Raw genomic sequence first — 72,089 nt, forward strand, 5'->3', positions numbered from 1 at the left:
CCAGCTATGTCTATATGTCTTCTACTTTGTGCTGTAACAGATGCTGCGTTCAGTTCTCTTCTCTGAAGTACCTCACATGCTGATTTACCAATAACCATGCTGTGTGCTGTAACTTCTCCCTCTGCTAACTACACCAATCTTGTTTGGCTTGACATCATGACAGATGGCTGTGATGACATCCGAGGTGACTCTTGTCTTTGAATGGCTATTCTTGCCTTTGCACTGGAACATGTTTGGTTTTAGTCCGTTGATTAATTTTCTGTCAGTAAGATTTACTGAAAAACTTCTGAAGGTATAGACAAATGCCAGAATTCTTACAGGAATTTTAGTATACTGGAAACTTTTTTTATCACATAGGAAATTAGCCTTTCTAACCAGGTGGGGGATGGCTAAAACCACTTGGTCTTCTGTCTGTGACCTGTAGTAAACTGAGGCTGTGGTAAATAGGTCAAGCTCTTAACAGTATCCAACAACTCCTTTTTTTCTTGCCCAACCAAAGAGCGAAATAGCTGTTTCCCAGAAGTGAAATGTTCTTTAATCCAATTGTATGAACGACATTATGATTCCATTGCCTTGTTTAAAAAGAAGAAATTCCGGGAGCAACTCATTAAAGAAGGTCATCAGAGGAACAGTGCCTTAGCACACTTGCTAGAGAACTTGCAGTCCTTCCCTGTTTGTGGTTCCGTGCGGTTAGAGGAGTCTGGCATGCAGATGGTGTGGCACAGAGCTTTGTCGGACAGAGATAGCGAGGAGGCCAAGAGAGTCTAGAAAGAATGACAAAGCAGGATGAATGGGCCAAACATCTTAAAGATGTCTTACACATGCTTTCACCATATGAGATTGTGTCAGATGTTCTCTCATGTGTCTTTACAAATGATATCGTGGTCTTTACAAATGATATCGTGAAAGGGATTGTTTGGAGAGACTTTAGGGGAAAGGTTTTACTCTATAAAAGGATTCTGGAATTTTGATCTTAACTCTCCTTCTGCACTCCTTTCTTTTTCTGTGAGTTTAGTTCTTGTGTGTTAAGAGCTTTGACTAAAGGTGATGTGAATACTATTCTTGCGAAAGAGTCCTGTCTTTTGAAAAGAGTAATGAAAGTCATATTTGCTTTGGTGGCAACAGGCCCGGGCTGTGTTTAGTTGAAGTGTTTCTCATTTTGCAGTGTGAGGGAGAAGTCTTCATTCTGCCAGGACTGTTACTAAAACCACATTGATATCCAGGATGAGTGTTGCCTGCTGTCTAAGGAGCCTTGAAAAATTGATAAAAATGCTGGGCTGGTAGGAAACCACTGTGGTCTGTTTTTGTATAAGCCCATGAATCTTATGAAATTGGTGTTTGAAAAGCATAAAACTGGAAGAAGGAGGATTCAGATATCTGAGGAAAGCAGAAAGGTATCTTTTGTGTTGTACTGCATTTTGTATTTAGAAGAAATGACAATATATCTCTTTAAAGTCAATGATAAACTTGATTACCTTGCTGTCAGCTAGCAGGAGAGTCGATTTAGTGCTTGTTTGCATTCTTGTGTAAAAATAAAGAGAGGATATTTTGTGCAAAATTTTATTTTACTAGAAGTACAGGTATTCACCCTCTTATACTGATGTTCTTTTCCTGTGTGACCTGAAGAATTATAAGAAAAAGAAAACTGAGGCCTGTTACTGTTTCCCTTTAACCTTCTGTCAGTCTGATGACCTAAATGCAGATTTAAGAGAAGATTTTGACTTGACGAAGAGTTTTTGGCTCTCCGAATTCCATGGTAGCAAATGTCTGGAGAAAATTTCACTATCTTCCTTCCTGTTTTGGAAAACAAAACCAACTATCTGGCATATGCCAGATATGTATTTGGGCAATAATGAATGTGTTGCTGGTGCAGTATGGTAGCAGCCAGAAATGCAGTAGGTGCGTCTGTCATTTCTTCTGTGGCTTAGTTATAGTATACTGGAAAATAAGTCAGTTGATGCAATAAACTGTTTTCTAGTACAATGCTTTCTGTTGCCCTGCATCCCATAGCTGGAAGGAGTGTCCCATAAACATCCTCAAGGTCACCTTCAGTTCTGGCCACCAAACTTTGTTTTTCCATGACATCCTCAGCTTCCCTCCCCTTCCCCACCCTGCCCTGATAACTTTTCAACTTTTGGTTTGCTAAGATTAATTTCTTTCACATCTCCTAGTCTTACTGCTTCATTGTATTCCTAGCCTTCCAGCTCCTCTCGTGTTGTCTCCTTGCTCTACAGCGATTATGAAGAATATATCTTTCATAAGACTCATCCATAAAAGACTAACATATGGGAAAACACAAATCTTTAATTCCTTTGCATATCTTTCAGTTTTCCCATCGCTTTCAGTTTTCCTTCAGGAGATATTAAAACGAAATAGCAGAAGTGTTTCAGGACTGGATATCTCTGAACACTGTCACATCACACAGATCCTATGAAGAGCAAATACCACTGTAAATCTGCGGAAGGAGCTCCTCTCCTCTTCTAGATTAGATTTGGAGTTTTTTTGGTTTTATTTTTTAAAATTTCATTCTATATACTTGCAGTACCATTACAAAGCACAGCTGAAGTATTCAAGGCAATCATTGTCACAACTGTCATGATCTTTTCTATTGTTTTCTAAACTTTTAGTTTCTCAGGTAGCAAACAAGCCTACTGCATCACTTTTAAGTCTTTCTGTTCTCATGTGTCCTCAGCTTTTTCCCCTTTTTGGGTAAAGATGAAATGTCCCTGATTGCATTGAAGATCCGAGTCTTTTGACAAAACTCTATTAAAGTGATGTTTGGCAGATTATTTAAATGATGTTTCTTTTAGTTATGAAATTGCATTCATTCCTTGAAAGGAATTAAACATCTCAGAATAGGTGTCTTTCAAATTTGATCATCTTACTATCCAATAAAAACAAGCACTTTGCCAAAATTGTTAATATTAATGAATATAAACTTTGAGTAGTACTTGTGCAGAAGGTACAGGGACTCTTGTAGGTAAACAGGGTATTAGTGCTGTCAAATGAAGATGATTGCAGTCTGAAAACATTGTCCAATTTAAATAGTTTAAGAATTATGCTTGTCACTCAAGATGGCCAGATAGCCAGAGGATATAAGTTATCATTATTTCATTGCCTTCAGTGATTCTATGCCAGCTTGCACCATGGGACAATCTCCTCCAACTATCTCTGTCTATACTGTAACTCACTAAAAAAGTAAGGACGTTACTTATAAATCTTCATACAAAAGAAGGGGTGAAAGGAAAGAGCTTAATGTAGATGCAATTTATATTGCATTTAATCAGATGTCAGAGCATTCATTGAATAAATGATCCACGGCTTCTGTTTACTCAGTACTTTGTAGTATGCAGTGAGTTTTTGGAGTGGCCGAGTGCTACAAAGAATGTTCCTCAAATAATCAATCTAAGAGGAACTCCAGTACTTTTAAGTAACAGCAGCAGCTAGCTCCAGTGGATATCAAGCCAAGCACTTCAGTAGTCTTTTGGCTTTCCTTGATGTTACAGATCTGAGATCATTTTACAACAATCCATATCAGGTAGATTGCTATTTTTGTTCCTATTCTACAAATTGTGCATGGTGCGGATGTTAACTGGTTCACTCCAGGCCATATATTAAAAGCCCAACTGTGCTCATTTCCAGTCTGAGTGCTCTTCATAGGATCTGTATCATGTGACAGTGTTTGCAGGATCAAATGTTCTTCAACTTCTGTAAGGTGGATATGATTTTGGCAAACCCTACAGCAACTTCAGAACTGGATACTGTTGGCCTAATTTTCTAGAAATGTAAATCAGTACAGCGTGACTGAGGCCTTAGCTGGTGTTTCTTCTTCATTTAGGCTGATAACTTTGCTTTTATATTCAAGGTGGTCGCATTATGCCTCTGACATTAAATGGCAAATATTACAGTAATGGAGTTGATAAGCCTTCTCCCTTGTCTGTTCCTTGCAAAATTAACAGCCATACTGCATGCATAGCATCTAGCTGCTTAATCTGTTTTGTAGCATCTGGCCACTTGCTCTGTTTTGAGGAATTTCAGGGAAAAGAAGCCCTGACAGGTGATCTGAAATAAATAAAGAAAAAAATCTAGAGGTTTTTTTTATACTTTCCTTCTAGAAGGTGGCCAATTAACCTTCCTATCAAATTATTACCTTTAAATCTGTGGTTTCTTGTATGCATCCCACTCTGCAAAAAGAATTTAATCTGTCTGTCCTGCTTATTTTTAGAGACATGAATCTCAACCAGCAAGTACCTTTCTCTTTTTTTTTTTTTTCCCCCCTCCTTTTTTTCCTCCTTTTTTTGGCAGTGAGATTAGAATCTGGACCTGGATTGCAAGTAAATTTTATGTCTTTTTCATATCAAGCCGTCTACAGAGGGTCAAACCAAAACTGTGTGTGGGTGGATGGGAGGAAATGAACTGAAGGAAGTCGCAGTCCAGTGTGGGAGTCACACGAGTGGGCTAGATGACCATTTGCCCTTTCTCCTCTTGTCTTGAGGGAGTTTTGAATCCCCCATCTAAAGCTGAAGCTTTGGCCATTCTCTTTTTGCTACCATTTGCTCGTTATTTGTTGCTGAGGGTAAATATCTTACTAATTAATGTATTTATTCAGAAGAGACCTGGGAAGGGAGGTTCTGATGTGAAGGGAAGCTAATGGGAGAGAAAAGTCTCCTGTTCTGCTTGCCTAATTTGTTTCACTTTTCCTACATTAATATCCAAAAACAGCTGCTGTCATAGGTCAAAGGGGAAATTTGACTCAATTTCACATTTTTGCAGCCCGAGTTCCATCCACGTGCTCAACAGCATTTTGATAGGCAAAGTGTGGGGCGGTGAGAAACCCGCGGGCGTGGCTTGGGAGAAACAGCAAGTGCTGGGACATGCTCCCCCAAAAAACCAACCCTAAAACAAAATGGAGACTGTTTTGTCTTTTTTTCATGGAAAGAAGTTTCAGTCTTTTGGAGGACTAGTAGTTAGAGGGAACATTTGAATCTAGATTGAGTAGCAATATAAGAGGTAGCTACTATGTAGATTTAGAAAGATGTCAGAAAAGATAGTCCTTATAAAATAATTATTTGGGAGGGGTTAGATATAAAAATTGAAGAGTAATAGAGAATATTTGAATAATGTAAGAATACTTATTATTTTTAGAGATTTGTATAAACATAATTGCCTTAGAATTTGCTTCTACAGTATGGTTAGCTGTGTTGCATATAAATGTTCAATGTTTAATCATACACAGTAAGTTAAAAATGCGTAATAATGCAGCCTTGCATTGTAAGGATGTGTAGGAAAATTCAGGTTGGAAAGGATCTCAGGAAGTCTCTAGTGCAATCTCTTGCTCAAAGCAGGGTCAACTATGAGGTCGGTAACCAAGTAGCTCAGGGTTCTCATCTTGAAAACATCTGAGGCTGGAGATGACACAACCTCTCTGGGCAACCTGCTCCACTGCCTGACTGTCCTCATGGTGAAGATGATCTTCCTTATATCCAGTCTGGACCTCTCATTTCAAATAATGCATCTTATCTCTTGTCCTCCCTCCACGTACCACTATGAAGAGACAGGCTCTGTCTTCCTGATACCTGGCTCCCCCCTCCAGGTACTGGCAGGCTGCTGTTAGGTCCCCCCCAAAGCTGTCTCTTGTGCAGGCTGAACAAGCCTGATTCCCTCAGCCTTTCCCCACTGGGAGAGTGCCCCTGCCCCCAACCATCTCGGTGGATCTTTGCTGAACTGGATGCAGTTTATCAATGTCTTTCCTGTATTGAGAAGCCCAAAAGGTATTACCATAAGGAGAATAGAAAATGGGACTATGCTTTACCAGTTCCTTGTTTATGTTGAATTATGTTTCTTCCTTCTTATCCTCTACTGATGCAGAGCATCAATTGTTCCTTTTTTTTTTTAAGCTTTCTTTGGTTTAATGGCTATTTAGGTCCTTGCTTCTTCATTGCTTAGTTTTGACAAACAAATTGACTGACGATAAAGCTCTCAAAATTTGAGATGCTGTGCTTTCTTTTCCCCTCTACAGTGGATGTACTAAGAGGAGGGCTAGGCATGAGATCTATTATTACCCAATATTTGCCTACAGATGCCAATGTTCTGTAAGAATATACATGACAATAAATAGATCTACTCATTTTGGCATTCTCCCATTGCCAGAAATAGTTTTAGGGCACTCCAGAAAGATTTCACTTCTCCTTTCTCTCAATCTGCAGGATCCACGCAAGTGATCTGTCCTTTGCTTGTAACTTTTTAACAGTAAGGGTATCTCACTGACGTTGTGCATGTCTTGCATTCTTAACTGACCAGCAGTAATGGGAAAACCTTTGTGGGAATTGAATAATCTCACCTTTGTCAGCCTGTGAACAAGCCTGTCCTGAGTCTTCATGTGGAGCACGCATGTGATGACATATAATAAAGCCTAACTGTGGAACTTGGACCAGCTTTCTGATCCTGCTCGAAGTAGAAGGCAGCCAATCAACCCTGGCTCATCAAGTGCACTTGCACTCTAGGGAAGATTCCTCTAAAGCCTGGAGTCAGCTTCCTTGGGAACCCAAATGCTTGACATCTTTAGAGTCACCTCACATTTCCCCACCCCCACTTTTTTCCACCTTTCATCATGTCACATCTACATTTAGGTCCAGCTCATTTCTGTTTTGCTGCATTTGCTCAGCTTTATCTTATTTTGCCAAGTCAACACTTCTACACTAGAAAGAACTGTGATACTCCAATGACAGAAATACTGTGAAAATCTGGGCTGGGGAAAAAACCCCACCATATGCCAGCTGTGATATCCCAGTTGTTTGGGATCCAGTTGTCTCTGTGAACGTCCCGTTGTCAGAACGACTGTGTGTTCATAGCCGGAGTTCACAAGTTAGCAGTGCCACTTCCCTCTACTTAGCATTTTCATGATTTTGGCAGTGCTACATGATGTCATGTGGAGCTTACCAGAACTCTGGAGAACACAGAGGACAAACTCCAGAATCATAAAGTGAGGAGTTTTATTGCTAATCCTGTGACTGCCCTGCGTAATGCTGGGTGAATCCTTGTCCCTATAAATTGTCCGTCATGCTGCAGGAGCTTTGTTTAACGAGTAAGTGAGCTTGCTTAACTGCTGTTAGAAGGCTTACGTTTACTGTAACAGTAAACTCTTTGCCTTTGCTGAAAAAAGTTGAAGTGTCTAGAAACTGAAAAAGACTTAAGAGCAAAAGAGGTATAGTATATTCATATAAAAGTATACATACAAAATCTTGCAGGCTCAGTTTTCATAAGAGACTTGGCCTGGAATAAGTTGTTTTTTCATACTAAATGTAAGCTAATAACTGAGTATTTTGCTGCTGCTGTGACCTTGCTTGACTTGATCTAATATGCTATATTTTAATTGGAGTTTTTTGTGATGTAAAAAAGGGTATGCATATTTCAGTAATGCTGTCATTCAGAAACCTCATGCCTTTATAAGCTATTCCCTATTTTTGGCTAAGGGCTGTGTGGAGGGTGGGTGACACACCAGAACTTGATGATCTACCCAGTACATTCTGTACTTTGAACAAAAACTGCAAAAACCCTTTCTCTGAGATCAGTTTGAACTATTTCAAGCAGCTATCAACATAGATTAAATAGTAGTGTGGATACTCCCTTCTGAACCCTCTACATGTGTTACACTTTGAACTAATGTATTTTAAACAAGCATTGCACAATGCAGAAGATATGGAAAGGCTTTTGCCTTGGGATCCCCAAATGTTCAACGTACCTTTGTCCCTGAATGCCACCTTTAAGATTCTGGAAGTGTTCCTTACAGTGTGCTCTTTTTTTTTTTTTTTTTTTTGGTGTGCGGGAGCTGTTGAATTCAAACTGAGCGGCTGAAATGACCTTCTGAATTCAGCTTGAAGTGATTAAGCTGGTATTGTAGACCTTCTTGCAGTGTATCAGTACTTAAAGGGGGCTTATAAAAAAGATGGCAGCAAACTTTTTAGCAGGGCCTGTTGCGACAGGACAAGGGGGAATGGCTTTAAACTAAAGGGTGATAGATTTAGACTAGCTATAAGGAAGAAATTTTTTACGCTGAGGGTGGTGAAACACTGGCACAGGTTGCCCAGAGAGGTGGTGGATGCCCCATCCCTGGAAACCTTCAAGGTCAGGTTGGACGGGGCTCTGAGCAACCTGATCTAGTTGAAGATGTCCCTGGCCATGACGGGGGGGGTTCGACTAGATGAGCTTTAGAGGTCCCTTCCAACCCAAACTATTCTATGATTCTGTGATTCTATATTCTCTGTCCAGTCTTTAAGCACCACAGTCTACAATACGAAGTACTGACATTTTAGCTGGCATTCTTGACAAACTTCATGGGCAAGAACATAGACTGTAGACTGCTTTCCCTTAGAGAAGGTCTTTTTAGGCTTGCACCGGCATTGAAAAGGACCTAGTCCAGTAGGAGGTTAGCAATGGCTTGTCATACTAATAGTGTGGTAGTTTATGGAGGCTTGCTTTTCTACTGCTTGCAAAACATAGTTTTGTGGAAAAATGGGTTTTCTACATACTTTTTCTTTAAACTATGTGTTAACATGTTTCTTTAGGAGGTTTAATAGCGCTTGTGATTTAACTGTGCTTCAACGTTACGGCATGAATATTGCCCTTTAGAGACGAATGCAAGAGAAGCAGTTCCTGGCTGCTCTCCAGCATAAAACCAAAGCCATTTCTGAGAAACTCTTGTTGCTATCAGCTAGACTGTCTGGAGTGCTTTCACCCTCAGCTACTGAGGGTAAAATACAGGAAACTTGGCCCAGAATCTGCAGCGGAAAAAAGGAGCGTGTGCCCAAGAAGTGAAGCAAAGTGAAGTTTTTCTGTGGGTCTTATCCCTATGTGCTGAAAAATGAGACGCACAATTTGCTTGTTGAACTAATGGACCTTTGGCTCTATAGCAGCAGTAGGTTCCCATGACTTGTGTAAAGACCTCTGAGTCTTCAGTTCTCCTTTCCGAGAACCTATTATTGATCATCTCAGTAAAAAGATGAAAACAGCTCTAACAAAGAACTGAAAAAGGACGATACTGATAGTAAAAAGGAGACAAAAGTATAATTTACACAGAGATCTTGTGATTCCTTGCAAAATATGTACACATTATGAATTTATAAATTTAATTAAGACTTTCCTTTTCCAGTTCTGATCTCAGCAATACTACAGATGACTTTTAATCTAGATTTGACAAAATCCCGAAATCACAGCTTCAGAATGCATAGTATCACACTGTAAGAGTGAAAAAAATTTAAGACATTTTCAGAGCTGTAAACAAAGGGCTAAAAAGAGCTGATTAAAGACATCTGGCTCCTTCATGAGATAGAGCTAACCCTAAGCATGCAATAGTCACTGTAAGAGTATAATTTATGACCGCTTACCTGTACCAATTGTGAAATGGGGTAAGGAAAAAGATGTTCCATCAAGTTAGTATGAATTACTACAGTGTACAAAGACAATACGAACAAATTGGTTTGGGAAAGTTAAGGAGCAGCTCAAATTTTCCTTTCTACCTTAGTTTTTTGAACTAAGGAGAATGAAATGGTGTTTTTTGCTTTACTCCAGTTTCCTCCTTTCCAGGAATGCCCTGTACTACAGAATCCAACAGGAAAGAGATCAACTTTTTTTCAGAGGATTTGGGCAAGTCTGTATGGAAACTATTTTAAATATTTGAAAAATAGAATGGACACTAATAATCTAGAATTTATTACGTAAATGATAAATCTCTGAATACTGCAGTTTCACTTAAACCTTCTGAAGAAATCTCTCATTTATTTAAAAAAAAAAAAGGAAAGACCTAGAAGTCCTTAAAGAGCTAATTTGTCATAAAGTGCGAGTAAATATGACGAATGGCTGAATCACTGAGAAAGGCTTTGCTTGAATCACTGATGAAGGCAAAAAATAAAAATCCAAAACCTTTTACAGAGATCTCTATAGAAAGCTGCACCTGTTGAATTTTCCAACAATTTTCTAGGTCTAGGAAATTCTAATAACTACCTGCTTGCAAACAATGGAAACTCTTTGAAATACTTTACTCATGGGGATTTTTGTACAATCCAAGGTGGTTGTTGAGCTGAACAAGGAGAGCATGAATAATCCAGGTTTAAAAAGGTCTTTAAATCCATGTACAATGGCTTCAGAATACATTAATGCATTTCTAATAACCACTCTATAATCTTCTGAAAACATCTATTCATTTCAATGCTTCTTACAAATGGTGATCAGTACACTTGTTACTGTCCACCGTCTCCTTCATGTAATGTTTTAAATTATTCAGATTCCATCTTTAGACTATTCTCCATTCCTTTACTTTAAAACTGTCCCGTGCTTGTAGTACTCCTAGAAATGGGAACTATTTTTTTTGTCATTTTGGCTTTTGTATTTGACAAATGATCTCTTCCCCACTGGTTTTGAATACAATTAATGGTTCATGTGGCTGGCTTTATTTAACATTATACATTGTCTAAAGTTGAAGATAATCAACACAGTCACCTATGTGGGACTAAATGTACCCCCACATTTGTCAAGATGAAGACTGTATAAGCACTACTTCGTGCTTTGAACCTTTGCTTCTTGCATGACCTCTATGGGAATGCTCATCTACAACTTGTATTGCTGACTTTAAGCAATGTTGTCGGGAAGCAGCTGCATGGCAGAAAACACCTTCCTTACATGCTTAGGTTTTCTAGGCTATAATCTTGCAAGCATAATTCTGCAAGGCTACAGATGTGGTATAACTCACTCAGACTTTTCATCTCGCTTTGTAGATATGGATAGGCAAAATTGGCTCAGCAGGTATTTCAGTTGCTTATGTGTCTTGGGAAGAACTTGAGACCAAATCTAGACGTAGCTCCTATGAGATCTAAAGACTGTTTGAAGATATAAATTGAAATTCACCTTCAGTAAATACTGCAAAATCTACCACTCAGTTGCTTTTGAGCAGGAAATATTTAACAGAAGTATTTTGTAAAAACAGAGAAAACATTTACAATGAAAATGCTGTTAAAAGTTTGATATTTTTGCAGTTTCCTTTTTAAAAAAAAATTTAAAGTTTTTTTTGAAAAATCCAACAGAAATGCAGTACAAGAATTTTTTTCAAGTGATTGTAAGGGACGAATATTTTTGAAATTGTATAAAATACACCTCAACTCACTGTCAACATTGTATATTTTACCTGTGTGTTGTCAGGATGAATTCAGGATGAATTGCAGAGGTGTAGCTCGGTCTCCTAGCATATTTAAATTGTATTTACAATTTATCTGAAGTTTTGCTTATGTTAAGCCCCAGTGTTTTCAGTAAAAAAACAATTACTTGGAGTGAATTTGGAGTACTTCTTCAATTCTTACTAGGCTATGAGTCAAATGAGCCGAAAACTTTTAAACTGCTGAGCCATGGTCTAGGCCTTCTTATGGAAATTTTAGCAAGTGAAAAATGGAAGCTAAGTGAAGTTGAAAGAAATTGATTATTTTAAAAGAAATTGTATTGACAGAGAAGGGCAAAGCATTAGGAATACAGACATCTCTTTGGAGTTAATACATCTCTTCAGGTCTCATGCTTAAAAGCGTTGCAGGAATGGAAATGTAATGTTGAGAGAAGAAGCCCTAGCTGAGAAGCTGTGTGTGGACCCAGCAAAAACTAGATTAAATTATCATATTATTTAAGCCTTATAAAGTAGTTCTGAGATGGGGGTTTCTGTATCATGGAAATGGATATAATCACTTTCCTTTTTCATGCAGAAAAGGCAAGAATACTATTGCATAAAAGAAGAGTGCAAGGTTAGGAGAAATGTTCCAGAACTGTTAACAAATACATAACCTGTTTGAAATGTTACATCGCATGTAAAATGATACTTGCTTACCAGTGTAAGTCTTCCTGCACTTAGAATGACATTAAATCTTTAATGAGTAGGATACTGGAAAAATGGAAGGGAACTATAAACTAAATATAGATCACTGATCTTCAGTGATGGAAACAGCATCAGACATGTTTTTCCTGGAATCATGTTAAATATGATTCTATTTTTTCCCTAAACATCAAATGTGTCTGTGACCCAATTGGACATATGCAAAGCAGGATTAATGATATTGTACAAAGGAACAATTTCAGGAATTACTTTTCTAAAGGATACATTGGGCTTATTTTTTTTTTATCCCACAGATGGAAGACATGGCTTTCCTCTTAAGAGAAGAAGCTTTTTATTTCCTTTGTAAACTATGGTTTTGGAACTATCCAAGTCAACTTGGTCTCCAACATTGCTTTATAAAGGATTCCACTCTGTGCTTGAGAAAACAAGAGCTACATATCTTCCTAGTTTGAAGATTGCTATTTGAATGGAGGGAAGGCCTGATGGACAGGATGCTAGTTAACTGGACTTGTTAGTTTATTATTAACATTTATTAAGAATGTTTCATTCAGTCTGGCATGGGTTCCATTGATGAAAGAAAGGCATCACAAAGCATGCTAGAATTGAGAATATCCAATGAACTTTCCACTCCAGATCTCAAATCTGTGTGTAAATCATGGTTCAAGAATGATAAATTGTTTCTGGAGAGCACAAATTTAGGCATTTGCCTATTTTTTCATTGTTTGCTGAAATTTTAGTTGTACCAGGATGTCCTGGTTTCAACTGGGATAGAATTAATTTTTTTTCCTAGTAGGCGGTACAGTGCTGTGTTTTGGATTGAGGATGAGACCAATGTTGATAACGCACCGATGTTTTAGTTGTTGCTAAGTAGTGCTTACACTAGTCAAGGACTTTTCAGCTTCCCATGCTCTGCTGACTGAGAAGGCTGGAGGTGCACAAGAGGCTGGGAGGGGGCACAGCCGGGACAGCTGACCCAAACTGGCCACAGGGATATTCCATACCATATGACGTCATGCTCAGTATATAAACTGGGGGGAGTTGGCTGGGGGGTGGTGACCGCTGCTGGGGAACTGGCTGGGCATCGGTCAGCAGGTGGTGAGCAATTGCATTGTGCATCACTTATTTTGTATATTCTTTTATCATTATTATTATTTTCCCTTCCTTCTCTGTCCTATTAAACTGTCTTTATAGCAACCCATGGATTTACTTTTTTTTTCCCCCCCCGATTCTCTCCCCCATCCCACTGGGGGGGGGGCAATGAGCAAATGGCTCTGTGGTGTTCAGCTGTCTGCTGGTTTAAATCACAACACAGGATTACCTGTTAATGGTTAAGGTATACATGGGACTTCGCTGCCCCCCCTCCCCCCCCCCCCCCCCCATGAATCTTTAAAGCAATGAAAAAATTTGTTGTTGAATATATATCTAATGTAATTCCCACCTGCTTCACCAAACTCTCTGACAAAAGTTGTGGCTATTCAGCTGCGCAGCTTAACCTAAGCTGTTCCCAGCCTGCGTTACCTCTCCACTATGCTCGCTTAGCTTTGTACGTATGTGTGGAGCTCCAGATCGTCAAACTGATGCAGGTTAAAATAACCTTGGGAAATAGGGTAGTACAGAAGAGATTGGTTTTCTGGGTGAAAACCAATAGGTGAAGTAATCTAGATGTCCATACTCCTGTCAAGGAAGTGATTCGTATGTGGAGCAGAGTTGCAAGGACTGCTAAAACCAGCTGCAGCTACTTGTAGAATGATGGTCTTGAATCTTGTGGAAACCTGATGCCTAATGTTTCTACACCTTCTCCCATCTTGACATTGGTTACTCAGTTCTTAAAATTCCTCAGTTTCTTAAAATAAGTTTACTTCTATTAGAATTCTCAAAGCAGCCTTTAGCTTTGGGGACTCATACGGCCCCTGGCATAGCTCTCAGATTAGGAGGAGGGTTAGTGTTTTGAGAAAGCCAAAAGCTACAATAAAAGAAAGTCTAGCCCATAGGTTGAAACTCAGGCCATGGGCACAATGAACCACCAGGACATCCAGCACAGAAGCTATTCAGACTCTAAAGTGATGAGACAGATAAGAATATGTAAATATAGTTGAACACTGACAATAGTGGGCGGAAAAAAATTTGCAAAATAAAAGAATGTGCGTGAAGCTGAATGTGTATCAAGAAATTATCATGTTACATTATGTCTGACAGCAGGGAACAAATGAAAAAATTCTCCACAGATGATGAAATTTGGAGTTATTGGTGTAAACTGGTACAGCTCCACTGACTTGACTAAACTTACTCTGTATTATACTAGCTGGCTTTCTGAACAACTGTGTTACAAAATGTTAATAGCATAATTAAAATTGAAGCACACTGCCAAGGGAAAATCTTAACTGCTTTTTTGTTGTCCTCTCTCTCTTTCTCTTCCTCCAAAATGTTAGGATCTGAAGTCATCCTGTTCTGATGAAAAATTGAGTACCGTGTTTAATTTTAGCACTGCCTGTGGACAAGGTTTGATTGAAACCATGAACTGAACGTGTACAGCCTTGCAGAGGCCCTGAGATCGACAGCAGTCAGGGACTGCATCTTCAGAGATGGAGTTGCTGAGGAGCTCTTCGGCCCTCTGTCTTCAGAGATGGCAGTTTCCATACACGTCAGCCGTTGGTTGTAAATACTGGCATACACTTCACTGCTCTGAGTGGTCTGCAGTTCTCGGAGTTGGAGCTGTCACAAAAGCATTGCTTCAAGTATAAAGAGATCACATAGTGTATTAAGTGTTCTTGGATGTGTCTGTATTCTCAACCTTTCAGTGACTTGCAAGTACGTTATACCCAAATCAGGCATGACGCCTACATAGTCCTTGAAAAAGGACACTGTAAAAGCTCCTGATAATGGTTTATAGGGATTTTATTGAAATGTTTTCATAACTTCTTTGTAAAATTATTATAAGTAAAATCAAATTTAAACCAGTCTTTCCCTACTGCTTAAAAAAAAAAAAAACAACGTTCCCCTGTGTTTCTGGAAATGGTACAATAGCATTGGGGTAGTTCAGGTAGTATTATTTTCTTAGAGCAATATTTTTTATAAGCAAGGGTGCTTTCCCAATGTTCACAGACATGGAGAACTAAAAGTAAAGAGCCCTTGTTTCCTTATCATTAAATGCAACAGACTTGTAACCTGACTTTTTCCTATTACACAGAGAAATTTAATCTAAACAATGCAAATAAAAAAAATGCGCATAGAATATTTCATGAACCAACCAGTGAAGTTAACGCAGAAAAATTCCAGATAGCCAAACAGCAGTTAGCAGCTAATAATACTATTGCTGAAATAGTACTTGAGACCCCCTGCTCTTTTTATAAGTTTATGCATGATTGAATAATAGAGTATACTATTAGAAGCATAGTGTGTGCACACTAAACCACTGTGATCAGACATAAAGAATTGCAGGACAAAATCGCGTTGAGTGACATTTTTATGAATAGGATAGCACCAAGCCCTGATTCCAACACGTGAGTGCAAAAATGGTAGTCTTTCCTCAGTTTTGAGGGCTGTCAAGTGTGATTTATACAGTTGCAAGATAAGCAACCATACACAAGAGCTCCATCATGCCCTAATGCATCCAGTACATGACTGGGCCTGTATTTCTGGCTGCATTTCAGGGTAAAAGGATCAATGATAAGACAAGCAGCGTTTCCTTGTTATCTTTTCCAGGTGACAAACTGAATGAGCCGTGCATATCACAGATTTGCTGGATGCTGAGAAGACACCTCAGAAACTGAAAGTAGCCTAGAGTCACAAAAATTCTTTCTCCCCACTCCAAAAATATTTTTGTTATCTGTTAGTATAGTGGAGATCTGCTCTAATATTCTTGACTAGCTGCTATTGATACTGAATTTCTTTTTAACAGATTTTTCTAATTCCTGTATCGAGCAGGGGGGCTAACAGTAATAAAATAATAAGTATCTGAGCAACTCAACATGTATATTTTTTTATATACAATTCAGATTGATCCAAAGGTTCTCTCCAAGGGAGCCTGAGCAGTCTTAGGCTTTGGGAGTTTGATTTGTTCATTAGAATTTAACAAGAATCAACATAACAGCATCCATGCTACTGGTAAATATAATTTAGCTTTTGGAAGGAGTAATTTAAAACATTTTAGAGAAGTAGAAACTGAAAATAACAATGCAGAGGGTCCTATTTTTTGTGGTCAAGAAGTCATTTATGCCAGTAGCATTTGAATTAAGTATCACCGTTTTCTTATTCAAGACTTTTGGAGGGTCACTTTCCTTTGAAAACATGGGCCAAAAAATTCCAGGCACCACGTAAGGTGAGTAGTAGCAAGCAAAAAAATTAGTTGGGAGCCACTGAACCAGTAGATGGTTTGGAGTATTTGATTTCAGGTATTGGGCTCACCAGCTGTAAAAATGATTGAACTGAGCTGTAATACTATTCATGGTTTATTTTCCTCTTTCTATGAAAACATTGAAAGAAAAATATACATCCAAATGATCGCTCAGACCCTGCAAAAGGAGTTAGACTTTTTCCTGGAAATAGGCATCTCCCAATGTGGCTGTTACAGGTGACTTCTCCCCCCGCACCCCAAAAGGTTGTCTCAAAGACCCCTTTATAGAGGAGACCACAAGTAATACTGTGAAACATTCCTGCTCTCCTGCTTTACAGTCTCTGTAAACAAACATTAGCTTAGATCAGAGAGTGTGGACACAAGATAACCCCTTCTGCAAACAGTGTATGACTTCTAAAGCTAACACAGCAAATATGTTGTCTCTCTCCCTGGACCCTTCGCTCAGGAGAAGGGAGTCTCCTTATAACTCGGCAGTCAAAGGATTCTTTGATGTGTTTGAGTCTCTGTGGTGAGATCCTTGCTCAGTGACATGGGAACGTTTAGAAGCTCCAGCTTCGTGAGGTTGAAGTGTCGGGTCAGGCTGAGACATGATTTGCAAAGTTTGCCAAGACTGTGTCTGATCTCAGAGTGCCCGTGGAACAACCGAAATAGTGCATCCGATGTACTGACATGCATATAACACTGGAAGGGTGAGTGTCTTTGCATAAAGGGGTACTTCGCAGACTCCTGTGACTCAGAGCAGATACTTTCCAAATGTCTGGGGCCTACTCTTTCAGAAGAAAAAAAAAAATGCAAAGCATTTTCCTTTTATAAGTCCAAAGGAACGTTTCACAATAAAAAATACTTTTTTTTTTTTTTTTTTTTAAAAACCAAATCACACTGGTATTTTTAATGTGGCTCTGAGCTCCTGATTAAGGGCCTAATCCAACTCTGAATTAAGGAGAGTCTTTGACTGTCTTGAACAGAAATAGATATAGCTCAGAAAATGCAAAATTCTTGAATGGGGTATATAGTTAAAAGGACCCTTGTGCTTTATTTATGTATATCCTTCTTGCATTTTGCTTCACGGTAGTTCTTTTTGCTTGCCTTTTATACAAGAATCCTTTGGGTATTGGTTCTTTTCTCTCTACTGCTTTCATTCTTAACTAGTACTTTAAATTATGAGGGGATTATGAAAAACCTAGTCCCAAAGTAGGAATCTAAAGTTTGGTACCTCCATCCATATGTAAGTTACTTATATAAGACAGGAATGTCCTGACTTTCCCTGTAGTGCTAGCATTGCAGAAAACAACTGAAATTATGGGGAGAAATGGAGATTTAACCCAATTTAAAAAAATCATCTATTTGTTTAAGTAGACAGCTAGGCAACAGTTATTCTTGGGTGAGGCTTTTTAAAACCACTGTAAAGAAAGGATAATGTGGAGTAACAGAAGATGATCTTTAAGTTGCTGTTAGTGGTATCATCAGGGTCCTATACCTCTGAGTTTGTCCAGTCAGTAGAACCAAGGCTCCATCACCATTTTCTGCCTCCTCATGCTCTAAGTTCATCAAGCTTGGGAACTCCAGAGTTCAGAGGCTCCATCATGTAATGTTGATGATTTTAAAGGGGAAAATGAATGAGCTATTTCTTCTTTTAAATTGAGTGCAAGTGGTTTGATGTCTGTGAAATTGCTATGTCAAAGATTGTTTTTACCTCATATAACCACCTAGTCTTTCTATCAGATACTGCTCTGATATGCCATCCCAAGTATTCTAAGGTTATTTTCATTAAACAGTAAGGTTTTTATAAAAACAGAAAGATATAGTCTACCCTAAATCTTTTCATAAGAAGGGTCCATGAATTTGCTCAGTTGAAAATAGAGCATGCCATACATAAAAACCCTATGTGGCTGGATGTGAGCATTCAAGAACATAGAATTCCTAAACCTGTGTTAATACAATTCTTGCAGTACATTGCTTTGGAGTATATTTCCATGATCATATAATCTTCATTAGCTTGTCCCTGTCCGGGTCTGTTGGAACACATCTTGAGGTAGCTACAAGTTTTTTAAAGGTGCCACTCAAAGAGCAGCATTGAAAATGTCAAGGCTCTACTCGGAGCCTTCATGCTGCAAAAGCAGGCAGTCCTGTGAAAGTGAAACCGTACTGAGTAGGTGTTATTAAGTGTGTTTATTTCTCAGAGCCAACAATCTTCTTAACCCTCAAATCATATCAAATCTGAGATTAAATCAATGCAGTCTCCCCACAAAAACACTTTCAAGCACACCAGGCTGCAGCATCCTAGTAGTTCTGCAAAGTACTGAAACTAGCTATGTGGCTTTGATTTTTTTTTTTATTTAGAAAATTGCAGAGCTTTTTTTCACTTGGCCACTCTTCCTGGTGAGCTGAGCTCATTTGCTTCAGCTCTGTGCAGTAGGTAAGAGAATTCCTTGCTTAAACATCTTGGGAATTGATATATAAATCTGTTTTATCTTCGTTTCCTTTATCTCACTTCCAGCAAAAAGACAAATATAAGCAGCTATACACAAGGCCAATTTCAGGATATATCCCCAACAGCTACTGTTATTTCAGCAGAAGCTTTTAGTTAAAGACAATACTGTCTAGACAAAAAAAAGTCAGTTTGCTTTTTCTTTAAACAAAAATAAACTCTACAAATTTAAAAAGCATTATGGGGTCTGACCAAAACTAACAAAAGCTAAGTAATTCCAAGATAAGGATGGTTGAATCGGAGCAACTTTACTCAATTCATGCTGGTCAGAAGTACACAAGTGTATCACTAGGCAGCCAGAATTAGCTTTGACTTGAAAGGTAGAGCTTTGCTTTTCCCTTAAGGTCTCCTTTTTATTTTTCTTTCAATACCCTTCCTATCTTTAGCTCCAGAGCTTTTGATATTTTGGGGTAAAGGTGTTATGACTGATGGGAAGTAGTTCACATACAATCAGCTGCAGCAATAAGAGTTAGCTTCAGTGATTCTAAAGGCTGATGAGGTCTGTATTTGTACATATCTATTATTAAGAATTTCAAATGTTTTCAGTAGCTATTTCCTACACCATTTGTAAGTACTATATAATGATATGATTCTTAAATTTGACAAGATGCCACCAAATGTTTACAAAATTCTGTTATTTTCTGTTCAGTTCTGTTGAATTTTTCTGTGGGACCCATGTACTTCAGGGAGGGGAAAGATAAAAGGGGGGGGCGGACAGTATCTTAATTAGGGGGGGGGGGGGAGGAAAGAAAGTGGAAGTGCATAATTAAACCCTAGGGCACTAGAGAACATTCAGTGTCACAAAAACGTTCATGTTAAAGCGTGAGACCTCTTTGTATCTGAAAAACTTTGAGTGCGTACCAGTGATGACTTTGTTAGCTTCTGACCGAAACTAGTGTGTGCAATGCAGAGAATTTTGCTCCAGTATTAGCTTAACATAGTGTTTGCCAGTTTTCTTTAGCTGGGTAAAAAAAGTAACAAAAAGTTACATCAATTGTTGCAGGCTGTGGTGTGGGAATGCTCTTAAGACCAAAACATTCTTAAGACAGAATTGCTACATCCAGCTCTCGTATAATGAAATTACCACCTCGGCATCATATAAGCTTTTTCTTATCCAGCGGTGCTCTCACTGCAGAGTTGACTGTGGTTATGACCCAAAGATTTCCTCTAGTATTAGCTTTGTCCTTATGCAACCACTCACGAGTATAATGCTGCATCTAACAGAAATAGGCTGGTCATTTGGGAGCAAAGGGTATTAGCTGGTCAGGCTGTATGATCGCATTAGAACAGTTTGTCAGCAGTAACGCCATCATGCAGCGTACCTCAAGTGAAATTTTGCAGTATGACTTCTCTTACCTAGCTTACATCAGTAGTTAAATTAAGTCATATTTGCAGGGAAGAAATACATGCATCTTTCCTGATTGGCTTTTATCTAGGTTTCCCCTTTACCCAGCTCCCATTCACAGGGGAACAACCCTCTTCCTCAAACACAGTGGTGCTTTAAACTTGGACTAGCTAGCCTGGTTTGGGGCATAAATTAGAGATTAAGTACTAATTTCATGTAGGATAATAATTTTCAGTGAAGAAATCGGCCAAGACGTTCACGTGTTCATAGTGATCCGGCTGTCTCCCTGCTGCTGTTTTCCTTGAATAATCATAAAAGAGCTGAGTTTGGAAGGGACCTTTGGAGATCATCTAGTCCAACCCCTCCTGCTCAAATCAAGGTCAACCAGGGCAGGTCGCTCAGGGTTGTGTCCATTTGGACATTTGAAGATATTAATATCTTCAAGGATGAAGATTTCAGTTTGTGGCCATTGCTTCAAGTCCCTTCACTGTGGCTCTGTCATCTTTACTCCCACCATCAGGTATTTGTACGCATTGATACGATTCCCCCCTAAGTCCGCTCTTTTCCAGGCTGAACAGTCCCAGCACTCTCAACCACTCCTTGTATGAGACGTGCTCCAATTTCTTAATGATCTTTGTCGCCCTTTTGTTGGACTTGCTCTGTGTCCCTCTTACACTGGGCTCGGTGCTCCTGATGTGGTCTCACCGGTGCTGATTAGAGGGGAAGGATCACCTCCTTCAGCCTGCTGGAGATGCTGTTCCTAATGCAGTCCAGGAGGCTGTTGGCCTTCTTTGCTGCAAGGGCGCATTGCTGGCTCATGTCCAAAAAGTGTTGAACATGAGAAAATATTGAAAACCTTAATAAACAAATTCAGTGGAAATTTTAAAGCCACTTGTTTTGCTGAAGAACAAAGGGATGTTCCCAGAAGTTTTACCAGTATTAGGTGGATTTCAAGTGCATTAATATGTGATTTTTTTTTTGCAGCACAACTACTCATGCCTTGGTTTGGCTACTCTAGTGATTATCTATCTAACAATCCAGCACTGGAGTCATCAGGATATCTTCTACACTCATGTGTATAAAAGGAGAGGAGGAGCACTCCAGGTGTTCCATGTTGCACCTGATTGCAAAAAAAAAAAAAATCAAAGAAAGGCTAAGATCTGCTTTTTATCTCCATCTGTCACTATCCCTTGCTTCTCCTTTCTTCTCAGAGATGAGGCCATGGAAGCAAGCATGGTCCTGTGCTTGCAATGTTCACAACCATTTGACAGCAAGTCATGTAGAGATAGATTTTAATATTATTTATATGCCAGTCTGCTTTTTTAATATCTAAATAGTTTTAAACAACTGTTTTCTTTTTCCTCTATATGCCTCGGTTTTTCATCTGTAAAATGCAGGCAAGGATATGTCCTTACTACAGAGAAGCAAATCAGAAACTATGAAAAGCAACTTTTAACAAAATAGAGAATCTTTTCTGTTTCCGCTTTTTGGACTCCATTTTGTTCTGAAATGAAACCTTTGTCCAAATACTGCTTCACTCTAGTGCCAGGATTTAATCTTATTACTTAAACTCTCTGTTGGATTTTAAAGACTTTCTAATTAAATTTGCTCAAAGTTTTCCCTCAGGACAAACTGAGTAGGAGCTTCAAGTCTAATCCATTATTTTGTATTGATATTCTTTAAATCTCGAGGGTACTTTGCTCTTAAATGCATGTTTGTTTTCATACACTAATACCACAGAAGGGCTTATCTTTAATAATATTTTTATTAGACTATAAGTTTTATCATTTTTAATATTTAAAACATCTAATTAATTTACAGAGTGGTAACTCTTTCACCCCTTTTAATCAGTCACTTTATGTGAAAAAGACAGGATTTTATTAGGAAGGACTTAGACCCATCCTGCCCCTGCAAATTTTAGTTGGGAGGATAACTCCTCAACTCTGAAAAGTCAGGCTCTTTGGGCCTTCTCTGAAGTCAGTTGAAGTCCATACTTTATTGAGCCCTGAAACTGGAGGTCTTAGTGCTTATCCTGCAACGATTAAAGATAAGTCAACCTATCCCATGGGTTGCAGTCTGTATTAAATGTTTATCCTTTCTAATTTTGATTTTTTTGTTCTTGTATTTGAATTTGACTGATGTTCAGTTTGCTTTTCAGAGTGACCATTGTAAGAAATGTTAGCAAAAATTTCTCATTGTTTTCTGTGTATTAAGCACATTCCTCCTAGCTCATTTTCCTCCTTCTCATCTCATTGCACTACCTTCTATGCAGTGCGTCTCATGACATTTTTATAGTATTTTACATCTACTTTTCTTCTTTGTGGACCAATGAATATCCTCACACTGTGCTGTCTCTACACTCTGCTGTGCTGAACTAACCATTTTTGAAGGGCATTCTCCCATCAGTGCACATTTCTGATAAATCACAGCCCTTTTTAATATGTTTGCTTGGATTGATGGTATGTTTTGAAAGCAAGTTATCTCTTTGGGTTGTTATGGAAATTATTACTATTATTATTTTTTATTTTTGACACTTTGGAAGAAATAAATGTTAGCCTGGTCATAATGTTTGATAATTCTTATTATGTTCGCACTATTATTTGCCAATTTTCATTAGACTAAGCAGGCTGAAGGTCTGCTGTTGCTGAGTTTTGTATGCGTCTTTCAGGGCAAAGTATTTAATTAGAAGTACTTTGCTTTACCTTAGACTGTTTTACCTAGGGAATTTATTGTTGCCAAATTCCTGACGTTGAGCTATCATTCTGTTCAGGACTCCAAACCTGAGTATGTTTTTGTCAATCCGGAACAAAAAGACTCTAATTGATTCCCTAAATTTTTTTGAATGTTTCTAGCCCTGTTAGTATAGGAGTAGCAATCATACAAGGTATTTGCTGCTCCCTTGCTAATTGTTTTACCTAAGATTTTGCCAGGCAGGTATGGCACAACCTGTTTGTTCATTTCTCATGGTCCTTAATCTTTCTCTTTTTCTGATGATGTTGTGTCATAGAGCTCTTTCAGCATCCAGGTCTTTTAAAAATGCTTTAAAACATATTCATTTACTCTAGTTCTTCTTTCTTTGTGCCATAGTCTGCAATTTTACATTTACAGGTGTAATAAAACTGGCAGACATGAATTTCCTAATTATCACATCTTTTCTACACTGAATTCCCAGATTTATACCTGAATTACAGATTTAAAAAAAGTGACAGACTATACATCTATTTTATTCTCCAGCTAGATAAATACATTTACTGTGTATCTTCTCTATATGTGCCTAAATTAGATGACAGTAGTGTTTTCAACAAGACTGAATTAGGCTAGAACTAGGTTTAGAACCACAGGGTATTAAGCAAGGAACTGCAAACTGCTTAAATATTTCGGTAGACAAAACCTCTTGAGTAGTTGCCACATCCTCTGTTAATTCAGGTTGTGGAAAAGGCTTGTCATTTAAGTCATTGTTAATAAGGTTTGTTTTCTAATGGGCTGCAACCCCTGGATGAAAAATAGCCCCAGTGAAACCAAAGAGAACCTGTTTTCATTTGAAGTCATTGTCATCATTTTCTAATGAAACTGAACTCTAATAGAAAACTCAGTTTTCTTCTTCTCAGATTGGAAAACCAGGGCCTTATTGTCATTTACACTTGAATGCCTTTGTATCACTCTAGTGGTCTACAGGACTCTGAGTACGGATAGGAAGAAAGGCTTCTGGAGGTTATAAATTCATACTATACAAAGCAAAATAAAAAATTACAAAGTATATTTTTTGCAAAATGAGGAGTATCAAAATAAAGAAAAAGCTGCTTTGCTGAAAGCAATAACACATTTCAGGGCAACGAAAATTTGAGTCAGAATAGGCATGCCTTCACTATACCTAATTAGGGGGAGAACGTAAGTAAAATCAAGGGCTCTTGGAAAACTCTCCAGTTTCATCTTTGACAAGGCACTAGAGCATTCACCCTTCTAAAGAAACCCCCAAAAGCTCCTTCTTAGACTTTCTTAGACATTCTGGAGATGGATGTCCAAGCCTAAGGACCCGTAGAAGAAAAACAAAAACCTGATTGATAAATGAGTTAACTAAAATAAAAAACCACAAAAAAAGCTTTTCTATTAAAAAAAAAATCATAATTTCTTTGACATCCGATGACTTGATTTTTTTTTCCATAATCTAAACCTCTTGTTTCTGCTATCACAAAATGGCATCATAGATCTCTAGACCTGCAAGACTAAATATTGCTCAGTGTCAACATCAGGCCAGGGTTATTTTCTGAGAGAAATTTTGTATTTAGGGGGAAAGTAGAAAGCATTTTTGTGGCATGCTGATGTTTGGAAAACAATGGTTGTTTAGAATTGCTCAGAGGACTGGAATGTCAAAAGTAGTCAGAGAGAAAATGGATTTGTTGGCAGGAGGCAAAGTGGTCAAAGCCGTGTGCTAAGTGCAGTCTGTGACATGGCTTTTTTGATTTGCCCTATACCTGGTACTACCACACCTGTGGATCTGGTTAATGTGCAACAGTATGAAGCTGTCTCCATAGGCTGTAGAATTTCAAAATGTACATTTTAAATGTACATTGTCATAGCCAGCAGCCACATGTTAAATTCCTGTAACATTATCAGTGTATCTAGAAAAGGCTCAAAAAACTTCTTGGCTAACAGAAATTTTGAATTGTCAGTAAACTTGATTTGCTGAATACTTTTTCAACATGTTTTTCCAACTTCTTGCGCACGATGAAAAGCTGTGTTTTTTGAAATGAATAATATACAAGATGGCTCTAGTTTTAAACAATACTGAAAGTTCCAGCCTGCAGGATTCTTGGTGGGGCTTCAGTGAATGATCTTATTGGAAATAGATTAGTTCCATAAACCTAAACTTGGAAATAGGAAGAATAATACTAAGTGCAACCAGATTGTGAAAATAAAAATCCAACCACAATTATATCAGGGCAGCACTGGACAAGCGTCACTTGTTTTTCACTTACAAGTCCAAGCAAATCCTCAACTGTTTCAGAAAAGTTCTTGGGCTTTCAAACCAGAAGGTTGTTGATAAAGGGAGAAGATTTGGGGCACTTTGCTCTCTGGTAGAATACTCAGATGGCTTCTTCAATGGTGAAGAAATGGTGTTCTGCATAAAGAGTAAGATTGCTTAAGAAGGTCTTTGCTTTGTTGTTTGATATCAGACATGAGAAAAGCAATCACATGCAAAATTTGAAAGTAGCTGAGATTTAACCTGTTTTTGATATAATTAAAAGCTCCAAGCTGAGTTTTGGTAAGGATTTGTGACTTTTTGTTTTTAACAGAATCATGTCTGCTTATGTTTTTATGTGGAAAATGTGTAAAACTTGGAAGGAAAAAAAAGAGAGCACTTTTTATTTCTCATACTTTTAAATTTGATTGAATCTCAGGCTCAAAATAGCATTCAGGAAATGTGATGATATCTTGGGAGAAGCAAGAATAAGTTTTACACTGACTCTTGGAAAATGAAAAAAACCTTTTTCAGATTGCTCTGCTACGTTAACCAACATCTGCTCCATCAGAGTAGATGGACGAATGTTGCAGAACATGAATCTACCCATCTAGGGCTTTCGGGATGCTCAACTCTTGTTTGCTAACTTGCAAAAAACTTAGCTGTGTCAACTTCTTTGCCAGTCCCTTCTACATACAGCTGCTGTGCTCAAAGAGACACGATACTGCTGTCGAGAACCAGACTGTATCATTATCTTGCCTCTCTGATTATCTAGTCTTTCTTACTAGGCAATAGAGAGAAACAGGCACGTGTGTGGCGTACAGTAAGAAACAAGCGAATGATTCGATATGAACACTGTTGTGAAGCAAAGTGGTGCTCAGGCTATTGTATACCCAGGGGTTGCCCGGCTCTTGAGCCTGTTCAGAACTAAGGAAATACAAGTGTGGCTTGTAGAACAACCTTTTCCTGCTCTGCAGGAACCACGGCTGAGACTGTAGGCCATCCATGCACACTTGCTAACACTTGGGTCTTACTTCTCTTTAATGTGATTTGCACCGCTTTTATAGCTATCTTCCTCTAGGAAGTCACTAGTGGTATTTTGCATGGCTTTCTAATTAAGCCACACGTTAGTGGACCAATGCCGCTCACTGTTCAAAATTCTGAGTGGGGTAGGAACTGGAGCCAAATTTAGTTCCTGCACAAAAAAGCTGATGCTAATGTTTCTTGGCCTTTGATATTTCTAGGCAAATTTCCTTCATTTTTGCTAAAGATCAGCTTGGATCAAGCCCTCCTTATCTTTTGAAGGCTTTGGAATTGTAGTGAAGTCAGTATTTTCATTTCTGGGGTAGGAACTTGAAGTTACTTCACTGCTTCTCTCCAAAGCGGATTTGAGAATCTGTTTGTAGAAGCGATATATTTTCTTTTATATCACCACAAATAAATGTGTCTTTGCTCCGATGACTGATGACATCTGTCACTACTCAGGACAACAAATTCACAAACTGAGCAAATACACTTAGGCTGCTGCAATCTCATACAGCTGCCTTCAGAAGCAGATTCATGTTTTGTAGGTGAAACCTGTTGTCAGAGACTTAACTGCTTTATGGTTCTTTGGAAAACGATGTATGACATGTAGAATCTGAAAGAACTCTTGGAAGTGTAATTCACCTAGATTTGATCTGAAGTGGAAAGGATGTACAATTAGAACAGACTGAAGAGATGGACCTCGTTTGTAAAGTTTGCTCCTGTGTTTTTATATATTCTACAGAGCAGATCTCAAGTACAGCTTTGAATGAGAGCATTTTCAAGTTTGTGGTTTTTTTTTTTTAAACTTAGCAAAAGAAAGCAACAAAAACTAAAGAGATTGCTGAGAAATTAAGACCAAATATATTTCAAAGACACAAATGGAGATTCTAACTGCTAATGGTAGTGGGAATCAGTTTGCTGCAGTACTATTATTAAAATAAAAGAAATAAAATATGAAACAAGTAAAAATTTGACTAAAGTTTAAACAGAGCAGAAATATAAGTAGACAACATAAGTAACTGAAGGACAATATTGGAGTATCACAAATATTAAGTAGAATTCAAGGAATTAAAGAAAAGTATATTAAATAAGTAAGTGGCACGAAACTGCTAAGATTTTATTCCTCTCACATTTCATCCATTAGTAAGTAATAGAGGGCCAGACTTCCTTATTGATGGTACCAGGTATCAGGGATTGCTTATTATTCTTATAGCTATTTCTAAAAATATATCCATCTATAAATAGAATTTACTCTGGTTCTCCACGAGGTAGGTGCTCTAAAAAGCCAAGGAAATATTTGATACTGTATAGCTGCTGTTCATAGACAATGAAAATAAATGAAAGTAGGTAATCGCTCAGCAAGAAAAAAATATTACCCTCTACGTTATTATCCTCTATACTACTGCTGTCATCAGTGCATTCTAATAGTAGCAATTGATAAACGGAAAGAGGCTGCATTTATATAGAGAAAAATAGTGTAAAATAATTAGAGATGAACCATGGTAACTATAAAAGCTGTGATAATGCCACTGGAACAACACATCCTCCAAGACTGTGTACAAAGGCATCGGCAAATGTGCTGAAGATTGACAAAATAAATTAAAATTGACTAAAAGAAGTTGATGTATCATCCATCATTATCTGCCAAAAGTTTGCATTACCGGAACTTTGCAGATACCTCACTGCCTATATCTAGAAATTCTATGTATTTATTGTGTGTAATCTGAAATGCAAGTCAGCTTGTTTGAATTCGTTTCTTTGTAACGTTTGGCAAAAAGAAAGATAAAAGGCTTTCTAAGGAAAAAAGACTCATTTTCATAGGAAAATTAAAGTATCTTCTTCTGAAAAAATGTTTTGTTTTAGATAATCCCTCTTTCCACAAAAAAAATATAAATTTTAACCATCGCTGCAGATGTTTATTGAAATAGGAAAAAAAAATTGTTTGTTTTGCAGTAAAAAAAAATCTGCAGAAATCAGGTTCCTTTTTCTGACATGTCCCCTATCAGATTCATTCATGGACACTTCAGTATTTTGAAAGGCATATGGTGATCCCTTTACATTTTTTTAAAATGCATGTTCTATTTTGGTGCACTTTTGAGGGAAAGCTTGGCTGAAGAGTTGCGGTTCTTTAAGGTGATGTTGGAATTTCTAGAAATGCAAACACCATCTCACCACAGAAGCCATCAGCAATTCCAGCGTTTTTCCACTCTTCTTTTCACCCTTATTTTTTGACTCTGAGATACAGAAGGGGAAAAGTCCCCTAAACCCTCTCCTCTGACAAAAACACAAAAATAAAACATAGGAATCTGGAAAAAGTGAGACACACAATTTGGGTAGGGGATTATTATTGCTCCTACTACCATCATCATCAATAACTGAGGTGGCGGTATTGTTACAATTTTCTTTCTATTTATTATCAGTAAGTAGGTATGTTGGCTATAACAATAAGTAAGTATGACTTTAGCATGTTTTTGCTCTGAACGTGCAAATACAGTCACCTAACATTTGAAAAACAGCTACATTTTTGTAATGGCCCTGCTTTACCTTTCAATTGCAAGAGTGCAAATCTTTCAGTCATTGAAGCCTGAAGGAATCCTCTCAGGGTGAACCAAAGGCTAGTGAGTCCTGTGATTTCAGAAGAAAGCGCGTAGATGTGGTTATTTCAGGTAACCCAGGTTTAAGTTCTAAAAAGCCTCCAGTAGGTCCTTCATATACTGTTCTGGCTAAACGGCTTCCATAGGACATTCTTAATCAAAAACATTGCATTGCAGGAGTGATGTTTATACCAGGAGCAAGAATTTCTTTAATAGATGTTATTTTTTCATCTACCGAAAATGCTGAAATACTCACTTTGTCTTTTCAAGGTTGATGACCTTAGAATATTTTGAAGTTTAACGTACAGGAAACTGTACTGGATTTACTGGTACCTCTAAACATAGTCATTTGTTCTTCCCTTGTTATCATATAAGACTACAATCTTTGCTTCACATTTATGGTGCACGTAAAACCCCATTCCGTTTATCATTCTTGACGCACATCTGGTTGCATTTCCTTAGAACGAATTGGTTTCAGCTAAAAATAACTCCTGTTTTATAGATATTTTTATTATTCAGTAATAGTTAATATTTTTCTTTGGTAAATAAATCCTTGTCTTCAAGATTACTTTTTCCTAACTCTCTGTAGATCATTATGATGTGCTAAAACCACAGATTGTTTGAATGTCCAGCGTAAGCGCCTGTGGTTAAAAGTTACTTATTTTCTAGCAAATAGAAGTCACTTGGTTCCTACAAGTATTATAAACATATTGTTAGTATCTGCTTAGAAGCATAACATTTTCAGCATTGTGTATTTTCTTGACACTTTCAAGCATTTGGTCTTTCTGTTTATAATTTTTTTTTTTCTGGAAAATGTAAAGGTAATGTAAGTTGCTATTCACAAGGCCTTGAAAGATTAACATTTCAGCTTTGTGTTGTTCATTATGGACTCTCACAGTCACTCATCCATCTAAGTCTAAACAGATACAAATATGCAGGTTATCTGACATTGAGGGAGCAGTATGACACTTGCAAAAGTTAGGGAATGCCAGAATTAAGCTTCAGTCTCCTTATGCATGGGCATACACGCATTATTTTTAATCATGTGGAAACAGGCTGTTTTCTCCAGAAGCTTTCTGTCTCATTCACAGTAAAACCTAAGTGACCTTCATTTGCAAGAAGACTTTTTTTTTTTTATTTTGCTCTTACTTTGCGGTTGAATGGATGGCCCCATGTTATTTTAGCATACAGTATTGAAATCCTGTTCTGTATACTGAGTGGTTGTTTTCAGAGTGGATTTCTTCTGATGCCAACAACTGTAGTCCTGGAATGCCTCATTGTTTTTCACAATATCTCAGTAAGAAGGGAGGAGGGTATCATTAGAGAAAGGAAATTGAAATGTAGAAGCATTAAGATCAGAAGTTTCCACTAATTTTGGGCACGGTGTTGGAGAACGTGGCATGTGCTTTCATTTCTCCTACAGGTGGACATAGTTCTCATCTGACAGGGATGGGTGAAAGTAGGTTCTTTGTAAAGCAGAGTGGAAATACAGAAATGTCACATACTGTCGTCTTGATACCTACACTGTTTACAGGTTTTTTGCTGATGAGTATGTTCAGGAATCAGAGAAACAGTGGTGTTCAGAGGCCAGGGTTCCAGTCTGGATCTTGTATGGGAGCATCCTTGGGAAGATGTTTGCTTTTCTGTGCAGTTTTTGCTAGCTTTAACTCTGCTACTCGTCTCCTTCTGCCTTTGTCACAGTCCTGTCTCTCCCCTTGTCCAGTCCCAGTCTCTGCTTTCCAGTTTCTGCATTTCAGTCTCATTCTCATCGTTGCCTTGTCGTAGATCTCTCATGCAAACCCAAGTCTCTGTTCTGGTCCCAGCCCTTGCCTGGTCACTGCTATCTGATTTGTTCTGGTCTTGTATCACCTCCCTCTGAACCACTCAGCTCAGTTTAATCTCACTTCCAAATTCTTGTGCTGGGTTTCTCACCCAATTTTAACATAGACCTTTCTTGCCAGTTTGCATTCAGATGGCATTCAGTGACTATCCACCTTTGCAATGTCAGGTCCCACAAAGGGTGAAGATGTCCAGAACACTGTACCTGGGAGTGTGTCTGCTGAGCTATGCGTTCCCACTCAGGAAATGTGAAATACGGATTTTTATTTCGGCCAAATTTGAGTAGGTTCTTAGCAGAAATGCAGTTGTAAGTCACAATGAAAGGGTCTTATAAAAGAAACCTTGATAAGTGAGAGAGCTTTCAGTTTTCTGGCTCTGCCTTTCCATGAGCCCTCGGGCAGCGTGGTTCAGCTGGGCTTCTCCTGGGCCTTGTAGGGAAGGGGAGTGAAAGAAATGCCTCCTGTCTCTCATGGCTGCCAGAGCAGGGTGTAGTGGAGGAACTACTGTAGTAGGAGAAGCTGGAGTTGGAAGCCACGCCTCTGCACAGGTCTTACCTCCCTAGTTGGTCTCCTCTGTAGCAGCCTCCATGGGCTGGAGCCTGCAAGGAGTGCTGAGAAGTGCTCTTCTAGGGCTTGTGCAGGGGGTACAGGTCTGTGAGGAGCACGGTGGCATTAGTGACCTGGCTTTTCTGGTCATGGTAGAGACATCTACCGCAGCTTGTTCTGCTGTCTGCATGCTAAGCCAGCCATCCAGCCAGTACCGTTTCCACTCCTTTGCCTCAGAAGTCCTGAATGGAAGAATCATGTCAGCTATCAGGAGAGGTGTGCAGTTTGGGCAGGAGGGGCCGGAGCACCTCACGCTCACCCCATCCACCAGGGCCCTCATCCCTGCTGTTTCCCCTCCTCTCCCCTCCCCGTGCCAGCCTGCGCTGCCCCTCTGCTCACCAGACCCTCGAGCTGGCGGCAGAATAACAGTGCTGCTGCCATCAGATGCTGCTGCCCCAGGGTGCCCCTGCAGATGACAGCCTTTCTGCAAGCTGTCATTAACTGATGTCAGAGTTATTTCTATTTTATTTAAAACAGCCTCATTTGCACTGCTATTTTACAAAACATAGAAGGTTCTGAATCCGTTGTTATAAAGAGAAGAAAACTTTAAAGCCCTAAAAGAAAGCAGAAAGTCAGATAATAACTGCAGGGAGAGGGAGAACAGTTCCCTGATCAGGAAAGCAGACCAAATCAATAAACTGTTATTTTTATTTCTCACAGCGTGTGGATGAAAGATACCAAAACTTCAGGAATTACCAGTGTGCAAGCACTTTAGGAGGTGTCTCAAAAGAGAAGGAAGTTTCAGGTGTCCTGCTTTTATCAATCACGCATTGTGACAGCCACCTTCAAGATGTTACTCAGTGTTTCTTTTACTGCCAGGCCTCTCAGTCATGTGTGCATGCTTGGCTTTCTGAACGATACAGGTCAAGGGCAAAGTGCCATGCAACAGTTTTAAATTTAGTGGTTCCTAAAACACACTTCTGTTGATGAGGTTTCCAGCATAATGCTGTGCTTTGTCACTTTATAGAGTAATTTAAAAGAGATTAAAAACTCTTAAAATTTGGAAGAGGCAGTAAGACATGAACGTTTGGCAAGAATTTCCTCAATCAATCAGTTAGGCAACCAGACTAATTAATTTTGTTTCCAAGGGCTTTTTGTTTTGTTTTGTTTTGTGTTTTCGTTAAGTGCTGCTGAAATCTCCCAGATTAACAGCATTTTAGAAACTGAAGTTCTTTATATTGAACATACATAGCACCATTCAAGACCCAACAATATAGATTGATTTTTCTTTATTGGACTCTCCTACTGTTTAAGAAGCTGCACTCAGTTTGACAAGCTTGAGAGGTTGACCCGTGGGGCATTAAATAAATAAATAAACTATTGCTAAGGTTACCAAACACTGTATTTGAGTAAACAGATGCTTCCAACAGCCATAACTCACATACACTTTAAAAGAAGCAGCATTGCTCAAATCATGTGAGTACTTGATAATCTTACATTCCTGTTTCAAGTTAAGTGCTGTGATGGACAGCTTTCTGAGTTGCATATTTTTGCCTATTAATGTTTTATTAATAAATTAAAGTCTGGAAAACTGATCTGTTTGAGATTAACCTATTGCCCAATACTTACATAGAGAAACAATATAAATCACAAAATACATTATTTTCTCAAAGGAGGCCTTGGCATGTACAGGCATCCAGCTTCTTTTGGAATGAATCACACATAGAAGCTGAACTGCTCACTTCTATGGTGACTCATTTCTAATATACTACTTCTCAGCTCATGAAACAAACAAATCCACCAGCACAAATTTGTCCCATCCCCGCAGGTTTTTTTTAAATCACTGTTGGTTCTTATCGTGTCATGTTTTGTGTGATGGAGGGACTCAGATGCCTGAAAATAGGAATAAAACAGTGCGTAGTATGAATGGGATGAAACCTTGGCTCCTTTTAAATTCATGCACCAAAGCGCAAAACCTTTCTTACTGTTTGAAAACTTCAAGGAAATGTTGACCTGGGTTCATAAAAGGAGCATCAATTGCCCTGTTGAAATGAGCACAAATTGTTTTGACTCTATTTCAGTTCAAAGGCAGTTTGGTATCTGAAACAATCTAAATCATGTGATCAGATATAACATGATTTCTTTTCCACTTCATTATCAGGAAAAAGGGGGGAAGATAACATTATTAGGCCACTGACAAAAGCTCTAGCTGGTAATGCTTTCTGATGCTGAAATTTGTAGAGTTTGTAGATTGTATCTATTTGGATATTACTACAATCCAAAAAATGGGAGACTAAGTTAAATATCCAGTCACCTTTTAAACCCTTTCCGAACCAGCCTGGTGTCTGAGGTGCTGCCATTGTTTTCTATTCTGTGTGAGCAGCTGAGTGGGGGAATCTGGATATGAATAACTATTTACATTTACCATCTCTTTTATTCTCTGATCTTATTATTTTTATGCCTTTATTTGCTCAGATATGTAGGCAACAGTAAAGATATCTGGAAAGGCCATCAATTTTGCAGTATTTCATCTCTAAGGTCATTCCTTCGTGTTAGATAGCTGCCAGAAACCAGTGGAATTACCAGTAATTTCATGTATTTTGGGGAATCCGTGAAAAAGATGATGGTGTTTAAACTGAATAATACTCAATATTGTTTTGTATTTCTCTCCTATCTTTCACTGAAATGACCCCAAGCATACCATTTCTGTATTTAGAACCTTACGTGATGTTGCAAACTGCAATGTTGTGGGATACATGTTGTATGTGGGAGTCATTTAATATCATGGTATGCTTATTAATCTTGTGTAGAAGTGTATCTTGTGTAAAATGACCGCGTTTACTCTTTTTTGTCCTCATTATAAACTACCAGTTACTTATCCTTTCAGTGTTTCCCTGTGGAAAAGAACTATTTACTCTAAATCCATCTTTCCTGCCCCATGAAATGAGTGACCATAGGAGAGGCTGTAGAAACAGCTGCTTAAAGAGATGGGAGGAGATAGAATCTCTGGGACGACCTATTTCCGTGCCAAAGGATTACAGCACTGTTTTCTTTTCTGCTTCAAATAAGATGCCTTAAACAGCAGTGTTGGATCATACAGTTGGATTGTATCCCTTTTGTTGTGCAATATGCAAATGTCCAGATAGTGACAATACCTGCCATAAATAATGTCTAGTTATGGGGCCTTAAATTTTGGGTAACTGGGATAATGAAATGCTCAAAAGAATTTCTAGCAAGACTTGCTCATTTTTTTGGGTAGTCTGATGAAAATCTCTTTAGTCTAAAGGTTATTCATTCTGCTTCCAGGCTATAAGGAGGACACAATAACTTGCAAGAAGTGGGGGGAGGAACACAGACATATGGGTTAACCTCTACAATTGAAAGATATAGTCAGAGTGTTTTTTGTAGGATTGCAGCTGGATCCTCTTGTATATTTCTTGCCAGCTCACCAACTCTGACTTAGTAACACTTGGCATAGCTCAGAACTATCTTAAATCAAAATGTAGTTGTGAGTTTGGGGGAGGTATCAAAGATTAAATAACCCAGAGAATGAAGTCCATTCTCTTTCTCCAAGACGGTATTTTGCCATATTGTGGTGTAGGTATATTTTCAGGCATCTCGGTATTACAGAGCGCTGGCCAAATACAGCTCCCCATAAAGGTACTGCTTGTATATGCTGACATGAGCGATAGACCATAAGGATGAAGTACTGAAGAGAAAGGGCTGTCAAAGCGTATGTGTCCAGGTGTCCCCACAGTCTCCTTTCTCCCCGCCGTGCTGACACATATTCCAAAGTTTCATTCTACCTGACGTGTCATTTACTGAATCATTGTACTCTCACTCTGTGAAGAAATTATGATAGTGAAGAGGATGTTTGTTTTTCTGATTAGGGAGAGACATACGTGATTTCTTTGCATTTCCTTTGTTAATTTGTCACTCCTTGCTCAAGCTGGCCAGGCTGAAGGTGACCTGATTTTGATCTCTGCCAAATTCCATTGACTGTGATAGAAGGAAGTGCTGCAGGAAACGTGTAGTTGAGTGGTGGGACATAATTACTCCAGCCACTCAAGCTAGTTATGCACAGTGTCTCATCTTAAAGATAACACAGTTGCAGCCTTTAGTTCTAGTGATTATTTTTTTTTTTTCTGCGAGTTTCCAGACTCCTAGAGGGATGATTCATCACACACAGTAGAAGTTGCACAGACTATGCAGAAGGAGGAGTGATGGTCTTTGACTATTTTTCAGTGTAATTCCATGTCCTGTCTAGCCGTAATCTTTAAGGTCTTAATTTGAGAGGGTTACTACTAAGAGACTTTTAATCAGGTATCTGAAGGTTACATATTTTTAAAATTACATCTGATGTACTGATGAAGGAGACTGATTGTAACTGAGAGCTGCATTCTTGTTCCTGATCCAGAATCAGCCTGCTGTGAAAAGCAATTGACAGTAATTAATTGATTAGAAGAATGTTAAAAAGAACCTTTTCTAAAATGTGCACTTACTGAAGACTATTTAATTTATAGTAACTTTCCCTTCCAAACGTTCAGACAAGTTACCCGCCACACTAGTTCTCTCAAATGGTATGGTTCTGCTTTAAAAAGTGACTGTAAACACGATATAATCAGACCCATCTTTTCTACTGCCCTGTTGTTTTGAGTGTGCTCAGTTTATAGTCTTTCCCCCTAAAAACAGGTCAATTCATTCAGGACTGTGAGAATCACTGTAACTTTGCAATTTATGCATCGTGTTCTGTAGGAAAGCCAAATTTTGACACCTAAAGTGCAAACATTTAAAAAAAAATCTCCCATCCTACTCTGCTGCCTCTTCTAGCTGTGGTTTGTGAGAAACCGTTAACGTACATTTTAATTCCAAGAAAAAAACCCTTGGAATTCTAAGAAAAAATCTTGGAAAGCTGTGAATCGTATTCTCCTTTTAGAAAAAAAAGCCTCTGTCCTGGAGAAGGGTTGTAGCTTAAGGAAGCAGTTCCTTGTTAGTTTAAATGCCTTCCGAATGATATGCTGCTTTTGTGAAACTCCTTTTTAGTTGCTTAACTCTGCAACACCTTGAAGCACAGCTATCAATTCCCTGAGGTGGTGGAAAGGTAAGTGTTGTGTACAATGATGCTAAAACCCCCTTTGTGGATCTGTTCCATGGTAAATAATTCTGTTGATGATGCAGAATATTGTACAGAGAATCCTAGTCTTCCTCCAACTCTTTTCAACCTTCTGGCATATGATCTAATTCTGTAAGTAGGTAAATGTTTGTTCTTGCCCCTTGAGGCAGCTTCCCTACAATTCTTCATTCTGGAAAACTGTATGCCTTGCTTTTATGCTTAGCACCTAGGTGTAATCCGAAACGCCCAACAGATTCTTTAGCTGGGTCATTCTGTTCCTTTATAACCTGTTTTTTCTGTGCTCAGGAGAATCTTTATTTCAAATACTTTAGTGGAAAAAAAAAAAAAAGTGTGGTTGAAAAATATGATGCTGCATCCTCCTGCCAGAATTTGAGTCAAATCAGTGGTTAAGAAAGCAGTTCCTTCCAAGCTCTTGATGCAGGCTGGTAGCTCATCAATGAAACCTTTCATTTTTAACAGATTTTTAAAATGTAAGATGTAGGGGGTGAGGAGGGGTTGTAAACTTAGTTTGTAGCAGCAGTATATGTCCTTCATGTCATTTAAAATTCAGTCTTAATAGGGACCAGAGTCTGTATTCAGCAGAGAACTATCTTTTAGTCTGATAAGGGTATATGCAAGTGCTTTCATTGAAACAAAGTGGTTTAAGTCCATGCTAAAAATAAAGCATGTCTGTACACGTTTTACTGAATCAAGAGTGGTTTGCTGTGAGATAACCCCGGTACAGTTTTATCACTGCTATGCAAGTGTTCAGTAGTAGGTAGAAGACCTCAAAACTGTTATTCCTTTCATTCCCAGCCAGACGCAAACTTATCCTCTCACCTGGAGATGACTTCAACTGTGCTTTTTTACAGATTGAATTAGACACAAATCTCTCCTCTGTAGCTTCCTGCTGAGAAATGGTTCTTCCTTTTAATACTTAAAATCAGTATACATGGCTTCAGCCTTTTCTTGTTATACAGGTGCCAGAGGTTACTACAATTAATAATTTGTCCTAGATTGTGATTGTTTTTTAAACCAAGTTAATATTTTTTTACTTCTGCAGAATTTTAATTGTATACTATACTCTTGTAATAGTCGTGCTGTGTTCCCATGAATTTCTGCGAAAAGAGAACTTAGCTTTAAAATGCTATAGTAAAACAGATTGCTTTACATAATTGTCACGAAATCAAAGTGGTTAAGCCTGTCAGAAGAATGTCTAATGTGTAACTGTCATGGTTTAACCCCAGCTGGCAATTAAGCACCACGCAGCCACTCGCTCACTCCCCCCCGGTGGGATGGGGGAGAGAATTGGAAGAGTAAAAGTAAGAAAACTCGTGAGTTGAGATAAAGACAGTTTAATAGGTAAAGCAAAAGCCACGCACGCAAGCAAAGCAAAACAAGGAATTCATTCACTCCTTCCCATCGGCAGGCAGGTGTTCAGCCATCTCCAGGAAAGCAGGGCTCCATCACGCGTAACGGTTACTTGGGAAGACAAACGCCATCACTGTAAACGTCCCCCCCTTCCTTCTTCTTCCCCCAGCTTTATATGCTGAGCATGACGTCATATGGTGTGGAATATCCCATTGGTCAGTTGGGGTCAGCTGTCCCGGCTGTGTCCCCTCCCAACTTCTTGTGCACCCCCAGCCTCCTCTCGCTGGTGGGGTGGTGTGAGAAGCAGAAAAGGCCTTGACTCTGTGTAGGCACTGCTCAGCAATAACTAAAAAATCCCTGCGTTATCAACACTCTTTTCAGCACAAATCCAAAACATAGTCCCATACAACTAATATGGAAAAAATTAACTATCCCAGTCAAAACCAGCACAGTTACTCAACAGTTGAGATTATGCTAGACTGAAATTAATTTTCAGATCTTGCCAAATTAAATCAGATAAGCTGTGGCTGAGTAAATAGAATAGTTACAAGTAAAATTTCCTTTGAGAAGGAATTTATTTTATTTTATTTTTTAATATCCATGTTTATTTTGGCTGTCTGCTGGGAAACTGCTAAAATAATTGCAGGTGGAATAATGTTCATTTCCAGAAAATGCTGAAGTCATCTTCATCATGCACATATATATATATTTTAAATCATAAATTCAGTTTATTATTAATCTGAAAAGGTTACTTCAGACTTAAAGTGAGCATACAGATTTAGTGTCCCGATTGAATTTATTCTTCCAGATTATAGAGAATTTTTAATTAAAGATTGGGAAGAAAAACCAGAGTCTTATTTTTGTTACTTAAATGATTCAAAAATGGGTAAATAGTATCTATATAATGCCTTTACACATGCTTTTCCTGTAAGTCCCTGTTACATATCTCAACTTTGATTTCATCTTAAGCCCCCTAGGCTGAATGGAAGATCAAAAGTAACACTAACAACACAGAGTTTATCATAAAGCATAGATGTAAGTGTGGTAGATAAGATGCCAAAAGGATAAAAAAAAAAAAAAAGACTAAATGGAGTTGGCTCCAGCTCACTATAGTGTAGTGTAAACCACCCTTATTGCCCTTGAATCTATGTATACCATTGTGCACACAACTGGAAAATACTGGAAGATGGTGATAGGCCATCCCTGTAATTCAGAAAATTACAGATGAGTAATATCTTTTTCAAAACAGTAGTTTCTTTTAATAAAGTAACTAGCAATAGTTATGTATTTGTCCCTTGTTGCTTAAGGTGCTTCTCAGGGTAAAAAATAATAATAATATTTACAGTGTTTATACAATAGTTAAAAAAAAAAATGTTTCAAAATCATAGCCAGAAAGACCAAAGGCAGAATTTATCCTTAATCTTTTTATCCTAACAGTCTTAATGATTTGTTTATCACATCACAGCTCATTCATTACTTACCCTAAAATCATGTTACTGTGGTGGCAAGTAGTACTCCCATGCAACAGCAGGTAAGACCTTTTCTCTATACTTGAATTGTTCTGGCTCATTTAGCAGGTAATCTTTCAGTCACATTAAAAAAAAATACACCCCCCCACCCCCCCAAAAAAAAAAAAACCCAACAAACCACCCTTAAAAAAATCAGACACTAGTCTTTCATATGCATCAAAAATAAGGGGAGGAAGTCAAATGCCTGATCCTGGTCTGGGACTGAATGGTAAGCAACCTCTGGCAGAGGTACCAAAGGCAGAACTCAGATTTTTGGATGAATAGCAGAACTAGTAGAGACGTAGTATCTGGAGCTTATCAACTTGTGGGAGGCAGCAGCTTCTAGAAAACTGGCTTAGAGTAATTCTGATCTCTGAAGATGTCACAAACTCACAGAGTGACAACGCACCATCAGTAACTGCTTGGAGAGGCATCCTTGTGAAGTTCTCAGGAGCATACCAAGCCTTTCCTTTAGGAAGAGAAATGCATGTCCACTAAGGCCCAGAAGGTTGAAGCAGCCGTAGGAATTGCTCTTCCAGTCTTGGCACAAAGGATCATTTACAGAGAGCTTCCATCCCTCCCTTTCCATGCTGCAGCGCTCTATCTGCCTGAAGGATATTCTTAGGAGCGTATCCTTAGAGTGGAGTATTTGAGTTTGTGCTTTTCTATGCTTACTTCATCTGATACTTGTCCTGAAGATCACACAGTGAAGTGGAGAACATCATGGTCTCTTTACAAGAGAGGACACCTCTCTAACTCCTTTCCCCTGAGGGATAAATATACATTTTGCTGAAGTCTTTGGTAACAATTTAGACTTTCTGAGAGCAAATAATACAATACCTTTTTTTGCAGATGCGGTTGCATCAAAAGAGATCTATTTCTGCAGCTGGTCCTAGGATCTTACAAGGTTCATGTTTCTTCTTTCCAAATTTTGAGGAATCCTTACATAGTTGAGGTGCTGGAGATGACCTCAAAGCCACTAATTAATATTCCAGAATGTTAATGACATAGCATGAGGAGGAAAGTGGGTTACTAAGGAATGGCAGTAATCGCTCAGTAACTGAAGTTGTACCACAACTCTGTTATAAATTTGAATTTTGACACTATATCACCATCTCCGTCCCTGCACCCACAATATCCTGCTGAAAGAGAAATCTTGGCATTCCTGAAATTTGGCACACTCCGCCTCATCCCAGAGAAGATTGTTAAAAAACAGGAAAATAGGTTTAAACCTAGGAGGAAGAGGGGATATAAAGTCTCATTGGCTTTAGGATTGGCAGGATTTGAGTAGCGTATTATGAAAATTTAGTTGCCTTTGGTTTGCTTGTCCTCACCCCCCAGTGGTAACTGATTGCAAGTGTGGGAAATACAGCAAATTAATTAAAACCTAAAAAAAAAAATATGTATTTCAGAATATACTGGCCTGTGCAGTAATTCAGCTAAAAGGTGAATGCTCTGTGGGGACTGAGCATGCCCAGTGCAGACTGAATCCTCACCAAAGGATCTGTTGTATTGTTACAATCCTCTCTTCAGCATCAGAGAATTAATATTTTTCAGAGGTTAGGCTGGCCTTATTTGAATGAAGTTTTGCAGACATCAGAATCTCTCAGAAGGTAATAATTTAATCATCCTGAAGCAAGCATCCAAAATTTCAGCCAAAATAGTTAATATTTACCTAATTCTGGAAGAATTAAAGAAGTGTAAGATGCTGGGGAATGTTAATTTCAGGAAGTAATTCAAACTTTGACAATCCTAAGAGGACATAAAGAAGTTTGTCTTAGTAGTTTCATTCATTAAATGAATACCACAGTACGATAACTTAATTTTTACTTGGGCAGTTAACAGTACCTTTTTCTTATCTTGTGTGTGCGTGTTGCGTGTGTGTGTGTATTTCACTAGGTCCCGGAGGTCTCAACTGAGATTGTAAACTCTTTGAACTTGACATAACTGCGATACAAAATAATCACAGGGGCCAAACCCTGAAGTGATGTGGATGATCTATCATTTTCCTCAGTCTACAGATTGGAAAGATGGACGATCCATAAAAATGACATCCTTATATATCTGCTAAATTGCAAAAGTGATCCTATTTCTCCTTAGACCCATTACACTGCTTTAACCTCAGGCCTAGTCTTCCTCCCATGACTGCTTTCGGTCCTTTCTCTGAGAAATTCTCAATGCAAAGCTCATCAAATGCCAAGAATTTTCAGACAATCCCCAATGTCATCAGAAAGAAAGCAAACTCTGATGACTTTGTACACCTCATGTCACTTCAGTCTTAGACTTGCCTGGGAAATTTGGTCAGTAACCAGATTAAAATAAACATTTAAGCATTTTGAAAATGTCATTGCAGTTCTATTTTTTTCAAAATTCTTGTTGTGTTCTTGGCTTATAATATCATTGACATGACTTGGTCGTGTTTTGTTAAATTGGCTTCGCTGAGAGGAAATGCAATTTAGAATTTTGGGTGAAGGTTAAGCGGCTACAAGAGGTTGTTTTTGAATGTATAAAGATCATTATTTGTCCTTATAAACAGTGCTAGATTTGAACTGATCTCCCTCTAAATCCAGCTGCTGGGTCATGGAAAAGCATTGGTTTCCTGGCAGAAGAAGCAGGAAAAATGCAGAAGAGGGGGCGAGAGTGAGTATGTTTGGTGAGTAGAATGGAGATTTCCTGAGAGGTCTCACAGTGCAAGGATTACAAATCAGACAGGGTATTGGAAGGCCGTGAGAAAGTGATGGAGGTATAACTTGTCCTGATACGGTGAGCTTTAAGAGACAGGGCATGTATCTGCCAAGGACCTGTATAGCCATACTGATTGATGAGGAAAGGCAAACCGCACAGTATATTCGTGTCTTCTTTCTGTTCCTTTTGACCTTCATTCTTTTGAGACCATTTTTAGAAAGCTTAGTCATTGTGTGGCATCAGCAATACATTTCCTGGGAGTTCTGGGACTTTCTGGGTGTTGCAACCTTAAATGTTTCTTAGGGAAGTGTTTTATTTATGAATCTTTAAGTAGTCAAGTCAGTGTTCTGGTTTGAGCCAAATCTACTCTCTTGTCAACATGAAACTATTCCTGCAATATTATGTCATTTTCTCTTCTTCACTTTAAATATTCTTCGTGATGATGGTAACTTGCTTATTGTGGAAGAAATAGGTTATATTTCACTAGATGGAGTTTTGAAGAAGTGGCAAGAAAAATGTATCAGTCAAGATAAAAACCAAATGTGGTTAAAAGTTGCCAAGTTTATTTCACTGTAACTGTGTATATGTGTTACGGATTTTAAATCATGATTTGATGTCGGAGGAAAACTGATGTTAGAAAGCTACAAGATAGGAATGTTTGTTACATTCTGTTACAGAGAAGTTCTGTCCCCAAAAAACTGCTAGGAAAGAGTCAGCTTCAGACATACCAGACTATTTAAAAGGTTCTGTATTTATTTATAGGTTATATAGAATATATATATCACATAAATATGATATTTCCAGGAATTGCCATGGAAAAAATAAATATTTGATACAGAATGTGATTTAATTAACGGTAAAAAGTGTTACATACAAGAAAAATCAACAGAATAGTACTCTCCAGCATTATCTGCAACACACTTGCCATCTGCATTTACTGCAATAATAACTGCAAGTTTAGTTTTCAAAACTGAATGTCTACTATGTTTTATGATACAATGATAAATTATACACAAATGTGCTGTGAACAGATGCAGAATATTTTAGTGAATCTTGTCTATGATCCAAATTTTCATCCTGGGAAGACAAAATCATTGAATTATAGAATAATTTAGTTTGGATGGGGCCACTACAGGTCATCTGATCCACCTACCTATGGGAAGCAGGGCTAGCTGGATTAGTCACATAAAATCAGAGAATAAAAAAGTTAAGGAATAAAATTATTCTGGTTTTATAACTTGATAAATTGCTTTAAGTGAATTTGAAGAGAAAGAAAGGAAAGAGGAGTCTTGATAGGGTGTCAGCTTAATCATCAGTTAAATGGATGTGATTGAAAAACCTGGAATATTGACTTATGAAACAGAGCCTTCAGTGTAGTGTTTGCTACATAGCCAGCAAAAATGCTGTTTTGACTGAACTGGAATTGCCAACTAATTATTGCCATAAAGAGATAGGCTATAATTTTCAACACTGAGGATGCTAACACCATTTTTTGAAACATAATGCCATTTATAGAAACTGTATTTTAGATAGCTAAAATTTTCTTTACCGTTCCAATTATATAAATGTTTTAAATGCTATTTCAAATCTACTTGGCAGTATATCTTTAATTGGTTGTGTGCTCTTTTGCAGAGGTGACTTTAGATGTACAGAACTCCCACTGACTACTAAAAGTTGTGTCTGGCATAAGAAGACAGAAATAAGGTCCATAATTAAATTTTAAATGTAAAAGCATTTCTGGCATTATTACAGTTCTCGGAGCCATTCAGAGCTGTGGATTTTTAAAGATACATTGCGAAAATCAGCCCCTAGATAAAACAGAATTTCTATGTAAAATAAAATTTTCTTCTGAGGTCTGTTAGTCTCTCTGTTTTCTCTTAGCAAATTCAAGCTAGGGCAGTTTTGACTGCCTCGCCATTTCATTCATTAAAATGACAGCTCAAATTCTAATACCAAACACGTAGCTACTGACAAAGTTTGATACGATTGTTCCTTAGAAGTCATCAAAGATATACAAAAGCATGTATATAGCTGCAGAGGCACATAATGAGTATTGTTGTTCAAAGGGAGCTGGTACAGTGTTTGCATTAAACTTCTGAAAGACTGCTTGAAAATATTCTCAGTGAGAGAGAGTTTTGTTTTCTTCCTTGTCTCAGACCTACATAAATATCTGGATGGATTTCAGCACAAGAAGCAGGGAAGAGTGATCATGGGGCAAAGAAGGGAATCTCAAGCGAGACTTGCAGGATTGCTCATACAGATATTTTTTCACTGCAGATTGTTTGCATTAGGGTGCCAAGAATTTTTAATATGCGTTAAGACGAGCTGTGTGCCTGCCTACTGTCTGCACAGTCAGATCAGACTTGTATGGTTTTGGTATTACAGATTTCAGCTGGTTTGTTTATTATAATACGGCTGGGCTTCTAAAGTCTGCAGTTGAAATTACTGCAAGAAGTGGAATAGTATGTTGCTTTTCACAACTTCATGCTGTATTTCACAGGAGCTTTTAAGCTGTGCTGCTTACCGATTTTGTTGAGGTATAGATGCAAGAACAGATAGATGTCTGTTTATTTGCATAAAAGGAGTTAGTCACTTTCTGGAGCCAAAACCTCAGGAGTGGGTGCTGTTTGGCCTCAATGACTTTAAGCTTTCCTATTAATGTAAAAAAGCTATTTGTCTGAATTCATTTTTTATTTTGATACGCTAAGTTTTTTTTTAAAAAGATACTGACTGCAGTATAAAACAAACCAGGCCATGATTGTCAGTACTGAACTAGTAAACATAGTTGACTCCTGTTTTATAGAAAAAATAAAGGGCCCAATAAAGGTTAAAATTGTCTGAGAAAGTCATAATTAGAGAATCTCATCAAGAAGCCTGATTAGTTTTATAGGCCAAGAAAAGCTAAAGTCACTCAATATTAAGGTCTTTTCTGGAAGAGAAGGTGGGATATAGATGCATGAATCCATGAGATAGACAAGTTCAGATATTGTGGCCCTGCCTGCTTTACAGATGTTTCTGGCAGCACACCATTTTTATCCTCCTGTTGCCAATGGTGTGGAAACCCTGAGTGGAACACCACAGTGAGCCTACGTGTCTTATACATCTCTGTTATGGGGATATGTTGAGTCTAATACTTCTGGACTCACAAATATGGACAGGAATGAGTGCATCAGTGCTTCTGTGTTAATGATGGTTAATTTGGTGGTCACCTTTCATGAGATGGCGCTTCATGGAGATAGCTTGGGATTGGACCTACAATTGTGGAGGAATTGGTTTTTTTGCTCAGGTGGGTACCATGGGCAAAACAGACTTGGGGAATTTGTACTTAATTTATTGCCCATTAACAGAAACTTCTGATCAATGTTCTGTGTATTAAGAAGAAAAGAACATAAACAATTAAACAAAGAAACACCTTTCCTCCCCCTTCCCCAGGCTCTACTTCAGCCAAACACCTATCCTCCCCACTTCCTAGTCTCGACTTCTCTCATTTTCATTGAGGGTTACACTTGGTCCGTACAAATTCCTCCAGTGAGGCGAGGAGTGGTGCAGGAGGCTGGTGGTGTGTGTGAAGATTTTGAGCTTCTTAGCTCAAAGCTTCTTACTGGTCTTCTGCTGCAGCTCTTTTAAGTAGTATCTCTGCCCTTGTGTAGGTGGCCTGTGCACTGCAGCCTCTCAGGGGTGTCTGTGGCCAAGTGTGGGCTGCCCATGCACTGCATCCCCTCAGGGGCATCCCTTGTCTTGGCATGGCATGCAGCAGCTGGGGACCTGCCGCCCAACAGTGTGTGCTGTTGAAGGTGTTAATTTTATTTGATACTTAAAATGTTCATTGAGTGAAGGTAGGGCTCTAAATCAGCCCAGTTAGAGACCTGTCTGCAAGAGAAGTGACCCAAGTTCTGCTCCCCATCCTGACTAAAATCTAATTATTTTACTTTACAGATTAGAAGAACTTTAGCAGGGGAGGCTGAAAGAGACTTACTTGGCCTGAGTGATTCCTGAAAAGGTGCCCGAAAGGTAGCAGTCCTTGATCCAGACACGAGTCTGAGGCTGAATTCAGACATGAATTCAGAGTCGAGACACTGAATTCAGACACGAGTGATTTGATCCCAAATCTTCCGCATCCCATGCGAATGCTTTCTCATCCAGCTAGTTAACAAAGTGCTGTCAGTCACCACCATGACTGTGTATCTGCAAGGAACCTAATGCTGTCATTCAACGTGCCTTTAGTTCAACTGTTGGATTTAGGTGCCAGATGGTCTAACCACTGGTTTTCTGGAGATCTCAGGTGGGAGTAACGTCCCTTGCCCAGGCCGGAATATTTCAGGAATGCCAATGACACAAGACTACAGTCATGTAGGTACATTTCGAACCAAGAAGGGATGTGCTAGTGTTTTCAGGCACTTCGAACATGAGGCAGATGTCTGTCTGTGATATTCTGAGATGCACTATTGGTCCTAAAGGCTTAAAATCCTGTTTTAAGCACCAAAGGGCATGAATTTATACATGGGATTAATTTAATAATTTCATATTAAAATAAAAGAAGAAACTACAAAATACTGTGGAAGAATAGGGTCCTTTCGAGAAGGCCTGATGATAGACAAACTGTTCATGGTTCCAGATATTTCTTGATTAGAAGAGCCTCATTATATCCCTTTTTCCTGGTAAGATATTGTATCAAACATAATAGATTAAAATAAGTTGCTGAAGGTTTACTTTATTTCATCACCTGTAGAAATATCTGGCAAGGATTTTTGTGTGTGGGTGAATATGTTCATAGGAGCTGCTTTGCATTTCTTAATACTTCCAGCTTATAAATGTAACTAAAAAGAGCAATAAAATATCAGTGTTATTGTCCAGAACATTGCAATAGTTGCAGTTCAGTGCACTGGGACTACACACACAGCTTCTGTCTGTTAAGTTGACAGGGACAGCATAAATTTGTGATTATCTCTGATATTTTGCAGTGAAGTATGCATCTATATTTTAAGTTGTTTGTCAGAACATTTGTTTCTCTTATTTTGGCTTACTGGGACAAGACTCCTTTCTTTTTCCCTAATAGAATATTCCCGTTCTGACTAAGCTGCATTTAAAAAATGTTATTTTCAAACCACTCACATCTCGCATAAAGAGTACTATGTTGTAGTTACTTGTTGTGATTCTTACGGTAGATATACACTCAAGGTCTTTGTATTCCTTGCTCAGTGCTTATGAGCTTCCTTTGGTGACTGAATTTGCAAAGTGCTGAACACTGCTACTGATAGAGGTAGGCATTAAACCACTTAATTCCACTGGAATCTCTGGGACTACTTGTGTCCTTAAGGTTAAGCATGTGATTCAGTATTTTGCTGTACTGGGGTCAGAAAGCTCAGTGCTTTGCAGCCTGGCTTATTAAGCACTGATAATGCAGTTTTAAAAACTTAATTTAAAGCTTAGCCGGACAAGGCAAGATTTCTATCAGGTAACGCAATCTGCTTGTGATCCTCTCTTCAGTTTCCAGTGTAATGTTAGCTTGTGTATAGACAGAAGTGCATCAGGGCCACTTGCATAGTAAATGAAGGGCTGCCCAAGTCATCGGGTAATGCGTTGACAAGGCATTTAGCTAACAGATTTAACTTTGGTTTTTAGAATAAGTCCTAACTGTATATCGTATATAAACACAAAGGTGTCTGATGCCCAGCATGACTCATGTTTAGTTATTAATACAATCCTGGAGATAAGGTATTTGACAAGAACATGCCTTTATGCATGCTGAAACTAAGACGGTTATATAATACCAGGAGTAGCAAACAACTTTTCAAAGTCTCATGGAAACCATTCAGGAGTGGGAACTGAATGCCAATTTCATTATCACCTATAAGGAGCCAAACAATGAGGCATTGTAGGCTCACAGACTGTGCTCAGAACAGGAGGTTTAAGTAAGTGCATGAGCCAGTAGGTAAACTCAATCAGGCTAAATCCTGTCAGATGGAATATGTCTGTTAACAAAGGCATTAAGTGTATTTTAAATGTTAGTTAAAACTTTTGCGAGGAATGTTCATGGGTTGAACAAGGGAGGATGCAATGAGCCAGGCAGTAAAGTCCATAGTAATAGTGGGTCCATAGTAGTCTTTTATCCACTGGTCTCAGGACCATGTAAGCAACTTACCATGTAAGCAACTTACCATGTAAGCAACTGTTTTTATGTGCATTTCACAGACCTGAAAATGAAGAAGTTAGGGGCTGTGCTCAGAGGGAACAATAACATTTTAAGCTAAGGAAGGAAGATGCTAGAGAGGTAGAGAGGAAGTGCTGAAAATGCTTTTTGATTGCAGTTTCTTTATGGGGGAAAAGAGTTCTGATTAACCTAGTTTTGAATAACTACTGATGTTGCAATCTAACAAGTTACCAATTTTATGTTACAGTATAAAAGTACTGGTAAGAATTTACTTCTACAATTCTCTTAGCCATTTCTAAGAAGGTTCTATTTTTTCCTCAACAATTCATTGAGAAACTGTGAGAAAAAATCAATGAACAGGGGCAGTGAACAAGGATCTTTCCTTTGCCTAGTTACATCCAACACTTAAATAACAGTAGGAAGAGGCTGGATTTAAAAGAGAGAAGAGCCAAGATGGATCTGACTATATAGAAGCCCTGCCCTGAGCGAGGAACCTTCTGGAAAAGGTCTACAATGTCCTTTAAAGAAATCACAGGGGAAATGGTGTCCTGGTTAATGATAACGGGCTACAACTGTGATAATTCTAATTATAGTCCAATTATAGCATTCTAATGATAGTACTTTTCTACTTGAGAATACAAAATTAGAAAGTTTTTAATGTCCTGGTACCCTCTAAATAAGCAGAAATTTTGTCAAAGATGGTGCGGGAGAAAATGTGTTAAATCAACACTTCCTCCCTTTTGCTCTGCACACCTTCAGGTAAAATAAATTCTTTTCAACTTAACAAGGGTACAGACAGCTGTTATTCACACCGAAACAGTGATTTGGTGAAGGAGTCAGAATTTCAATGTTTGAAGTCTCTCTTATGTTGGTGGAATAGCTCCTTCAGGCACTTCGTGAAGAGGATAGAGGCAGAGCACCACTGAATAATACCTGCAGTGCTCTTCACGAAGTTCTGCCCAGAAGAAGCTCCATCTCTCTTCCTGGCAGAGGTGACAATAAAGATTTTAATCTTGAATTTATTTCCCAGCAGCAGTTAGCTTTTACCTTCCAAAGACAGCAGATCGCATTCAATAAAAATCATGTTCAAAAATGTTGACAAGGAAGAAGAATCCAACCTGCTGAACTTTTACAGATGTGTTGATATTCACATGCATCCCTCACACATTGCAAGGCTAGCAGTTACATGTAATAAACGCCAGATTGTCCTTTAGTGATGTGATCCCAGTGTAGTTTTTTCTACTCATTAAAAGGAATAGTAGGGCATTATTCCTTTACGGTGCCATTGACTCTGTAATTTGAATCTAATTGTGGTGAATCATATCACTCTTTGCAAGTAAGATATTATAGTACCCTCTTACAGGCAAGAAAACCCAGAAGAATTTGTAATTTTAAAATTAAAACACCTGCTAAAAAATAGCAGGTGTTACACAGCTATATGTGATAAAACCATGTGCAGAATTTGATACCCTGACTTTTAGTTCTGTGTGCTGATACAGCTATTCTTCACCAGCACCTCCACAAAGCAGAAGAGTGGGAAAAGTTGTGGGCGGGATTGTTCATTCATTTCTAGGGTTTTCCAGTGAAGATTCTGCCATACCAAATATAGGACTTGTCAGTCTTTAAAATAACATTGTGTAAGGGAATTTCCAATACATTTTTGTTTCTATTTGTTTTACTTTCATAGTTCTTCAGGGAATTTGTTTTCTTTAAAATTCCCAGGATGACAGAAGAGTCCTTGGTGACAAGTTACTATGAGAGCCTTCTTTTCCTTAGTGTGTGTCATACGTGACAAAGTTTGAAAATATTTTTTGTATTGCAACACTTGGACATTATGGAAGTTAGGAAGGCCTAAAGGGGACAGTGAAACCCAGCTAACATCCATTTCACAAGAACAGTAGCATCTCTCATTCTGAGGAACATGTGAATTTAGATCCAGATTGGGACTTAGATCTAACTCTAGCTGTAAATTTTATCAAATTGTTGTCTACTATTTTTGTGGATCCATAAATCCCCATTGCCATGCAGGTATAAAGCAAAATTATTACAAACCTCAACAGTAGCAATAAAACAATAAAATTTAGACTCCAGTCTGGCAAAATGAACCCCCTACAGGATGCTGCTTGAGAAGTCTGAGAGAATTTATCCATTAAGTTAGAAATAGAACTCAGAATTCTTATGTTTCATGTACAGTCTCAATATTAACACAGCATGCAGGCATTGTGGACACCAGGATTCATACAGTACAGTGAGGAGGGCCAAAAAGTCCATAACTTTAGACTGAATTTAAAATTTGAATTGGGCTATGGTAAATTACTTCCTAAGACCTCCTCATCTCATGTTGCTTCTATTATCATCTATTTGGGTCCCCTTCTTAACTCAGTTAGCCAGAATAACCCTTCAGGTTTTTATTCCCTGAAGACCTGCCATAATGTGAAATGGGACTGTGCTTTTTTTCTCGGCTGTGGTCCAGATCACTGCTGTTTTGAGCAACAGATGCTAGTGTTAGGACCACTTCTCATCTCCTTACTTTTCCCCATAGATTTCATAGACTCATGGTTCTGACTGGACTTCCAGCTTAGATGTTCCAGTCTGTGACCTAGGGAAGCGAGAAAATTTAGCTGCTTTAACATGAACACGCTCTTATTTGGTCACCACTGAGTTAAACAAAGCTAACAAATGTTTCTAAAATTGAGCTTTTCTTGAGAAAGATTCAAAAGTAATAATGTAAAAGGAGCTGAACTCATAAGTTTATTTCCAAGATACTAGTTATGTATGTCATGGAAAACTAGCAATCTGTAAGGTGAATTAATCTTTTCAAAAGTAATATCCTTTATGTAGGGTCCTCCTCTGAAAATGTAGTTTATGTGCCTGACCTTTGAAGCTACCTTATTATAGAGTTCTGGCTGAAACACTGGTTGTGTAATCAAGCTAGGATTTGGTTTGTTTGTTTTTCTTCTGTTAGTCATGAATGGGTTAGGAATGAACTAGCATGGTTTGTGATGACAGATTTAATATGTTGTTGTCCTCCAACTTTTTCACAGAGTTCTGTCTGTGTGTGTGTTTACACATACATATGCTTGCAAGAATTAGTAAAGCTACAGTCTAGATTTTTCACAGTGAGAAGTCAGTAGTGTCTCTGTTGGAGACCGCTCGTGTTTGTCTTTGGTTGTCAGTGTTTTTATTTAGCCACAAAACAGAATTAACTGAACATGCTTCATTTCAATTAAGAGTTTTGGTGTAGGTTTTTAGACCAATTTTCAGGACATCCAGATGCAAAGAAATTTTGGTATTTGCCCCAGAGTTTATTCCCTGCGCTTGTTTCCAGAAGGCCAATATAAATCACAGTTTGTCATACAAGACAGAAGGTAAAAAAGAAGCAAGTTTTTAAGCATTCCTGCTTGGCATGGGAAGTCAGTGTATAGCTAACTATCTCCCTAGGTTACAAACATTCTCCTGCTGTGTATGTGTCATCCTTTGAGCCCGGGTTTTACTGGTGTGATAACATTGAATTTGTGTAAATGGTGTCATGTGTGTTTCAAGGTCTGTTGTTAAAACCCAGACCTACATAGGAATGCCTTTTTATTCCTCATGCCAAATTTTCCTTGGGAGGGAAGTTCTAAGAAGTACATTGTTGCTTTACACTTTTAGGCTTGAATGCCTCTTTTTATAGCAAGTAGTAGATACGTCTCCTTTTGTTTACTGTAGTAGCTGTTATTTTATCACAGATCTGTTTCAGAGTACACGTGAGGTAGGTTGGCAGCAGTTTCTGTCAGCTGCTCACGATTTATTTTCATCATTTTGTGCATCTGTCTAACTGAAGTTATGTCCTAGTCCAAGCCAAAATTCATTATGCTGAGACACACATGGTAATGTTATGATTATCTCTTAGTATTACTGGAAATAAGCATCATATAATGTGTGATGTGTTGTTTTGAGTTCTTTTCTATCGTAAATTCTGTAAGTAATGTGGCAACTGAGGTAAAGCAAGATTATTTGCAAAGTGTGTGTCACTAGAAGATTGTAAAAATTGCTCTTTTTTCTATTTTCCATGTTCCAGAAACTTGCTCATTTTCATCTGTCTCAGCTAGTGATGACAAACCAAGAGAGAAAAGAACACAGCAGAACTTACCTGGGATCTCAAACAGTGAACTTTTCTCTTAGCATGGACTTGTCTTGTATATGTTGTTTTGCTTCCCATTTCTAGGTGCAAATGAAATAGATGAAAAATGTAATGAGATGGAGTCTTTTCTACTCTTGACTTTCGAATGCAAGCCAGGAGGCAGGATGACAGGTTGTTGAACACTGTTGGATCACTTTCATTGCAATCTTATTTTTAGTGGACAGTTTTGGAAACTTCAAAACTGAAAAATGTTCTCAGTTGAAGATAGAACAACTGAGCAGGCATCAAAACTTTATTTGTCCCTTCACCAGTAATGTTTTTCTCCAGGTAGAAGTAGGTAGAAGGTAGCATGTAGTAGGCTTGATGTACAGTATGTACATTGAGTTTGCATTGTGGATGTTCATCCTCATAATTTTTTTCTAAATAATGTCTAAATGTGTAGTTATGAGAATACTTTTTAGTTCTCTGATCCAGGAGTGCAGACCTATCCCATTTTCCAGCCTTATGTCAAGGCCAGATCCACGTGTCCACCAGTCCTCCCTCTGTGCCTACACTTGATTCCTGTGGAAATGAAATCCAATGCATGGGCTGGGAGGGAATTGGGGCCATATTTCAGCAGATCCCTGGTCTACATAATGGGAGAACAGTATTCCAGGGATCTGGAAGGAACTGGGTCTCAAATCTTGATGTAGATTTTTCCAAAATCTTCTATGGGCAAAAGTAAACTTGGGAACGGAGTGCTTTAAGGGGAAAAGTGAATAGGAGTAAAGTGGAAGCAGAGGAGAAAAGGGCAGGTGGGATTCTGTAGGAAAGAAGGAAAGGTGAGTGTGCTGGGCACAGTGGCAGTGGGATAGTGAGGTGAGGAGAGATGGACTGTGTGATTCCCTCTTTTCTATGGGTACTGTTCAACAGGTGGACAGTAAACATGAACAAAAGTGACAGAATGTGCACCACTGAGTGGTCTGATAAAACCAGCAGACCTGAGGGGATCTTCATTTCCTGGTGCTTCTCTTGCTGAAAGGAGCTCTGGAGGCTTCCTCCCAAAGTATAGCACCTTGTCTCTTCTCTGCTAAGCTCAAAGCAGTGACTTCTCTGAAGGCTTGCCTCAGGGTTTTGAGGTGTGTCTTTACTACTGAAAGTTATGAAAGAAACTGGACTAAGGTTTAATTATCTTCTTTGCCATCACTGGATTTCACAGAATCATAGAATAGTTTGGGTTGGAAGGGACCTCTACAGGTCATCTAGTACAACCCCTCTGCCGTGGGCAGGGACATCTTCAACTAAATCAGGTTGCTCAGAGCCCCGTCCAACCTGACCTTGAAGGTTTCCAGGGATGGGGCATCCACCACCTCTCTGGGCAACCTGTGCCAGTGTTTCACCACCCTCAGCGTAAAAAATTTCTTCCTTATAGCTAGTCTAAATCTACCCCCCTTTAGTTCAAAGCCATTCCCCCTTGTCCTGTCCCAACAGGCCCTGCTAAAAAGTTTGCCGCCATCATTTTTATAAGCCCCCTTTAAGTACTGATAGGCTGCAAGAAGGTCTCCCCAAAGCCTTCTCTTCTCTAGGCTGAACAACCCCAACTCTCTCAGCCTTTCTTCATGGGAGAGTTGTTCCATCCCCCAGATCATTTTCGTGGCCCTCCTCTGGACCTGCTCCAACAGGTCCGTGTCTTTCTTATGCTGAGGGCTCCAGAGCTGGACGCAGCACTCCAGGTGGGGTCTCACCAGAGCAGAGTAGAGGGGCACAATCACCCCCCTGCTGGCCACGCTTCTTTTCATGCAGCCCAGGATACGATTGGCCGCCTGGGCTGCGAGCGCACATTGCTGACTCATGTCCAGCTTTTCATCCACCAGTACCCCCAAGTCCTTCTTGGCAGGGCTGCTCTCAATCCCTTCATCCCCCAGCCTGTATTGATACCAGGGGTTGCCCCGACCCAGGTGCAGGACCTTGCCCTTGGCCTTGTTAAACCTCATAAGGTTCACACAGGCCCACTTCTCAAGCTTGGCCAGGTCCCTCTGGATGGCATCCCATCCCTCTGGCGTGTTGACCGCACCACTCAGCTTGGTGTCATCTGCAAACTTGCTGAGGGTGCATTTGACCCCACTGTCTATGTCATTGATGAAGATATTAAACAGTACCGGTCCCAATACGGACCCCTGGGACACCACTCGTCACCAATCTCCATCTGGACATTGAGCCGTTGACCACTACCCTCTGGATGTGACCATCTAACCAATTCCTCACCCACCGGACAGTCTCCCCGTCAAATCCATATCTCTCCAGTTTAGAGAGAAGGATGTTGTGGGGGACCATGTCAAAGGCCTTACAGAGGTCCAGATAGACGATATTTGTAGCCCTTCCCGTGTCCACTGATGTAGTCACTCCATCATAGAAGGCCACTAGGTCAGTCAGGCAGGACTTGCCCTTGGTGAAGCCATGCTGGCTGTCTCGAATCACCTCCCTGTCCTCCATGTGCCTTAGCATAGCTTCCAGGAGGATGTGTTCCATGATCTTCCCAGGCACAGAGGTGAGACTGACTGGCCTGTAGTTCCCCACGTCTTCCACTTTTCCCTTTTTAAAAATGGGGGTTATGTTTCCCCTTTTCCAGTCAGTGGGAACTTCCCCGGACTGCCATGACTTCTCAAATACGATGGATAGTGGCTTAGCAACTTCATCCACCAGTTCCTTCAGGACCCCCGAATGGATCTCATCGGGTCCTATGGACTTGTGCACCTTCAGGTGCCTTACATGGTCTCGAACCTGGTGTTCTCCCACAGTGGGCGGCTCTTCATTCTCCCAGTCCCTGCCTTTGCCTTCTGCGGCTTGGGCGATGAGGCTCAGGCACCTGCCGGTGAAGACCGAGGCAAAAAAGTCATTGAGTACCTCTGCCTTTTCCGTGTCCCGGGTAACCAGGTCTCCCATTTTGTTCCGGAGAGGGCCCACATCTTCCCTCGTCTCCCTTTTATCCCCGACATACCTATAGAATCTTTTCTTGTTGCGCTTGATGTCCCTGGCCAGATTTAATTCTATCAGGGCTTTAGCTTTCCTAACCTGATCCCTGGCTGCTCGGACAACTTCTCTGTATTCCTCCCAGGCTACCCGTCCTTGCTTCCACCCTCTGTAGGCTTCCTTTTTGTGTTTGAGTTTGTCCAGGAGCTCCTTGTTCATCCATGCAGGCCTCCTGGTGTTTTTGCCGGACTTCCTCTTTGTTGGGATGCATCGCTCCTGAGCCTGAAGGAGGAAATCCTTGAATATTACCTAGCTTCCTTGGGTCCTTCTTCCTTCCAGGGCTTTGTCCCATGGCACTCTACCAAGCAGATCCCTGAAGAGGCAAAGTCTGCTCTCCTGAAGTCCAGGGTAGTGAGCTTGCTGTGCACCCTCCTCGGTGCCCTAAGGATCTTGAACTCCACCATTTTGTGGTCACTGCAGCCCAGGCTGCCCTTGAGCTTCACATTCCCCACCAGCCCCTCCTTGCTGGTGAGAACAAGGTCCAGCATAGCACCTCTCCTCGTTGGCTCCTCTACCACTTGGAGAAGGAAGTTATCAGTGACACATTCCGGGAACCTCCCGGATTGCTTATACCCTGCTGTGTTGTCCCTCCAACAGATGTCGGGGTGGCTGAAGTCCCCCATGAGGACTAGGGCTTGTGAGTGTGAGGCTGCTCCTATCTGTTTATAGAGGGCCTCATCCGCTCGGTCTTCCTGGTCAGGTGGCCTGTAGCAGACCCCCACCGTAATGTCACCTGTCTGTGCCTTCCCTTTAATTCTGACCCATAAGCTCTTGGTCAGCTCCTCATCCATCCCCACGTGGAGCTCCATGCACTCCAGCTGGTCATTGACATAGAGGGCGACACCTCCTCCTCGTCTCCCCTGCCTGTCCTTCCTAAAGAGCCTGTATTCCTCCATCCCAACACTCCAATCGTAGGAGCCATCCCACCACGTCTCCGTGATGCCAATAAGGTCGTAGCCCTGCAGGCATGTGCATGTCTCTGACTCCTCTTGTTTATTCCCCATGCAACATGCGTTTGCACAGAGGCATTCAAGTTGGGCCCCCGATGAAGCTGTCTTACTGGCTGGAGTTCCTTTGTGCTGCTATTTATTTAGTAAATTCCAGGCTTGGAGCAGGATCTGGTTTTCATAAGAAATTGTCACCTGAAAACCAATGACTTTTTCGCCTTGATAAGGATATGACCTAGCAACTAGGAATGTGGTTCTGGTCTGGGGATTTTCTTTCAGTTTAAATTCAATATTTTGTCCTAGAATGTACTCCGCCTAATTTCTGATCCTTTTTACAGATATTAGAAGCAGTGCCATATCAAAATGTGCTGCATATGGGAGAATCTCAGCTTTCATTCAGTGATATTCTAGTCCTGATGGTCTTAGCAGAGGGCAAAAATACTAAAGGGTGAACAAAGCTATCAAATTAACATTTTTGCCCCAAAATTTTAGTCCCAGAGTCATGCAATTGGAGTGAACAATAATATATGCTACTTCTATATTTTCCGCGGCTGATATTTCTGACATTGCACGTGATGACATCAAGTATTGAGATAAGATTTCTTGTGATAACAGTTGTATCTAATAGGATCTAACTGTTGACTAAATACTTTCATATTGTAAAAGTAATACACAGCTTAATGGTTGCTCAATTAAGGAAAATTATGTTGCATCATCCTATTTATCTCATTGACTTAGAACAATGATCAGTGGAAACTCAGTATAATATACTCATCTGTTATGAAATTCTTGTCTGTGATTGCACCCATCCAAGAAAAAACTACTTAAAGGTCATCTTCTGGATAGGGAAGGTTATGACTCATAAAACCCCCAAAATATAAGAATGATCAAACATTTTTTTATGAATATTGGAAATATATTTTAATTATTCTCAGTGATATTTTATTAATCATTTCCCGTCTTCACATAAATTTTTCCCAGCTTGCACAAAGTTCTGAATTCTTTGGCAGATAACAAAACCTTTTGTAGTAATGAGTGATAGCACTTCTTACTACACAAATATTTAAGAAGTTCTGACACTTAAGAGAGGTTCCAGGAAATATTAATCTAGTTGGATGTTTAAAACCAAACATGCAAAAATGTGGCAGCTGTAGCTGCTGAAGTTATTCCCAAAAAATGAAACAGTGAGGTTAGCAGAGCTAAAGGGAAACTAAATTAATGTATTAGACCTGATGTAAAGATCAACATATAAGGTATGATGGGGGAGGCGCAGGAAGTAGGAAAGCTACTGCACCTTTGTTATCAACAAAGAATTTCCTCTGTAGTTTTTGCTATCCTGGTTCAAGAGATGAGAAAGTGTGCAGATGGAGTGTGGAGATCTTTAAGAAAGCTGTGTTCAGTTAGGTCTTTTCAGCTTTTCCAAAAGTACTTGTCTCAAAATAATACAAACTGAATGCAATTCTGAGAGATGATTTGAGCCATCTGACTGGCAAACATACAGAGGTTATGGCTGTAGAAATGCCCTCCATGGGCCAAGTGAAATGTCATCACCTTAAAAAAGTCAGATACCTTTATTTGTAAATTAAAAAACCTTGAGTTTATTGTGAGTAAAATTCCACAGTCCATGGAGGCAAATTTCCCATTGAGATCTGCCCAAATCAGAACTTGCAGAATTTGGCCCAGTCACACAATTGGCACAGGTAATATCTGTATTGGGTTTGCATGGCAAGGTTTTGGTAGCGGGGGGGCTACAGGGGTGGCTTCTGTGAGAAGCTGCTAGAAGCTTCCCCTGTGTCCGACAGAGCCAATGCCAGCCGGCTCCAAGATGGACCTGCTGCTGGCCGAGGCCGAGCCCATCAGCGACGGTGGTAGCACCTCTGTGATAACATATTGAAGAAGGGGGAAAAACTGCTGTGGAGCAGCAGCTGGAAGAGAGGAGTGAGAATATGTGAGAGAAACAACTCTGCAGACACCAAGGTCAGTGAAGAAGGAGGGGAGGAGGTGCTCCAGGCACTGGAGCAGAGATTCCCCTGCAGCCCATGGTGAAGACCATGGTGAGGCAGGCTGTGCCCCTGCAGCCCATGGAGGTTAATGGTGGAGCAGATATCCACCTGCAGCACATGGAGGACCCCGTGTTGGAGCAGGTGGGTGCACCCGAAGGAGGCTGTGACCCTGTGGAGACCCCACGCTGGAGCAAGCTCCTGGCAGGACCTGTGAACCCGTGGAGAGAGGAGCCCATGCTAGAGCAGGTTTGCTGGCAGGACTTGTGACCCCGTGGGACACCCACACTGGAGCAGTCTGTTCCTGAAGGACTGCACCCTGTGGAAAAGACCCACGCTGGAGCAGTTTGTGGAAGACTATCTCCCATGGGAGGTACCCCATGCTGGAGCTGGGGAAGAGTGTGAGGAGTCCTCCCCCTGAGGAGGAAGGAGCAGCAGAGAGAATGTGTGATGAACTGACCGCAACCCCCACTCCCAGTTGCCCTGTGCCACTCGGGTGGAGGAGGTAGAGGAAATCGGGAGTGAAGTTGAGCCTGGGAAGAAGGGAGAGGTGGGGGGGAAGGTGTTTTAAGATTTGGCTTTATTTCTCATTGTCCTACTCTGATTTGATTGGTAATAAATTAGACTCGACTTGGGGAAATTAATTTGTTTTGCGCGTGGTGGTAACTGGTGAGTGATCTCTCCCTGTTCTTATCTCGACCCACGAGCCTTTCATTGTATTTTCTCTCCCCTGTCCAGCTGAGGAGGGGAAATGATCGAGTGGCTTTGATGGGCACCTGGCATCCAGCCAAGGTCAAACCCACCACAATATCCTACCGTTTAATTTGTAACTCTTCATTATCTTCAGCTGTCCTGGACAGACATGTAGGTTGTGCACACAGACCTTAAAAAGGAGAAAAGCCTACTTGTCTAAGTGTTTTGCTGTGGTGGAACCAGCGAATGAATGAGAAAGACTGGAGTAGCATGGTTGAGAAGGTGGGACTATCAAATAGAGAGAAATAAATTCTGAGGAGGGGATATCATGCAAATACAGACTTACTGGGAGAGGCAAAGGAAACTTGCCTGCTTATTAACACGAGTCAATGCAGCACATGTTCATGCAACAATGAGATGCATCTGCCCCTGCAGCATTGTACACACCAACCTAGAGGCCCTTATGTAGGAGCAGCAATCAGTTAGGTGAAACTCATTTACCATCATAAATTAGGTGTACTCACGTCCGCTCATTTCGAAGCCAGTAAGCGGTGGTGGTGGGGTAAGCTCTTTCAAATATGTTCAAATTAAATATGACAGCAAGTATTAATGAATGACAAGACCCATTTCAATCCAAAAGCTAAGATAAACATATCAGAATTTCCCGAGGGAATTTCTAAGTTCTGGAATCCATTCTTTTACTAATAATGCAGTATTAAAACATTGGGTTGTACTAGCCTCCAAAAAATGAATTCTTTGATGTTCTTTTTCCCTCCCAGGAATGTTTGAATGGCCTGTTAGTGCTGGTAGGCTGAAAGTGGGGAGTCAAATGACTGCTGGAAACACAGATGTTCTTGAAACATGTGGGCTTACCTTTAGAATAAAATCTGCAAAAATATTTAGACACTGATGTTCCATCAGTTTCATGTTGGTGCCTGAATATCTTTGAGGATCTAGCCCTTAATTGCTATAATATGGAGGTAAACAGAAACATCTAAGATAAGACAACCTGAGTTTTAAAGAGCCTGAACATCTGCAGTTGTTATCAACTTCGATAGGAACTGCGCGTTCAGTGGCAGGAAAGTGGAGACTAATTAGTACATGCAAGAAAAATCATAGTCCACTGCAATAAATTTGTCCATATGAATAATTTCTGCAGCTTCAATGTTTGATAGTGATCCTCTGCACATCACCCAATCCTGTCCATTTTCTTGTGAAGTGGAGGTTAAGGAAGAAAATTATTAATAAGATTTTGCTGTCTAGATATTGACCCCAGGTTGTGATGCAGAAGATATTTGGCATGCAGGAGAATAATAAACTTTAACTGAAAGCTGCTTCCACATTTATTTAATTTGTGGTGCTCCTTGTTTATTCTCATATTTTTCAGGTGAAGTGTCTGCTTTATAATTAGATTAATAAGATTGGAGTTTCCTGCTGAAAGTAATTTAAAGGGCCAGATTTATCCGCTTTCTAGTGCTTTCCTGATTTTTGCACAAATTTTGTAAATTTGAGACTCACTTCAGTGATGATTCTAAATCAGTAACTATGTTCATCTTTCAAGAAAGCCCACCCCTTCTCTATTTCCTTAATTTTTGAACAATCTGTCCATGCTGCTATTCAATACGTAGACCGTTTTCTTTTATGCAAAACAACATATAAACAGTTGCTCCTTTTACACATCTGAGGCAATAATAAGATTGGTATCAGTCTCAGTGAGCTGGAATTTCCTGCATAGTGGACATACCATACCAGTAAGCGTCAGTTAGTTAAGCCACCAGATAAACCAGAGACTTTCTCAAAGCTGCTGCTTCCATGACAGAATATGCACCACTTGCACTTCCTCTATACAGTCTGTCCTCTGTCCTAGGCAGACTTTAGCATGCTCTTTCTGAGCCAAATTGCCTGAAAGGCTGTCACTTCAACCTCATGAACGTCTCTGCTTCAAAAGATTAGGTCCCTGGTCTCTAGCAGTACTATGAGGTTACATATACATGTAATTATATTTTGGAAATGCGTCTGTGAGATGACATTCTTTTCAGGGCAATACTACTGGCCTACTGTGAATAAGTCACCTCTGCTTTCTTAAGATTACTAATGAGGATTGTTCTGCAGTATTATGTCCTTGATGTAAAGTAAAGCCAGAAAAAAGGCTCTGGACTTGTCCTTTCTGCACAATATAATCCACATATATTTATCCTGTCTTATTTTCTAAACACATTTCTGATTTTGCCTAGTATAAAAATCACCCGGGCTTCCCTAGGGAAAAGCACTGTCTGTGCAGAAACAGTCTCTACTATAATGGAACAACAAAAAAAAATACACTCTTCACATCAATCATTAATGTAACTAGACAGTGTAGCCCAGTAGAAAAATGTTTGGGTTTGGTACATGGAAAACATGTTAGTAGTGTAATTCACTTTGTTATGATGTAACTACTTTCTGAACAAGCTAGAAAAAATAATAGGATAAAAAAAATTCTATTCTTACCCAAGCAAACAATGGTGAGGTATTAATTTAGTAGAAATTAATTCATCAGTTCTCATTCCCTTGGCTGAGAAATTGAATGATCAGGTATGCTTAATGACCTGGTTTGGATAGAATGTGCTGAAGGACAAAGGAAAAAACTGTTAAATAACAATTCCAGAAGAAATCTGCGTAGTTATGCAAGAACTTTGCATACAGTTATAGAATCACAGAAATGTTGGTTAGAAAGGACTGCTGGAGGTCTCTACTCCAGCATCCCACTGGAGCAGGACTATTGCCAAAGCAATCAGATCAGCCATGGCTTTATCTACTCAAGTCTTGAAAACCTCTAAGACAGAGGATTTCATCACTTCTCTGGTTAATTGTTCCAGTGATGCATTACATTCCTGGTAAAAACATTGTTTCTACTATCCAGTCTGAACCTCCTAAATCACAGTTTGTGCCTATTTTCCTGAGATTTACCAGCTGCGACTGGCAAAAAGTTTATCTCCATCAACTTTGTAACACCCTTCAAGTAGCCATAACTTGTATTTAGATTCCTCTCAGCATCCTCTGCATTTGTCACTGCATTTGTCACCAGTTCTTTGCTGTTTTGAGCAACAGGACAACTGGTGTATCAGCCAGCTTGTTCCCTCTAGCATGTATGTTGTGAAATTGCCATGAATATCATCAAGAAAATGCTGTTGCTCTCCCAGTAGATAGCTGTACGGGTGGAATAATCTATAAAGATGAGAGCCTGTGATTGGAAGACTTCTGCTAGTTATTTGTAGAAAGCTTCATGGTCTCCATCTTGATCAAGTAATCTATAACAGACCATGGGATCCTGTGTTCCTTCTTCCTCTTGATCTTGACTAAGAGGCTCGCAACAGACATATCTTCACTTTCCTGCTGGAGCTCCTTGACACAAGAGCGTGACTCCCCCTCCTCTTGTTTGCTGCCTGTCCTTCTCAGTCTTTGCCTATCCATGACCTTGTCCCAGTTTGTGGACTATCCTATCAGGTCTACCAGATTCTGCTCATGTGGTAGCCCCGCAATTGGCCTGGACTGGCAGTTCTTTGTTGCCCAGGCTTGGCACATTAATGTACAAGCACCTTTGGAAAGCCTCCTCCTTTCTCAAACATAGCAGTGCGATCAAAGAAGACATATCTTTGCTGGTGACATGAGCTGTGTAGCTGTGCATTCACTAGCAGCTGAATGCGTCTGCTCCTTCCTGGGCTCTTAGCCTTCACCAGAAAGACTAAAGGTAATACCATGTGAGCCCTTGTCTCCCTCAGATTTGTCTCCGAAGCCCAGTAGTCATCTTTAACCTTCTTGGGGTTTCCTCTGGCCGTCACTGGTGCCTGAAAGGCTACTTGTCAAGGATATTAGTCAGAAGGTTTGAAACTAGAAGTCTGTTCAAGTCTACAAGAGTCCTGATGAAATTGTGTAGTGACGTGCACACCTGGAAGAAGAAAAGTATATTCTGAACAGGGTGAATTCCATCCATTTTGCATCCCGAAGGAAGGCAGTTGCAAATGCAGGTGACTGCATCTTACATTGCTGAGCTGCAAGACAGATCAAATCATTAGAGTTATGAATACTGAATTCACATTTGCAAACAGAAGCTAGGAAACATGTCTACCCCCCAGGGAAACACATCTACAGTCACAGAGACTGTGATTTCAGGGAGGTACAGAGAAACTGATTTAACGATAGCCTGTCAGCAACAATTCAGTCCATAACAAATAATGTCAATTTAGCAACATTTAAATAGAATGTTGTTGTTTGGTTTGCTTCCATTATATTCTCTAATTCCTGTCTGAAACATCAAATTCTGATATGTTTCATGCTGAAGTACTAGAAAAGAATAACAGATACAACATTACGATGTTAAAGTGCCAGAGTGACAACACTTATATAGAGCTTTGCAAAAGGAACAACCTCACAAAGGAGAATGAAAAACTCATCTTCACATAACTGTACGAATGGCAGAGGACAGTAAAACAAGGCTCCCTCTAAACAGTTACCATCAGTGAATGCTGTGTGGTAGAGCTGATTTCAGAATGCAGAATACTTCGGCATTCAAGGGGGAGTTACACAATACAAAAGGTGCATAAGTCTCCTTTCTTTATGTATACACATACTGAGATAGGTAGGTATCTATTTACATGCCCACATCAATGCACATACTCCATCTAATTAACCCAGAAAGGGTTAATCAAGGGCATAGTTACCTCTCCAGTTGGAATTAGCTTGCCAATCAGAAAAGAGATATGAAGAAACCTGTAGCCTAGGGCAAAATGGGGGCAGTGAGTGGGATGTGTTATTTTCACAGCTTTGCTCAGCCTATGTCTCAGAAGTGCTGCTAAAGGCAATGTGAGGTATGCAGGGGGAGAGCGGCTGAGAGCAGAGGAAAGAGTAAGAAAATCTTTTGCTGCTGAAGCTGTGATCCTTGAACTGTCAGTCAGAAGGTGGCTTTTCCCTGGTAAAAGAGGAAATGGTAGCTCTTGATATGACAGAACTAGTAAGCCATGGGTGTGGAAATATGGCCATTTGGACTTGGATATGGCTTCTGATTTTCTCTGATGGCTAGTGTAAGCCATTCCCTACGGATAGCAAGGTGATAAAGTAGCCAGCCTTGCTGTGGAACTCAAGCAGAGACTGAGCTCCTAGTCATACCTTTCTGTAAAAATTAGTGCTTTGGTGGCTGTAGAGTCTCTTTGTTTTTTAAATTCCCTTTGCATCCATACTGTTCATAAACAGTGGGAAAGATGAGAAGGGAAGGAAAACTCCTCATGAAGTTGCATTGAGGTATAAGTCAGGGGATATCAGATTGAGCTTCATCTTGTTCATTATGTTTAACACAGTGAATTTCTGAGGAATACCAAGTTTCACAGTTTGGTAAGAAGAATGCGATATACGAACTGCTCGTAGAAATATATTGCACTTTAGGTAGATACTGTTTCTACAACTTCAAGATGATACAAGGTACTTTATTCTTCCCTATTGAATAATCTCACAGAGCTTAATGATGCACCTCATGGGCTCCATAGTACTGCAGATGATGCTAATGCCAATAGTGGGATCGCTCCTTTAGGAATGGACTGATGATAATCTGAGTGGAAGTGATTATACAGTGAAATAGCTTATTATTCCAAAGTAAGGAAGTTATAAGAAAACATATCTCTGAAAAAACTACTTAAGAAATCACCCTTCAGAAAACATGAGAAGTTGATACATAAAGGTCTTTGGGAAGGCAAACTGACAGAGGAGGGAGTGAAGAAGGGCTGTCATCTAACAAAAGCAGCTGTTATAACAGTATAATAGTAAACTATTTCCATGGAAAGTAAAGATAAGGAACAGCAAAGGATGTAACAAAGTTCTAGAAATTCTTTATAAGAGGAAGAAAAAGGAATGCTCATTTACAAGGGCAGGAATGCAAACTGCAGTTGATACTGAAAAAGTGGTGAATGATTTCTGTTTCCATTTTCAGGCATTGTGTGTAGTTTAAAAATTTATGATATACGTATTTTTAAAAGGAGACAGAACAATAATCCTGAATACAGAAGTAACAGGTTGAAGGATGTCTAGATAAAATAAATGTGGTCACATAGCATAGGCCTATTTAAAATTAGTGCAGCATACTTAAGTAAATAATAAAACTAGTCTCTGAAGCGTGAATAATTATCTTTGAAAATCTGGATGATTTAAAAAAGGAAATCCATTTGTAAGCATGGATTTCAAGAGAGATGCTGAAAAAAATTATTTACTTAGTAACAACAGGGAGAATAATAAATTGATAAACAACATGAATTTGTCAAAAATACATCATAGTAAATGTATCTATTTTCTGTTTTTTAAAAGGGAAATTGCCTAATGGAGCTGCAGTTATGATGTATCTTGAGCTTAGAACAACTTCTGTATTGTTACGTCAATTCTCAGAATTAAGCTAGAGAAGTCAGGTCTGTATAATGTTTTCCCCACAAGTTTTATTGCACATCTGCCTCGGTGAGAAATTATTAAGGATTCACTGTGAAACTGGGAGAGTATTTCAGGGAGTCAGTCTCCATTTTTTAAGCAATATTTTAATGTAATGATTCAAATTTTGGAATAGAAACTAAACTCAAGCTAGGCTCTTTTGATAGTGGCTAGGGAATGAATGCCACTGATGATTTGAATATTTCACTGTTTTACGAAGAAAATGTTGATAGAGAATGCATCCTCTGGGATAACTCCAAATACCAAAAAGTACTTTCTCTATTGTTAAAATAGTCCTTGATGTCAAACTTTTTACGAAGTAGTGAAGGAACGGAGGTAAGGCAGAGGCCTGTGGTGGTGCCTGACTTGCTCATCCCTGAAGAAAACAGAACAGTTTGATTCTGAGCCAGGTAGAAGAGCCAGTGCTCTTCTGAATGATCTGCATTAAGGACTTATGCACCAGTGCTTTAAAAATATCAGCATACCTGTTTGCAGCTAAGAAGCTTTGCAGAATAATGAACTGGATTCACCATTCTGCAATTCACTGTCTGTCTTTATTTTATAACTAGTGAATGAGAAAGGTAAATTGTAGGAGGAAACACCGTTTCATACACAGAGGAAGGAGATGAGGGCAGGGAGATGTGGTCCGACGAGATGGTTTTTTTCAGTTCTAAAGGTAATGGAACAGGTCTGGTCTTACTCTATAGTAATACCCATCCCTCCAGATGGAAGAATAATATAAACAAGTCTGTAAAATAGTGCTGCTAACCATCCCGGCTGCATGATAGAACTGAGCCGTTCATCTGTTGGGAATGAAGAAGGTAAAATAGCGCAGATCCTGAATATGATTGTTGGCAGGATCATCACCATAAGAATAAAACTCCTTTCTCATGTCTCCTGGCATGCATGTGGCTCAGGCATTTCAATAAACCCTTATTTCTGACAGATCTCGGTACAGACATATATATACACATATACAGGTGTATATATAGAAATAGTTATATGTCCTAGCTGTGGCACTGAAAATTCCCCTTAATCAGGAGAAAACACAAGCAGCTCACTTTTATGGCTCTACAGCCTTGATAACAAAGAAAATTAAATTGTTGTCTTCTGGTCCCACAGTGCACAGGTATATAAAATAAACTTAGGTCAGTGGTTACATGGATGGATGGATGGTCTTCATGGATTAACTTGACATAAAAGGTAGCTGAATATGAAATATATATACAACATATTCTTTAGAAAAGTCATTTTTAGGGCAACACATAATGTCTTTGGTCTTGTGTCCCCATCATAGTCTCAAAGGTTCATGCTACGTGGATTTCTGAAATTCAAAATGGGATGAAAAGAGCTTGAGTCTACACAACACTGGTGAATTTTTCATAAAGAATTTTTCTGCTAATTATTCCAAGACTAGGCATATCTAGAGTAATACAACATGTGATACCAATGCAATAGAGAGATTGCTGATTAACAGATAGAAAGAATTCCAGCTTTACAACATGTCCTCTGCCTTGCACTAGTTCACTTCCAAAGTTCCCTAGAGCATGTAATGGTTTCTGTATTATACTCAGCTAGAAATTCCATACCTCTGACAGTGCCAAATCCAGTATAAATTGAATTAAATATGTCCTTTATCGTAATTTATTGCTCCCAGTCTGTGAATTGCTGCAACAGTTTCAAACATCTGGACTTGTCATATCATATTATCTCAGAACAATAACCATAAGCTGAGAAGCCAGTCTGTTTAATAGAACGGTATCTGTGCGGGGCCACAAAATCACAACCAAGAACATTCATACTTCCCTACTTAGCGCCTTATGCTAGAGCAATTTACACTGTACCATTCTGTGCCTTCTTCTTAGATCTTGAGTGGAGATGGACTTAACAGAAAGGAGTGCTTTGTTTATGGCTGAGTGTGTTTTAAACATAGGGCTGGACAATTCTTGAGCAGGGCAGGAAAAGTTAGAAGTCCTCTACTAAGGTTTCATTCACTGCTGTGCGGTATATAAGCCTTTTAGTAGCCATTCAAACAGAGATGAATGTCGATCTCTAATGCAATCCATGTTTCATGGTCTTATATCTGTTTCTTGACAAATGCTGTGTGAGAAAAACATCCCTTTATTGAATTATCTGGATGGGGTTTTTTTCATTTTTATGAATTATGATAAATAACTAAATTACTTGCCAACATTCTTTTTACAAATTCTTATCGTTATTGTTACGATAACAACCTACTGAGGATTCTTTTGGACACATGGAACCCTTGTATAACCCCAAACTTGGAACATGCTGGGCGAGTCTAATGCTGGATTGTTCACAGCCCACCTATAGCTGCCACCAGCCTCCTTCCCTACTGATGGCAGGTTTGGGGAGAGCTAAGAGTAAGTTCATCCCTGCAGAATAACTTCACTGCTGGACAAAGGGCATACAGGAGCCTGGGGAGGCACTTAAGCACCATGTGGGAGTGCATTTTGAAAGATAAGTGGGGGCTGTGTAAGCCTTAGCTAGGGTTTTCAGAAGTGCCGATTGTGTGTGCTGCCACAGATGTATGCAGATAGTTTCTTTCTCTGCCTGTGCTTGTGGCTGAACAGACATGCATCATGTTGGGCTGTTGTGGGCCAAGGCTACTTGCCTGTGCTGACAGTATATATTAGGTCAAATGCAGTGTAATGCTAATGTACCTACCTGGCTTCTGGGCTGAATCTGACTTGTGTTTGTCCGGGCCGACGTGCAGGGTCGTAAACATGCTTGTTTACACCCATGCAGGTACAGGTTATGTCATATGAATGTTATTGACTGTAAATCTTCAGATGACTTACACATCTTTGAAAATCTCACTCCTTGTAGGCTATGAAGAACTTGATTTTGCATTTTCAGTCTGGAAGGCCAGAGTACAGTAAAGAGCACAGGGCATCACACAGGTGTGATATAGCCTCTGATCAGGTTTTCAGTTTAAAGGCATTGTGATTTGCTTTTACTTCATACTAAAGTAACTAGAAACATTTCTGTAACTAACTGAAATGTTGCATACAAGTTTGCTTTTTAGCAGTTAGAAATGAAGAAAAAGTATATTTGTACAAAAATGTATAGGTATCATCAGTATTGCTTACTCTTTTTTTTTTTAATAATTAATAATGAGAGGCTCTTCTCAGGAGTAAACTTCTCTCAAGTTTTCATTTCTTCTACCATAGAATACACAGTACATTTTGTTTGTTTAAAATCTTCTTTTCATGTTATGTCCTATTTTTATTACCAAATTCCATTAATGCAGCTTTTAAAAAGTCAATTGGCAAATGCTGCTTAAATGCACAGCTGAAATTAACTTCAGTTTGAAGTTCAAATTTGAAAGCATCAGTGTGGTGTAGGTTTCTGTAGTATGTATGACAACATTATTTTGCCCTGCTGTACCTGAGATAGAGCAAAATAAGCCCTACCTAGTTTTCAGGTCTCTGAGGGACACAGAACACTATGGTGTTTCTCCTTACATGACTACTGAAGCATCTATATTTGCAATGTATGGAATGTGTCTTTTTATATAGCATACTTTACTCAAACAATATAACTTTTTCCTTCTGATAGTGCTTATGATTTCCTCTAATTTCAGCATTATTCAAAGGAAGCAGATGAATTAATTGAAATTTATTTTCTGAAATTAGTGATGAAAAACCTTTTGGGGAATGAGAATTAATGGTACAGTCAAGTTATTCTTAGTTGTTTTCCATGTTCAGATCAGATAAAATCTCAACCAAAATTGTTTGAAATTATGAGAAATCTTCACCTCAGTTCTTTCCTGAAACTTACCCAGCCCTGATTCTAAGCTCACAGGCAACTCATCTCACAACTCGTCTTTCCTTCCTTCTAGAGAGCAGCTCTGCAGTTCAGAATATACCAGCAGCCCAAAATAACAAGCTCCCTATGGCTGATGTCCTCTTCTGTGTCTACAGGTTGTGGAACTGGGATGAACATTTCCTGAGACCCTCTTAAAGACTTTACCTAAAAAATTCTGCACCCTGGCAGAGGGAATGAGTGTGCTCTGTGTTTCAAAACCCGCAGACCGTATTCACTTCATACTACAGCCTACTAGTGCTGATATAGAAAAAAGTTTCTTCATATCTAGCTAATGATGAACCTTACAGAAGTTTTTCCCTTAAAGGCCATTTCCTTACCTGAGCTTCAAGTGCAAAAAGAGAGACATGAACTAATATTATGGGTTGCCAGGCAAAGTCTCAAACGAAAAGCCACACTTATGAGTTTTATTTCATGTGTACAATTCAGCGCAGTCTTACAACGACATGAAATAAGATTAAGATTGTTTTGAGCGCTGTGGCCAGGTTTTGATGAAAGGCTGAATCTCTTCAGCCTGAATTCTGCATTGAGAACAAAGCGTAATCTGCCATTGTGTTTCTCAGTGTTGCAATGTTGCAAGGTTGAGTGATTCAGCCTTCCCCTGCTTGTGTGATGAATGACCAGACTAAGACATTTCTTGAAATGTGGACCAGGGCTGGTCGCCATAAGGGCCAAATGAAAGAAATACAAGGGTGCCTTTAAGATAAGATCACTCATGTTGGAAACGCCTATTCCGTTGTAAGAGAGCACTGCACTTTTTGCTGGAAGAGTCCACCCATCTTGTTTTTATTGCAGTGGACACTTGTCTCAAATGATGAGAGAGAGTGCAGTATTTTATTTTGTTTTATTTTTTTAATTAGGACGTATAAGGCTCTCAAGTGAGACACCTAAACTCTATTTTGTAGTGGAATTTAAACTGATATATTTAATGACTCCCTGGTGTGTCTAGATGAAGAGCACTGAGATGTGCTATAAACTGCAGCTTGTTACTGCCCACAGCAATGGTTCTTAGATTAGAAGGGATTCCACTGTGGTTTTGCCATTTTATTTTATTTTATTTTGTATATCAACAGCTCTTGTCTGTTGAATACTACAAAGCAAGCTCACCAATGAGGCCAGATTATTAAATTTCTGAGAACAGCAATGAGATAATTTGTATATTCTTTGTGTCTTTACAAGGAAGCACAGAAGAGTAACAAGAAAGAACTTTATTTTATCAAATGGGTATCTCTGCTCTGTAACAAAAGCCTCTGTTCTTCTGTGGCCAAAAAAAGTTTAATTCAAAAGATTTTCCTTTAATAAATTCATCCAGCTCTAGGCTGGATTTACTCAAATGCTACCTAATGCAGGGTGAAGAGCTGATGATATACTACTGGCAAACACCACAGTCATAAACAAAAGTTTTTCTTTTGCATGTGTGGTTGCAAGGCTGCCTACCATAATTTCTGTGAGTTCTGGGGAGGGAGGCTTTGGCAGGTGTTTGTTCATGCCTTGACAGTGAAAACTTCTAGCAGAAAAGTTTGTAATTATAATTTTAGAGGTTAGCTGCTAGACACTGTACTGTGGTCCAACTGACTCCTAAATTTTTGCTATTTTGTCAGGAAGTAGTTTTACACAGAGCGCGTTTAGAAACCTGCTATACTGTGTCATGTTCAAAGGATGTCTTCTAAAATTGTGTCAAAAGCTTGGTGTTATCTTGGTAGCAAAAATCAGTTTTACTTATTTGGTTCATTACTTTTATACCAGATACTACTTTGACAGCTGCTGCTGCGAAACACTAAAATAGCTTAAAAATAATACAGCAGTAACATCAATACACATCACAGAGCTCTGCTGGAGATGCTTTGGGATGAAATACAAAACCTCCCACATAGATGCAAATGAAAACAAAACAATATGTGCTGATTTATGTTGCATTCTGAAGGTCAATAAAGCTGGGATCTGGCAAAGACCACATGAGAGCAAATTCCGTAGGAGACATCTGCAAGTGGTGTTGCCAGTGCTGCAGAACTCAACAACAGAATTTGACAGTAAAAAACATCCTTACTGGTGTTTAATTGTTTAATTAGCTGCTGATAGGCAACACGAGAACATAAGAATGTATTTGGGCTTATGTTGGTGAAAAATACCTGGTCAAATGGTCAATCCAACAGAAAATATTTATAGCTTTCAAAGTTGTGTCACACCCACAGAATGTGAGTGGACTGTGGAAGACTGATCTCTCCGGGAGCTCCAACTGCAAAAAACCTCAGACCTCAGCCTGGATATGTATCATGGAGTCACCTGAGGATAGTCCATTAGGTCCAATTTGTGTCACTCAGGATTAACACCTGGATGTGTGCAGCAAAAAAGAATTATTCCACTTCAGTTAGGAATGAAGATAAGGGATGATTCACCTCTTATCCCTGGTCCCTGTCTTCACATGATAAAATACACTTTAATGGCCACAGTTGGTGGCCTCAGCAGAAAGACCAAAGATAGGCTGAGTTCTGAAGCTTGAATTACATTTTCAAATTCCTTTTGGAAGTGAGGCCTGTGTAACCCAATGGAAACATGTTGGAAAGAGAAGCTGGAGGAAGTTAATGTTTTTCCTGCATGTGGTACTTGGTCTGTGACTGGACAAAAAATCTAATTCTTGTGCGTCGTCAGTGTCAGGCTGGCTATAGCTGTGATGTATTCAGATAGGCTCCGTGTGCCACGCTGGGAGAAATTAATATGTGGGGAGGCCAGAGGTTTCTTATTTCTCCCACCAACAGTAAATCTTATGTCATTGTCATATGGTGGCAAGGGGCAGGAGGAAGCAACTAAAATATCAATTGCTTGCAATTCTCCAATTGACAGCAGCGTATCTGCCTGCACCCTTGCATTTTGCTAGAAAATTGATGAAAGAAACCCAGAAAATAATTTAATGCTCCATTTCCTAGTTTGCAATATTTTTAACTGTAAAAAGGATAATGAGAAGTGAAGACCTGCAGACATGGGAACAGGCTCCTTCCATCACTGAAACTGACCTGTGGGTGTTCCCTTGGCAAGCTGCTTTGTCTTGTGTTTAAGTTAAATTTGGAATAATCTGTACTTTTGGGGTCTAATTTTATAAATACTTAAGCACAGAAGTAAATGTACATGTGTAGCATCAGAAACGTTAAATATATGTAAAGAAAGGGATTTTTAAGTGTTAAATA

This window comes from Aptenodytes patagonicus, chromosome 7 (genome assembly GCF_965638725.1).
Source record: "Aptenodytes patagonicus chromosome 7, bAptPat1.pri.cur, whole genome shotgun sequence".
Lineage (NCBI taxonomy): Eukaryota > Metazoa > Chordata > Aves > Sphenisciformes > Spheniscidae > Aptenodytes > Aptenodytes patagonicus.